The sequence below is a fragment of the Archocentrus centrarchus genome, chromosome 1 (assembly GCF_007364275.1).
Source record: "Archocentrus centrarchus isolate MPI-CPG fArcCen1 chromosome 1, fArcCen1, whole genome shotgun sequence".
NCBI classification, from domain to species: domain Eukaryota; kingdom Metazoa; phylum Chordata; class Actinopteri; order Cichliformes; family Cichlidae; genus Archocentrus; species Archocentrus centrarchus.
Window position 1 is genome coordinate 23,297,043 of NC_044346.1, and position 63,736 is coordinate 23,360,778.

General features: G+C 41.9%; 2 protein-coding genes and 1 long non-coding RNA gene across 5 annotated transcripts; all 3 read right to left on the minus strand.

The window, feature by feature from the left end:
* Window positions 1–23,093: 23,093 nt before the first annotated feature.
* Window positions 23,094–41,365, minus strand: septin3 (septin 3). 3 transcript variants are annotated; one of them, XM_030728758.1, is made up of 10 exons: window positions 41,219–41,365; window positions 34,859–35,260; window positions 34,645–34,773; window positions 29,509–29,590; window positions 29,183–29,320; window positions 28,448–28,565; window positions 27,364–27,459; window positions 27,037–27,133; window positions 26,886–26,937; window positions 23,094–25,365 (listed from the first exon to the last, which is right to left on the minus strand). In XM_030728758.1, exons 2-10 carry the CDS (start codon window positions 35,256–35,258, stop codon window positions 25,236–25,238), a joined length of 1,242 nt encoding a protein of 413 aa, XP_030584618.1. In that variant the 5' UTR covers window positions 35,259–35,260; window positions 41,219–41,365; the 3' UTR covers window positions 23,094–25,235. The 3 variants fall into 3 exon arrangements, with proteins under 3 accessions (XP_030584618.1, XP_030584610.1, XP_030584624.1); XM_030728750.1 differs by lacking the exon at window positions 41,219–41,365 and adding an exon at window positions 37,913–38,132; XM_030728764.1 differs by lacking the exons at window positions 26,886–26,937; window positions 27,037–27,133; window positions 41,219–41,365 and adding an exon at window positions 37,913–38,132 and having other exon boundaries at window positions 23,094–25,368; window positions 27,403–27,459.
* Window positions 41,366–46,032: 4,667 nt separating this feature from the next.
* On the minus strand, window positions 46,033–47,604 carry LOC115786187 (uncharacterized). The gene is made up of 2 exons (XR_004020402.1): window positions 47,387–47,604; window positions 46,033–47,093 (listed from the first exon to the last, which is right to left on the minus strand). It is a non-coding gene; the product is annotated as an uncharacterized LOC115786187 (long non-coding RNA).
* Window positions 47,605–49,153: 1,549 nt separating this feature from the next.
* Window positions 49,154–60,189, minus strand: LOC115787057 (serine hydrolase-like protein). Its single transcript, XM_030739634.1, has 12 exons — window positions 60,073–60,189; window positions 59,763–59,906; window positions 57,941–58,054; window positions 57,762–57,803; window positions 56,526–56,545; window positions 56,350–56,424; window positions 56,098–56,204; window positions 55,664–55,743; window positions 55,535–55,569; window positions 55,353–55,429; window positions 55,117–55,192; window positions 49,154–49,434 (listed from the first exon to the last, which is right to left on the minus strand). Exons 1-12 carry the CDS (start codon window positions 60,092–60,094, stop codon window positions 49,315–49,317), a joined length of 912 nt encoding a protein of 303 aa, XP_030595494.1. The 5' UTR covers window positions 60,095–60,189; the 3' UTR covers window positions 49,154–49,314.
* Window positions 60,190–63,736: the final 3,547 nt, after the last annotated feature.

Sequence of the window (63,736 nt, forward strand, 5' to 3'; positions counted from 1 at the left end):
TTCCTTGACCACCATGTATTTGCTCTTTCCTGTATTAAAGTGCAACCCTTTAGCTTGGATTAAATTTGGGGGGAAGTTGCAGGGAGCCAAATCTGGGAACTGGGGTGGGCGGTAAGGGGCAGTTTTGTTCAGCGTGGTCAAAAAAACTCCTGCCTTTTCACTGCACTGTGAGACAAAGCACATTACTATAAAGTCATACACCACAGCTGAGATCACTTTTGCCTGATGTTCTGCCTCAGATGTCTCAGGACGTTAGTGTAGATGATGACATTCTCACAGTCTGATAAGAATGGGAGAGAATGGGAATGGGAGAAAAAAAAATTGTGAGCATGGTCCTGTTGTGCTCCTTACCTTTTGGGATTACTTCATTACTTCATGCCTGGACACTGAAGACTTGTCACTGAGTCATAGCTGGAAACCCAACATTTGTCACATGTAATGATCATCCATGTGAAGCTTTAACAGACAAGTTGATGTTCAGAAGAAGACTTCCATGGAATAGAACAGAATAGAATAGAATAGAATGCCTTTATTGTCATTATACAGGATGTACAATGAGATTGGAGGGCCACTCCTGTTCAGTGCCATGGAACAGAAAATCAAACTCTCTAAAATAAAAATAAAAATATTATAATCTAGTATAATCAAGAAATATACAGAAAATAAACAATGTATAAAATATACAAAAAATAGAATGTATAAAAATATATACATACATTGGTGCATCTGTACATTGTAAGAAAAGTAAATAAGTGTATACACATAATAATGAAGATGATGAATATTGCACTTGGTGAATGAATATTGCACTAGTGAATGAATACTGGATATTACACAATATAGGAATGATAAATATTGTTCAGTATGAATAATATAATATTGCACAGAGATGTGGGTGTTGCACAGTTACAGTGGTTGAGTGTGTGAGTTCAGGGTGGTGATTGCTCTGGCGAAGAAACTGTTCTTGAGTCTGTTTGTTCTGGCTTTGATGCACCTGTAGCGCCTGCCAGAGGGCAGCAGGTCAAACAGGTCATAGCCAGGGTGTGCGCTGTCCTTGATGATGTTCCTGGCTCTGCTGATGCAGCGGGAGGTGTAGATGTCCATCAGGGAGGGGAGAGGACAGCCAACGATTCTTTGTGCTGTCTTGACTACCCTCTGAAGCCTGACCCTGCCTGCCTCAGTGCAGCTGCCGTACGATACTGTGATACAGTATGGACTTGCATTGTAAATTTAGACGCAGGTTGATATACTTCTGTGTTTTATGTCTTTTAAAAAAACTGTTCTTGTCTTCCCTTGCAACCTTTACACACATATACTGACTGGAAAAAAGTGCACAGAACAGACCAGGTATTTGCCTGCTATGGTAAAGTTTGCAAAACAGCGTCTTTCTCACTGGGTTAAGGAGGCTTTTTTTCATTAGCATGCCTGCAAGGTAGCAGAGATGCTCAGCACTGGGCCAGACATGGCCACATTTTTTTTTTACAGGTGTCTCATTGGAAAACAAGTGCTCTGAAGCTAGCTGGATTTCTCCACAAACAATAATACAGTGTCATTATTGACACATGATGACTCAGGACATCATTTTAGTGGGGAAGAGATGTGGATGCTGTCCCCAGGGCTGTGATGCTATGACTCAAAGTTATGCTCGAACTTTAAGTTATGCACATGACAAATGTTTCTGGAGGGAGGAAAATGAGATAAAACAGGTCAGCTTCTTCTCGTCTAAGACTTCACAGAAGCTCAGGTGCCGTTTACACGAGACCGTTTTCATTTTGAAACGGTGTCGTTTTGATGTGTTTCGCCCTTCTGTTTACACGACAACAGAGTGAAAATGATGTGTTTCAGAAACGGGGTTCAGAGTGGAGCGTTTCAGAAACGCACCGGCTTGCGTTCTCGTGTAAACACTTGAAACTGGAGTGATTTGAAAACGCTTGACTCGCACATGCGCACTATGGTTGCGATGGCCACAGTTTTTCGCGCACGCGCAAATTGATAAACAGTACTCGCGGATTCACGAGTGCTTCTTATGCTTTTCTTGTATTTTTACCGTTTTGTAATTCAGCGTTGTGTGCACCAGCGATCCAACCTCATTGTCAGTCCACACAAAACCTCTCACATTGGCCGTTTTGTAAGTAATGAACAATTTGCCGCACAACCTACTGTGTCACTCCACGCATGTGTGTCTTGCATAAACAAACTTTGCAAAGAGAAAACCAACGCCAACTTGTGGCCTGGCATGGGAACTACATCGTTTTCATCGTTTCCATCGTTTCACATGTCATCGTGTAAACGCGGATCATTTCTGAAACGCCATCGTGTAAACGAAAGGCTGAAACGCATCAAAACTACACCGTTTCCAGTGAAAACGGCTTTGTGTAAATGGCACCTCAGTGTGTGTTAGAAAGACTAAGGGCTGCAGCCGAGAAGACCAACAAGCCATTGATCTCCTGGAGTCCAAAACGCAGCGCGTTTGGACTCCAGTATGCGACCCCTCTACTTCGGAGGAAAACCTTTCTGTCCTTCCAGGCCCCCATGGAGGCAGTAATGCCAAGGCTTAGGAGCTTGGAGAAACATCTATTACAAGATCCCACGAGTGCAGCTGCTTATGATGCCGAGAATGCGAAGCTGGAGGCCGCCGGTACAGTTACTAAAGTAGTCAGGCCAGATATCTCATCCAGTGGAGAAAGCTGGTACATCCCACACCATCTGGTGCAACACAATGGGAAAAATCGAGTCGTATTCGACTGTTCCTTTCGATACAAGGGCCTCAGTCTAAATGAGTACCTGCTACCTGGCCCTGCCTTGAGCCCTTCCTTACTAGGCGTCCTTCTACGGTTCAGAGAACACTGTGTCGGTGTTAGTGGTGACATCAAGGGCATGTTTCACCAAGTGCAGTTACTACCAGAAGACAGGCCCCTTCTGCGCTTCCTTTGGCGCAACATGCGGAGAGAGGACCCGCCGGAAATCTACGAGTGGCGGCTGCCCTTCGGTACCACGTGCAGCCCCTGCTGTGCCACCTATGCCCTGCAGAGGCATGTCTTTGAATACAGCAAGCCTGGAAGCACAGAGTGCTTCTCAATAGAGAAATGCTTCTACGTGGACAATTGCCTGCAGAGCATGCCATCTACACAAGAGGCCATACAACTGATCAACAACCTTAGAGACCTTCTCCAAAGTGGAGGTTTTGAGATCCGGCAGTGGGCGAGCAACGTGCCGGGTGTCATCAGCCACCTCCCTGCCGAGGCCAGGTCAGAGAAGCTAGAGCTATGGCTAACATGCGATAAGTTGGAAGAGCGCGAGTCCACCTTAGGACTGTGCTGGCAGTGTGACGCGGACACCTTCAGTTATAAGCACAGGCCTATCACCTATGACACGGTGACCATGCGGAACATCTACAGAGTGCTCGCCAGTCAGAACGACCCACTCGGATTCTTGCTACCCTACACCACAAGGGCAAAGGTCCTGGTCCAGCAGCTATGGGACCGGCGGAGGGACTGGGATGACCCCAGTCTCCCAGCAGAGCTTCTGACCGCCTGGCGCACCTGGGAACATGAACTCAAACACCTACCTCACATACAACTGCCTCGATGTTACACCCCGGCAGAGATGGACCACGCTGCCACCAGGAGAGACATCCACATATTCTGTGATGCCTCTGAGAAAGCGTATGGAGCGGTCGCTTACCTGCGGTCTGAAGATCCCAAAGGGAGGATCTGCGTTGTGTTCCTTCTTGCACGCTCAAGAGTTGCCCCTCGGAAGCAGCTTTCCATGCCCCGACTCGAACTATGTGCAGCAGTCACAGGAGCACAGTTGGCCAAGCTACTAAGGAATGAGCTCACCCTTGAGATTCGCCACTGTGGGCTTTGGAGTGACTCCACCACTGTCCTTACATGGCTACATTCAGAGTCGTGTCATTTCAAAGTGTTCGTAGGCACCCGAGTAGCAGTGATACAGGAGCTCCAGTCCTGGCGATACATTGATTCCCCACGGAATCCAGCAGATGACCTCACAAAGGGGAAGTCCCTGCAACACCTACGGGAACCAAGCCGGTGGAGTCAGGGACCCAAATTTCTGCAGTTAGCCCCTGAAGAGTGGCCAACCCTTCCTTTGCAGCACTCCTCCAAGTCGGGAGACACTACTGAACTCAGACGTTCGGCTTTCTGTGGTCTGAGTAGCACCACTGATCCGCCGAGTATGGACTGGTCCCTATTCAAGACTTGGAAGGAGTTGATGGAAACACTAGTGCAGGAGCTTCACGGGGCAGCTGGGCTGTCAGGGCCACCTACAGGTAGTACATACCAGGATGCCGAATTCTTTGTTTTCCAGAGGGCGCAGCAAGAGAGCTTTGCAGATGACTATGACCTCCTCAAGGCAGGGAAGCCCGTAGCATCCAATAGTCGTCTCCTTTGCCTTGCTCTGGAGTTCGACACAACGCATGCAGTCGTTAGAGTGGGTGGATGACTCCGTAGAGGGGAAGGATTAGATCCAGCTGCAGTACACCCCATTGTACTTGACCCTAGTCACCCGACCACCAAATTACTCATCCAGGAGTATGACACCAAACTGTGCCACCCTGGGCCCGAACGAGTCTTCGCGGAGTTAAGACACAGGGTGTGGATCCTAAGGGGGCGTGAGGCAGTAAAGCATTGCCAGCAGGTGTGTGTTGAGTGCCATCGATGGAGATCCCAACCTGCTGTACAACGGATGGCCGACCTACCACCGCCAAGGCTTAGGTTGTTTAAGCCAGCGTTCTACTCCTGTGGTATTGACTGCTTCGGACCGCTCCTGGCGAAGGTTGGCCGAAGAACGGAGAAACAATAGGGTATACTCTTTAAGTGCCTCACCACAAGAGTGGTACACCTAGAGGTGTTACCTTCACTTGACTGTGACTCCTTCTTGATGGCTCTCTGGAGGTTTGTAGCCCGGCGAGGCAAGCCAGCAGAGTTGTACTCAGACCAAGGAACCAATTTCCGAGGAGGTGAGCGGGAGCTGAGGGACACCTTTGCCAGCCTATGTCCTGACCTCCAGCAGCAGTTAGCCACACAGCAGATTGCGTTCCACTTCAATCCACCTGCAGCACCTCACTTTGGCAGTGCATGGGAGCGCGAGATCCGGTCAGTAAAGTCTGCCCTGTACACCACTATGGGTGCTCAGACTGTGAGCGACGAAGTTCTCAGAACCATCCTAATAGAGATTGAATCCATACTCAACTCTAAGCCGCTAGGTTACGTTTCAGCCGATGTAGCAGGGGTGGCTCTGTCACTTGGTGTTGGCTCTCACTGCGGTATTGTATCACTTCCTGTTCCTGTTTCGGAGCACAGTGTTTTGCTGTCTGTTAGCTGTTATATCTGTATAACTCGATTTATCTGAATAATAACATATTTTAGTGTAATCTTCACCTACTTTAAATAGCATACTCTTTGCTGAATCACCTGTATTCACATTACTCACTTTATTTGTTTTTAGAAATTCGCTAGCTTAGCTCAGCTAGTAGCTTAGCCCTTAGCTGACTCACTACCAGCATGGCTTCTTCTCCTGTCTCTCCTGCACTTTCCTGCTCTGGGTGTCACATGTTTAGTTACTCCTCGGCCTCCTTTAACAGTAACGGTACTTGTAATAAATGTAGTCTGTTTGTAGCTCTGGAGGCCAGGCTTTCTGAACTGGAGACTCGGCTCCGCACCCTGGAAAATCCTACATCTAGCCAGGCCCCTGTAGCGGGTGCGGACCATGGTAGCTTAGCCGCCGTTAGCTCCCCCCCAGCAGATCCCGAGCAGCAGGGAAAACAGGCCAGCTGGGTGACGGTGAGGAGGAAGCGTAGTCCTAAGCAGAAGCCCCGGGTACACCACCAACCTGTTCACGTCTCTAACCGTTTTTCTCCACTCGGCGACACACCCGCCGAGGAACAAACTCTGGTTATTGGTGACTCTGTTTTGAGAAACGTGAAGCTAGAGACACCAGCGACCATAGTCAAATGTCTTCCAGGGGCCAGAGCAGGCGACATTCATGGAAATTTGAAACTGCTGGCTAAGGCTAATCGTAGATTTGGTAAGATCGTTATTCACGTCGGCAGTAATGACACCCGGTTATGCCAATCGGAGGTCACTAAAATTAATATTGACTTGGTGTGTAACTTTGCAAAAACAATGTCGGACTCTGTAGTTTTCTCTGGGCCCCTCCCCAATCAGACCAGGAGCGACATGTTTAGCCGCATGTTCTCCTTGAATCGCTGGCTGTCTGAGTGGTGTCCAAAAAATGACGTGGGCTTCATAGATAATTGGCAAAGTTTCTGGGGAAAACCTGGTCTTGTTAGGAGAGACGGCATCCATCCCACTTTGGATGGAGCAGCTCTCATTTCTAGAAATCTGGCCAAATTTATTAACCCTCCTAAAACCTGACTACCCAGGGTTGAGACCAGGAAGCAGAGTTGCAGTCTTACACGCCTCTCTGCAGCTTCTCTCCTCCTGCCATCCCCCCAAAACCCCAACCCCATAGAGTCGGTGCCTGCTCCCAGACCACCAAAAACCAAAGCTAAAATCAGCAAAAAGCTATTTAAGCATAAAAATTCAAAAACAATAAATAATACAGCTTCATCAACTGCACCAAAAAATAAAACAATTAAATGTGGATTGTTAAACATTAGGTCTCTCTCTTCCAAGTCCCTATTAGTAAATGATTTAATAATTGATCAACGTATTGATTTATTCTGCCTTACAGAAACCTGGTTACAGCAGGATGAATATGTTAGTTTAAATGAATCAACACCCCCGAGTCACAGTAACTGTCAGAATGCTCGAAGCACAGGTCGAGGAGGAGGATTAGCTGCAATCTTCAATTCCAGCTTATTAATTAATCAAAGACCCAGACAAAGTTTTCATTCTTTTGAAAGCCTGACTCTTAGTCTTGTCCATCCTAATTGGGAAAATCAAAAAGCTGTTTTATTTGTTATTATCTATCGTCCACCTGGTCCTTACTCAGAGTTTCTGTCTGATTTCTCAGACTTTTTATCTGATTTAGTGCTCAGTTCAGATAAAATAATTATAGTGGGTGATTTTAACATCCATGTAGATGCTGAGAATGACAGCCTCAACACTGCATTTAATCTATTGTTAGATTCAATTGGCTTCTCTCAAAATGTAAAGGAGCCCACCCACCACTTTAATCATACTCTGGATCTTGTCCTAACATATGGCATAGAAACTGAAGACCTAACAGTATTCCCTGAAAGCCCCCTCCTGTCTGATCATTTCTTAGTAACATTTACATTTACTTTAATGGATTACACAGCAGTGGGGAATAAGTTTTATTACAGTAGAAGTCTTTCTGAAAGTGCTGTAACTAAGTTTAAGGATCTAATTCCTTCATTGTTATGCTCTTCAGTGCCATGTGCCAACACAGTGCAGAGCAGCTACCTAAACTCTGCTCCCAGTGAGGTTGATTATCTCGTCAATAGCTTTACATCCTCACTGCGTTTAAATTTGGATACTGTGGCTCCTCTGAAAAGGAAAGCTTCAAATCAGAAGTGCCTGACTCCGTGGTATAATTCACAAACGCACAGCTTAAAGCAGATAACCCGAAAGCTTGAGAGGGAATGGCGTCTCACTAAATTAGAAGATGCTCATTTAGCCTGGAAAAAGAGTTTGTTGCTCTATAAAAAAGCCCTCCGTAAAGCTAGGACATCTTACTATTCATCATTAATTGAAGAAAATAAGAACAACCCCAGGTTTCTTTTCAGCACTGTAGCCAGGCTGACAAAGAGTCAGAGCTCTGTAGAGCCGAGTATTCCTTTCACGTTAACTAGTAGTGACTTCATGGATTTCTTTACAAATAAAATTTTAGACATTCGAGAAAAAATTATTCATAACCATCTCAAAGATTATTCTTCATGTTCGGCTGCTTTCAGCACTGCTGGTATTTGTTTAGACTCTTTTGCTCCAGTTGATCTTTCAGAGTTAACTTCAATAGTTACTTCCTCCAAACCAGCAACATGTTTATTAGATCCCATTCCTACTAGACTGTTCAAAGAAGTCTTTCCAATTATTGATGCTTCAATCTTAAAAATGATCAATCAGTCTTTATTAGTTGGCTATGTACCACAGACCTTCAAGGTGGCTGTAATTAAACCTCTGCTTAAAAAGCCATCACTTGACCCAGTTGTCTTAGCTAATTATAGGCCAATCTCCAACCTTCCTTTTCTCTCAAAGATTCTTGAAAGAGTAGTTGTAAAACAGCTAACTGATCATCTGCAGAGGAACGGTTTATTTGAAGAGTTTCAGTCAGGTTTCAGAATTCATCACAGTACAGAAACAGCATTAGTAAAGGTTACAAATGATCTTCTTAGAGCCTCTGACAGTGGACTCATCTCTGTTCTTGTCCTGTTGGACCTCAGTGCAGCTTTTGATACTGTTGACCATAACATTTTATTACAGAGATTAGAGCTTGCTATAGGTATTAAAGGTACTGCACTGCAGTGGTTTGAATCATATTTATCTCATAGACTCCAATTTGTTCATGTAAATGGGGAGTCTTCTTCACACACTAAGGTTAATTATGGAGTTCCACAGGGTTCTGTGCTAGGACCAATTTTATTTACATTATACATGCTTCCCTTAGGCAGTATTATTAGAAAGCACTGCATCAATTTTCATTGTTATGCAGATGATACTCAGCTTTACCTATCAATGAAGCCAGATGACACACATCAATTAGTTAAACTGCAGGAATGTCTTAAAGATATTAAGGCCTGGATGACCTCTAATTTCCTGCTTCTAAATTCAGATAAAACTGAAATTCTTGTTCTCGGCCCCACAAATCTTAGAAACATGGTGTCTAACCAGATACTTACTCTGGATGGCATTACTTTGGCCTCCAGTAACACTGTGAGAAATCTTGGAGTCATTTTTGACCAGGATATGTCCTTCAATGCACATATTAAACAAATATGTAGGACTGCTTTTTTGCATTTGCGCAATATTTCTAAAATTAGAAACATCCTTTCTCAGAGTGATGCTGAAAAGCTCATTCATGCATTTATTACTTCTAGGGTAGACTATTGTAATTCATTATTATCAGGCTGTCCTAAAAGCTCCCTGAAAAGCCTTCGGCTGATCCAAAATGCTGCAGCTAGAGTACTGACAGGGACTAGAAAGAGAGAGCATATTTCTCCCATATTGGCTTCTCTTCATTGGCTCCCTGTTAAATCTAGAATAGAATTTAAAATTCTTCTCCTCACATACAAGGTCTTGAATAATCAGGCACCATCTTATCTCAAAGACCTCACAGTACCATATCACCCCAACAGAGCACTTCGCTCTCAGACTGCTGGCTTACTTGTGGTTCCTAGGATACTTAAGAGTAGAATGGGAGGCAGAGCCTTCAGCTTTCAGGCGCCTCTTCTGTGGAACCAGCTTCCAGCTTGGATTCGGGAGACAGACACCCTCTCTATATTTAAGATTAGGCTTAAAACTTTCCTTTATGATAAAGCTTATAGTTAGGGCTGGATCAGGTGACCCTGAACCATCCCTTAGTTATGCTGCTATAGGCCTAGTCTGCTGGGGGGTTCACATAATGCACTGTTTCTTCTCATTCACCTTATTTACTTTGTTTATACTCCACTCTGCATTTAATCATTAATTGATATTAATCTCTGGCTCTCTTCCACAGCATGTCTTTCTCTCCCCTCAGCCCAACCGGTCGCGGCAGATGACTGCCCCTCCCTGAGCCTGGTTCTGCTGGAGGTTTCTTCCTGTTAAAAGGGAGTTTTTCCTTTCCACTGTCGCCAAGTGCTTGCTCATAGGGGGTCGTTTTGACTGTTGGGTTTTCTCTGTATTATTGTAGGGTCTTTACCCACAATACAAAGCGCCTTGAGGCGAGAGTTTGTTGTGATTTGGCGCTATTGAATTGAATTGAATTGAATTGAACTTTGACCCTGTCACGCCCAATTACCTGCTGATGGGGCAGCCAGACAGCTCCCTGCCCCAGGTAGTCTATCCACAACGCGAGCTCCTTGGACGTCGGAGGTGGAAGGGCTCTCAGGTGCTGGCAGACAGGTTCTGGACTAGGGTTTAATCCCGGGATCCGGGATTCCCAGGAAATGCGATCAGAACAATTTCCCGTTTCCCGGGAAACGTTAGACGGGAAACCGGGAAAAAAGTCGCGCGCGTCGATTTGACTTTCAGAAAGAAAAGAAAGCTTCAGAATGTTAAATTTAAAGGAAATATTGAGAGAAGGGTTCGTTTAATGCGAAAAGCATTACTCTTCATTTCAGGCACGTTCAGCCTCCGTTTAAGGCTTCAGCCTTCATCTCAAGCGTTTTAATAGAGGTATTACACAGTTGTACTTTTTTCCTCTTTAATTTGTTGAAATCGTAGGCAATGTGTTTACCCTAAGGTATTTTGTATTATATAATTTCATATTATTATATATTGTTATATTGCATTATATAGCCTATAAAATATGCCTGCCCTGAACAATAAAGAAATATCTGTTTAACTTCGAGTGTTTCTTTTCCTCGTTTGCAGCCGCTTACTAACAATCATGAATTAGGATACGGGCCTAATGGGTGAAGAAATGATCATGAAATAGATTGCTTTAACATATTTCGCTTTTAAAATGGAGTTGAGTAAAATGTATATTTTTTAGGCTATAAGGATTGGCCAGTTTTTCAAAAGACGATTCACAGCGAACCTACTTTAACCCTCAGACACGGTGTTATAAATTTGCTGTTGCCAGAATGGCAATGACCAAGTCGTAGTGCATTACTCAAGGCCCTGTGTTATGCCATATTATAGTGTAGTACGGTAGTTAACTTTTCAATGACTATTACAGCGTTCCACTGGTGGAGATATAGCGCAACAGATGTCGCCACGACAGCGTGGCTGAGCCTTTATCAATGCTGTGGAGATGAACCGTATTGTTTTGCACCAGCAGTTGTAAAATAGCTTGGTATAATTCCATGTACAATGGAGGAATATTCGAATTATATTTGTTAAGGGAGTGTTGAGGAACGATACAACACCGCATAGCTCGAGCACTCGAATGCCGAGATGTAGGTTTTATTGCGTTAATCAAGCCGACGTTGCCCCCTACTGGGCATAACAGGACATAGCTGGAAAGCTACCTCTACAATATCACAATAGGTTAAGGCCAACACAGGCTACAGAAGGCCTAATTAAAATAAAAAAATAAATAAACTTTTTCCCGGGATTCCCGGGAAATGGCTCGTCATTTCCCGGGATTTGATTCATGTCATTTTCGGGAAAAATATTAAACCCTATTCTGGACGGCATTCGTAAAGAACTACTTACCTGGTCTGCAGCTACGGAACAAGTGGAGGACCACTACCCCAGACATGATGGTTGGAGCCGTAGTCATGGTAGTAGACCCACAGGTGCCTCGTTCGGTTTGGAGAATCGGAAAGGTGGTGAAAGTGTTCCCAGGCCCAGATGGTCATGTCAGGACGGCCGAGATACAGGTTGAGGACAAGATATACACCAGGCCAATCACTCGTCTCATCATTCTGCCTAATCTCTGCCTAATCATTCTCTCCAATCTCATTGTACATCCTGTATTATGACAATAAAGTCATTCTATTCTATTCTAAGATGCCGGAGGAGGAGGTCAATGGACCGTGAGCAGGGAGGCTCACTTCAGGCTTTCTAAGGAGCACATTTGGCATCAAATGTGGGGGCGGCAGTGTTAGAAAGACTAAGGGCTGCAGCCGACAGCTCGCGCATGCGCCCAGATCACACCCGATGTACTCGGTACGTTTCCTTTTCCTTTCAAGTGCAGACAGACACAGACGCCATTACGAGCACTCATCGCCGACTCGCCAGACAATCCAGTGCCTGTGACTGCAGAGCTGCTTACCTTGTAGCAGATGCAAGATTGTGTGTCACTGATGATCCGTGAGTGTTTCCATTGTTAATGTTAATTGTGGTATGCCCAACATCCAGACTCTCGAGGTGTTCTTACCGACACACCGGGGCGGTCCCATGATACTCCGGCCCAGCCCTTACAGTCCATAAACAGTCAGTAGTCTAAACAGTGTGGACTGAGGCAATGAGACTGGTCAGCATATTTTATTATCCCTACAGAAGGCAGGGCTTTATCTTTTGCACCAGTTAGTAACCACACTGTGATCATTCAAAACATCCAAACAGGTGACAGGTGAAGTGAATAAAGTTGGTTATCTCATCACAATGCAATGGTGTGCTGGGGAACTGTGGGTTCTGGCTCTCATGTGGATGCTAATTTGCACCATCATACGCTTAACCATTGTTGCGGACAAACACTCGTCCTGTGGCAGTGGCCACCCCCAGAAATACAATTCTCTCCTCCACAGCACAAAATCTGTAACAGCTGAAGGAACAACAAAAAGAGCTCAAGGCATTCACTTGGACCCAAAGGATCCAGTGCCAGACACCTGCACCATACTGAATCAGAATCAGAATCAGAATCAGATTTATTTTGGCCAAGTATGTTTACACACATAAGGATTTGGTTCCAGTTGATGGTGTCTCTCTAGTACTTTACAGTGTCATATAATTCAACATAAATGCTATACTATATACAAATACAAATCAAAGAAAAGGAAGGAAAGTGCAGTTTAATTAAGAACTATACAATAAACAAACTCTAATAAGTAATAAAATAAATTAAAGTGTAGTGTGCATTGTAGTGTAATAACAATATCTCTATTCTGTACACATTTAGGCAATGTATGTAGAGATCAATGTTATTGATCAGCTGTTAATGAGCGTGATGGCATGGGGAAAGAAACTGTTTGAGTGTCTGGTAGTTTTTGCGTACAGTGATCTGTATCTCCTGCCTGAGGGAAGGAGCTGAAATAAACTGTGTCCAGGGTGTGAGGAATGATTTTCTTGGCCCGTTTCCTGGTTCTAAAGGTGCACAAGTCCTGAAGGTTGGGCAGAGGAGCACCAATGATTTTCTCAGCAGTTCTTATAGTTCTCTGCAGTCTGTTCCTGTCTTGTTTTGTTGCTGCTCCAAACCAGATTGTGATAGAAGAGCACAAGACAGGTTCAATGATCATGGAGTAGAACTGCCTTAACAGCTCCTGTGGTAGACCATAATTCCTCAGTTGGTGCAGAAAGTACATCCTCTGTTGGGCCTTTTTGAGGATGGAGCTGATGTTGAGCTCCCATTTCAGGTCCTGAGAGATGATGGTTCCCAGAAACTTGAAGGTCTCCACAGTCATCAAAGGGCTGTTGGTTATAGTGAGGGGAATCAATGATGAGGGGTGTCTCCTGAAGTCCACTGTCATCTCCACAGTCTTAAGTGTATTTAGCTCCAGATTGTTCTGACTGCACCAAAACACCAGCTGTTCAATCTCCCGCTGATATGCAGACTCGTCACCGTCATGAATTAGTCCAATGACTGTTGTGTTGTCCGCAAACTTAAGGAGTTTAACAGTTTAACTGTTGATGTGCAGTCATTGGTATAGAGGGAGAAGAGCAGTGGGGACAGGACGCATCCTTGTGGTGCTCCAGTGCTGATTGACAGTGTATCTGAAGGGATTTTCCCCAGCCTCACTTGCTGTGTTCTGTCTGTCAGGAAGCTGGTGATCCACTGCAGATGGCAGGAGGTACAGTGAGCTGGTACATAATGGCAATTTAACAATTTAAACCAGGGGTGTCCAAACTACGACCTGCGGGCTAAACATGGCCCGAGCTCAGATTTTATATGGCCTGCGCGTCTTGTCCTTGCATGTGTTATTTTTTGCCTGCCAGCCCAAGCAATGAATGTAACTCGGCATGCAATTTCTCTTTTTTAACTCATGGAGGCAGTGTCGTGTAACAGATGTCTGTCAACTGCTTCAAAACCTCAAAAAGAAGAAGATTGAATGATTAACCAATCACAGCCCATGCTGTGTGATGCCATGCGCCTTGGGTGGGGGTCATAGGTGACACACAGTGTTGCCAATTTACAGGTGCTGGTCATAAAATTAGAATATCATGAAAAAGTTGATTTATTTCAGTAATTCCATTCAAAAAGTGAAACTTGTATATTATATTCATTCATTACACACAGACTGATATATTTCAAATGTTTATTTCTTTTAATTTTGATGATTATAACTGACAAATAATGAAAACCCCAAATTCAGTATCTCAGAAAATTTGAATATTGTGAGAAGGTTCAATATTGAAGACACCTGGTGCCACACTGTACTCAACTATTTAACTTTTCAGAACCCCTAGCAACTTTTTTTTCCCCCAAAAAAAGTGACTAGTGAGAAATTTAGTGAGTTTTTCTAGTGACTTCAGCGACTTTTAGAGACTTTTTGAGACAGTCCGGAAAGCTGAAATCCTCCACCGATGCCCTGTTTTGTGTACATACAGTGCTCCCTTTGTATGTATGGACTTCAGTACAGAGGGGACATACTCCCAAGCTGCAACTTTTCCAGAGACACTTGCCATAAACGGAGTCCTGCACCACACGTTTCTCAGCTCGTTAGGTCATGGTTGTCAGTATACAGAGCTGGTGAGTTCAACAACTGTATTGGGGATTTTGTTGCTATTGAAAAGGACATGTTGCTGTTTGACCCTGATGACGCTTCACCTCACCTGCAGCTACACCTGCAGCTGACTGAACTTCAGTGTGACAGCTGACACCAGCATCTCTTGCACACCTTTTTTACTGGTGGTGTGCCAAAAAGGGATTTTGGGTATTTGCCAAAAAAATAAAAATAAAAAATTGTTGTATTTAAACTGGTGTAAATGACTTTTTGGCCTATAATCTGTCAAACATATCTCTCATGAGTGATATAAATTCATTTTGAGTGAGAAAGAACACTCCTGTCACAGGTAAAAGCTGCAATCACATTTTGGAAAAGTAACTTTAATATATTTTTTATTTATCAGGGTAAAAACTCTCATTTTTGAGATTAAGATTAAGATTAAGATAGTGTTTATTTGTCACATGCACAGTTATACACAGTACAATGCACAGTGAAATGTATTTTGTACCTGCAACCATATATACACATACATATAAATAAGAAGAATAAAAATAAAAAAAGTAATTCACACTATACACTATACTCTATATACTATACACTATACACACTTTTATAAATTATAATATTTACATTGTGCAATAATGGTCCAGTTAGGGCTCAGAGTTGAGCAGACGGATGGCTTGTGGGTAAAAACTCTTCTTCAACCTTTCAGTCTTAGTCCTCAGGCAGTGGTAACGCCGGCCTGATGGGAGCAGGGAGAAGAGAGAGTGTCCGAGGTGGCTGGGCTGTTTTAGGATCTTCATGGCCCTCAGCCTGCACTGCTTGGTGTAAATGTCCTGCAGGTTGGGGAGGGTGGTTCTGATGGTCCGTTCAGCTGAACGAACCACCCTTTTTAGGGCCATAAAGTCCTGCTTGGTGCAGTTTCCCATCCAGGTGGTGATGCTCCCACGCACGATGCTCTCGATGGTGCAGGTGTAAAAGTTCCTGAGCACCTTGAGTGGGAGCTTGAAGTCTCTCAGCCGCCTGAGGAGGTAGAGACGCTGTCTGGCCTTCTTCACAGTGATGTTTATGTGATGAGTCCAGGACAGGTCCTGTGAGATGGTCACTCCCAGGTATTTGAAGGTGTCCACTCTTTCCACCTCAGCACCACTGATGACAAGTGGATGGTAGTCCCTCTGCTGCTTCCTGCTGAAGTCCACGATCAGTTCCTTTGTTTTGCTGACGTTGAGCAGGAGGTGGTTCTCCTGGCACCAGTTCTCCAGGCGGGAGACCTCTCTCCTGTAGGCTGTCTCCTCATTGTGAGAGATTAGTCCCACAACAGCAGTGTCGTCAGCAAACTTGATGATGACGTTGGACTCTGACGTGGCCTCGCAGTCATGGGTGTACAGTGAGTACAGCAGAGGGCTGAGCACACAGCCTTGGGGGGATCCAGTGTTGAGGGTGAGGGAGGATGAGGTGAGGTGACCCACTCGTACCACCTGTGGTCTGCTGGTCAGGAAGCTGTGAACCCACCTGCACAGGGATGGGCCCAGGCCCAGGTCCAGCAGCTTAGAGACCAGCCTGGAGGGAACTATGGTGTTGAATGCTGAGCTGTAGATCTGGCCAAAGGGGCAGCAGAAGTTGCAACAAACATAACATCACAGCTCTATAAAGATATCTGATGTGGCCAAAAAGGACTGGATTGATCATAATGTGGATACAGTAACACAGTCATAAAGATACTTGCAAAACAGGTTATTTTTTAAATTTTATTTATAAGGCCTTCATAAATCCTGTTGACTACAGTCTACTTACCAGTAGAGATATTATACATCAAAAGCACATAAAAACATCACTTTTGGAAAATGATCACTTTTTGGCACAACACCAGCAGCTGGATAAGATCAAGTTTCCAGAGATGAACATTTGCAAAGAAAATGTTCAGTTTGTTTGGTTCCGCAAATTTGTGTATGCAGATTTTCTCTGTTCTGAACTAAAGAACGTCTTGAGATCAAGACTAAGTGACTCCCACCTACATGACATTTTACACACATCTTCCACTGGTCTGGAGCCAGACCTGCCCTGTGTAAATGTGTGCCCTACACATTAGTGTCAGTAGCTTACCTGTTGCCCTGTTATCAGAATTACACAGTAGTATTTTACAGTTTCTGTATGTTATAAATTTCAGTTGGAAATTCAGAGAGCTTTTATGCTCTACATTTGGTTACTTTATGTTTGTTTGCTGCATGTAAATGAAAGTATTAAATAACAATATTGATATGCATATATCTTTTATTCTTTAAAATAATGTCATCAGGGACTGTTGGCCCTCAGGCACTTTCACATTGTAAAATCTGGCCCACCTTGAAAAAAAGTTTGGACACCCCTGCATTAAAGAAACAAGACCTCAGTAGCATGTGGAAGAACCAAAAACAGCCTGGCACCACCATGCTGGCTACCAGCTTGGTCACACACTGCTATGTGACACTACTTCTTCAAACAGCATTTGTCACAACTCAGTTATGTGGTTGTGTTGGTCACTCTGGCACAAAGAGCACCCCCAAGCTCATCCCACAAGTGTTCAATGGAGTTGAGGTCAGGACAGCAGGCAGGCCATTCTATCCTCTCCATTCCCAAATTCTGGCAGTAGTCTCTCATAAAGCCCTCTGCCTGGGAGCGATTATTGTCGTTTTGGAGGATAGAATTCCAGGCCTTTACTGTAGCCACCTTTAGCTGTTTGTTTGTGAGTCTTTCTACATTCAGGTTTATTTTCAGCAACGGAAACACAAACTCTACTGGGCTGAGATCAGGTGACTGAGTTGACCACTGAGGAATATGCCATTTCTTTGCCTTGAGAAACTTGTGGGTTTCTTTTGCAGCTTTGGGTCATTATCCATGTACACTGTGAAGCACTGTTTTGCAGCATTTGCCTGAATTTGAGCAGACAGTAAAGCTCTGTACACTTCAGAATTTATCCTGCTACTTCTATCAGCAGTCACATCATCAATAAACACTAATGACGTGGTTCCACTGGCAGCCATACATGCCTATGCCACAACATTGCCTCCATCATGTTTGACAGATAATGTGGTATGCTTCAGCTCATGTTTCTTTGGTTCTCCATACTTTTCTCTTCCCATCATTCTGTTACAAGTTCATCTTGTTTTCATCTGTCCAAATATTTTATATAACTGTTCAGGCTCTTTTAGAGATCCGTCTGTCCGTCCGTCCGTCCGTCCGTCCGTCCATCCATCCATCCATCCACCCACCCCCACTTCCACTTCCACTTCCACTTATCCAGGGGCAGGTCATGGAGCAGCAGAGAAACCCAGACCTTGCTCCCCCCCAGCCACCAACTCCAGTGAGGCATTCCTGGGGAGCTATAATCTCTCCAGCATGTCCTGGGTCTACCCCGGGGCCTCCTCGCAGTAGGACAAGAGGTGCCGAGGAGGCATCCTAGTCAGATGCTCGAACCACCTCAACTGGCTCCTTTTGATGTGAAGGAGTACTGGCTCTACTTTAAGCCCCTTCCAGATGGCTGCACTCACCCTATCTCTCAGGGAGAGGCCAGCCACACTTCAGAGGAAGCTAATTTCCACTGCTTGTATCTGTGATTTTGTTCTTTTAGTCACTACCCAGAGCTCATGACCACAGGTGAGGGTGGGGACATAGAGCGATCGGCAAATCGACAGCTTTTATGCTCAACTGTCTCTTTAGCACAATGGACTGGTGCAGTGTCTGCATCACTGCAGCTGCAGCCTCAGCATGTCAATCAATCTCCTGCTCCCTTTTCCCCTCACTTGTGAACAAGGCCCCTGAGATACTTAGGCCCTGTTTACGCAAGAACATTTTCAGTGGAAACAGTGTCGTTTTGTGGTTGTTGTTTTCAAAAAGTAACGCGCTCAGATGGAAACACTTCAGAAAGGATCTCCATTTACGCGGAATTGAAAATGCTGCAGTTCCCATTGCCAGGCCACAAGCTGACAGTTTGGATATAGGAGCCACAACCATAGTGCGCATGTGCCAGTGCCCCCCATTTTCAAAATGTAGCCCATTTACACGGAAATGGAGACAGGAGCATTTCAAAAACGCTCCACTCTGGAGCCCGATTTCAAAAAGCATGATTTTTACACCATTCTTGTGTAAATGGGAGGCCAAAATGTATCAAACCTTGCATGTATCAAGCCATTTTCATCTGAAAACATTCTCATGTAAATGGGGCCACTTCAAACTTGGCTGCGAACCGATCCAGTGCAACCTAGAGGCCACCACCGATGAAGCCAACAGGACTGCATCAGCCACAAAAAGCAGAGCTGAGATTCTGAGGCCCCATTTACACAAGAACATTTTCAGCTGAAAGACGTTCATGTGTAAATGGAGCCTTAAACTCCCTCCCTTGGGGCAGCAACTCATCTCTGATCCAGATTGGGCACACCACTCTTTTCCGGCTGTGGACCGTGGCCTCAGACTTAGCCACCGTTTACACAACAACGTTTCCAGTGGTGTTGTTTTGCTGTTGTATTTTCCAAAAAGTGATGCATTTACACGGAGACATTTCAAATCGATCTGTTTACGCGGAAACGCAAAAACACTGAAAATGCTGCAGTTCCTATTGCCAGGCCACCAGTTGTCGGTGTGGCTATAGGAGTCGCAACCATTGTGCGCATGTGTGAGTGCCCCCGTCAATCATAGTGCACATGTTCAAGTGCCCCCGCTTCCAAAAAGCATAGTTTTTGTTTGTTTACACAGAGACAGAGGCTGGAGCATTTCAGAAATGCTCCACTCTGGAGCCCGTTTCCAGAAAGTATAATTTTTACTCTGTCCTCATGTAAATGGGAGGTCGAAACGCATCAAAACTTAGCCATTTTCATTTTGAAATGGTGTTGTGTAAAATGGCCCTTAGAGGTGCTAATTCTCATACTTTCTGCTTCACACTTGGCTGCGAGCCGCTCCAGTGCAACCTGGAGATCACCACCAATGAAGCCAACAGGACTGCATCAGTCACAAAAAGCTGAGATGAGATTCTGAGGCCCCGTTTACACAAGAATGTTTTCAGATGAAAATGGACACTTGAAGAACAGCATCCTCCTATCCTTAGACCAGCACCAGTTTGCCTGCAGGGAAAACAGGTCTATCGAGGATGCTGTGTCACTGGCCCTCCACTCTGCCCTGACCCACCTAGACCAGCGAGATAGCTATGTGTGGATGCTATTCATTGATTCCACGCCTTCAATACTACCTCCCCCCACAAACTCACCACCAAGCTGGACCTCCTGGGCCTCAAAGCACACTTGAGCAGCTGGGTCCTGAACTTTCTCACCAGCAGACCACAGACTGTGCGCATGGGGGAGTGGGTCTCCTCCAGCATCACCCTGAATACTGGCACACAACAGGGCTGTGTGTTGAGCCCCCTCCTCTTCTCCCTTCACACACAAGACTGCAGTTTGTCTTGTAGTTTCCCCAATTTCATTGTATTGTGCAATGACAATAAAGATATCTTATTTTATCTTATGGTAAAGTTTTTATGCGTTTCGGCCTCCCGTTTACACAAGAGTAGCGTGAATATCATACTTTTTGAAAACGATTTCAAAGTGGAGCATTTTCAAAGTGCTCCAGTCTCCATTTCCATGTAAATGGGCAAAAATGCTACTTTTTGAAAATGGGGTACTGGTATATGCACACTATGGTTGCAGCTCCTATAGCAACACTGCCAACTTGTAGCCTTGCAATGGGAACTACAGCGTATTCAACGTCTTGCTTTTCCATGAAAATGGAGATTGTTTTTGAAACATTTCCGTCTCTGTCTACTTTTTGAAAATGAAAATTATAAACAACACTGTTTTCACTGAAATGTTCTCATGTAAATGGGGCCTTAGGCCACCAATGCAGAAGCCTCCCGCCACATGGCAACACCTAGAAATTCTGTCCATCAAAATGATGAACAGAATCAGTGAGAAAAGGAAGCCCTGGTGGAGTCCAACACCCACCAGAAACTAATCCGACTTATTACTGGCAATGTGGACCAAGCTCTTACTTGCTGTGGTACAGGGACTGAATGGCCCATAACGAGTCAGACATCCCGTACTTCTGCAGCACCCCACACATGATGCCATGAAAGAAACGGTCGAATGCCAACAAAGCACATGTTGACTCGATGGGCAAACTCCCATGCACACTCAAATATCCTTGAGAGGATAAAGAGCTGGTCCAGCATTCTGCAACCAGGACAAAAACTGCATTGTTCTTCTTGAATCTAAGATTCGACTAATGGGCAAACTCTCCTTTCCGGCACCCTGGCAATGACCCAGAGAGGCTGAGGAGTGTAATCCCCTGATAGTTGGAGCACACCCTCTTGGCCCCCTTCTTAAAGCTGGGGACTACCACCCAGTTTGCCAATCCAGAGGCAATGCACCAGATCGCCATGCAATGTGGCAGAGGCGTGTGAACTAAGACAGCTCTACAACATCCAGAGCCTTCAGGAACTCAGAGTGAATCTCATCCACCTGAGGGGTTCTGCCACCAAGGAGTTGTTTAGCCACCTCAGTGATCTCACCCGCAGTGATGGGTGAGTCGTCCCCAGACTCTGCTTTCACTACAGAAGTCGTGTCAGTGGGATTAAGGAGGTCCTTAAAGTATTCCTTCCACCACCTGACTATATCCTCAGTTGAAATCAGCAGTGCCCCACCCACACTATACACCGTGTTGGTAAATCACTGCTTTTCTCCTCCTGAGTTGCATGATGTTTTTTTCAGAATTGCTTCGAGACGGTTTGAAAGTTTTTTCCCTGGCCTCACTGAACTCCTCACATACCTGAGTTTTTGCTTCAGCCACCACCTGAGCTGCATTCCACTTGGCCTGCCAGTACCTGTCAACTGCCTCCGGAGTCCCACAAGCAAACCAAGACTGATAGGGCTCCTCCTTCAGCTTGATGGCTCCCTTCACCTCCGGTGACCACCATCTGGTTCGGGGGTTACCACTACGACAGGCACCAACCACCTTGCAGCCGCAGCTCTGAGCAGCAGCCTCAGCAATGGAGGTGCAGAGCAGTGTCCTCGTACTCAGTGTCCTCAGGCTCCCTTGGAAAGTTGTTGAAGTTCTGCTGGAGGTGGGAGTTGAAGATATCATGGACTGCAGCCTCTGCCAGGCATTCCCAGTGCACCTTCACTATACGTTTAGGTGTGCCAGGTCTGTCCTTCCTCACCACCTGATCCAACGCACCACCAGGTGGTGATCAGTTGACAGCTCAGCTCCTGTCTTCACAACATACCACCACAGATATGATGATACAATTACTATCCTCGACCTGCAGCCTAGAGTGTCCAAGTGCCACATACACTTATGGACATCCTTATGTTCAAACCTAGTGTTCATTATGGATAGACTGTGGTTTGCACATAAGTCCAGTAACAGAACACTGCTCGAGTTCAGATCAGGCAGACCGTTCCTCCCAATCATGCCATTCCAGGTCTCACTGTCATTGCCCATGTGAGCGTTGAAGTCTCCCAGTAGGATAATGGAATTACTGGATGGAGCACTGTCAAGCACTCCACCCAGCATCTCCAAAAAGGCTGGATACTCTGAACTGTCATTTGGAGCATAAGCGCAAACAGTCAGGACCCGCTCCCTGGCCTGAAGATGCAGGGAAACGGCCCTCTCGTCCACCCGTGAAAACTCAGATGCACAGGCAGTGAGCCAAGGGGATACAAGAATACCCATCCAAGCCTACTGCCTCTCACTGAGGGCAACTCCAGACTGGAACAGAGTCCAGCACCTTTCCAGGAGACTGATTCCAGAGCCCAGGGCGTGTGCTGAGGTGATCCCGACTATATCTAAGCAGTACCTCTCAACCTCATGCACTAGCTCAGGCTTCTTCCCCACCAGAGGTAATGTTCCATGTCCCAAAAGTCTCAATAGTCAGGGATCGGTCCGCCAGGGCCACCACCTGATTCCTATGGTGCTTCATGTGGGTGGTGGGCCTACAGGAGCGGGGGGCCCATGTCTCCTCTTTGGGCTGCACAGGCTAAGGCCTGGCCACCAGGTGCTCTCCCTCGAGCTCCCTCCCCAGGCCTGGCTCCAGGGTGGGGTCCAGGTACCCCCATCCCAAGCTGTTCCCTTGGTGTATCTGCAATACGGATTCTTGGAATCGCTCTCTGTCTGGCCCCTCACCCAGAATTTGCCTTGGGAGACCCTATCAGGGGGCAAAAGCCCATGGACAACATAGTCCCTGGGTTCCCTGAGACACAAACCCCTCCACCACGATAAGGTGGTGATTCAGAAAATTTACTGGCTGTGAAATTGCTTGTTAATCAATAATCCCATTAATTTTGAACTTCTGAAAATGAAGGACTATATATAAAAATAGGTGTAATTCTTAAACAGGTCATGGTAATTTTTTGTAAAGCCCCTAAAATTAAAGCCCAATGTCTGCACTTCAATCACATCTTGTTTGACTTACACTTCACTATGGTGGTGTACAGAGTCAAAAATACAAAAAAGTGCCTTTGTCCAACAAATTATGGACCCCATGATACAGTATGTAAAATCATTATTAATCATCTTGTGACAACAATAATAAAACAAAGACAACAACACATAAGTGGTAACTTGAACATTCAGAAGAGAAATCATGAAGAAATTCTAAAAGCTTGGTCATGTATTTTTATTAAATAAAGAATAAGTTACAATAATAGGACATAATGTAAAAATAACTCCATACAACACTGGAAATCATACATCAGTGTGTCACAGCAACTTTGTGAGAAGTGGTTATTAAATAAGTTTACAATGTGAGGTTTCACTGAGTGATAGGGCTGAGTGATATGTATGCGTGGGGCCATCGGCTTAGTTTTGAGGGTTAAGACAGCAGCGCTTTACCTTATGATATATCAATATATCAATTAAATTTACACATCACACATTCAGAAATAGTAACTGTGAATCGATGTGAAATTGCAGTCATGAGTGAACTGTAATCAAACAGGCAATATGAACACAAGCATGCACACAAACACAGTAGGAAGAATGGTTCATTAACACTGTTTCAAATTTCTGCTTGAAAACCTCTGACTCCACTAAAATCACAGACAACTACCACCATACTGTTGCAGACACACTTCATTTCAAAAATCATACAAACACACATGATTGATTAAAAAGGCTGAATAAAGTTAAAAAAAGACTGATAGAATTGTAGTTTAACAGATTTGTGTTCTATTGCAGACAGCACATGGCAGAATATTATAAATATTCAACTCCTGAAAAAAACCTTGGCAATATCATAGTATTATGAAAAGGGTAATATTATTAAAGTTGTCTATAAACCAAATCTGGATATGCATACTGTTTGCAGCTGACAGCAAAGGAGTAAACTTTATCAGAACTGGATGTGACACATAAAAAAAAAAAAATCTGGAGCAATCAGAACATCTGAGGCAGACACAATGCTGGTCCAAGGTTGTTAAACTGCTTTAATGTGGCAGAGTGCTGCCACCAAGTGGTGCACAGCAGGAATTTAATTTTAATACAAATATATCAAAAATATTTCAAATCTCCTGCTCTCCTATGTGCAGAAAGGATACACTGAGTATACCAGTGACTGGATTTGTTTCAGGTTTAATATAATATCTTACTGAATGGCTACTTACCATGAATGGTAATGATAAGGAAAAAAATAACAAAAAATATTTAAAGTTAAACAAAACGAGGTTTGGACTGACAGTAGAGGCTCTGAAAGACCAAAAATGAGTCATTCAGCTGAGAAAGCTTGTCTGTTATCATTTTAAATCCTGCACTTACTCTATGAGGCTATCATCTATTTAAATAGGAAACATCTAACACAAATCAGTCTGAGCCTTGATAAAATATGCATGGTGGAATTGCAAGAGCACAGCTCACTGGTGCAAGTGAGCACAAATGCAGTAAATGCAGTTTCCTCTCTGAGCACCAAGCTGAAACAAAGCATGCTGAGATGCATCTACACAAACATAAATTTGTGTTTGTTACCGTGAATCATGGAATTACTGAATCTGCAGCATGCAGTCACTCACCCCGTGGATTCCTTAATTACACACATGCACACACACACAAACTGCATTTCATAGGTGACTAACGCTGCAGCTCTCTCTAGTCTTACTATGCGGGCCTGTGCAAGTAAACTCTTTGAAAATTTAAAATCAGAAAAATTAGAGAAAGTTCATTAGTTTCCTTCGTGGACATGGTTATTAAAGAAGACAGCACAGCTTGTAATGTTTGTTAAGCCCTCCTGACAGTAAAGCCACAGAGATTCTTTCTTTAAACGAACAGCTGCTGCTGAGAATTTTAAAACGGCAATTTCAACTGAGTCAACCGCAGAGCTGGCTCATGCATCACTGCTACACAGGAATTATGATTTTAATATTTAGAGCAAATCATTTTGTTTGTCTAAACTCAGACGTCAGTTGCTACACAACACGTAGGCTTAAAAATCAGCCTCCCATACATTAGAGACACAAACATCTTCCATGTACAACCTGGACGATGAGAAAAGGCGTTGGCAGTAGATAAAATGTTACTTTTATAATGGCACTAAGTCTCCGGCCGTCCTTTAATATTCACAGGGGTGACTGAGAAATGGTAGCAGATATGCTCAGTGAAGAAAAGGATGGGTGGAGTTTGGGATTAAATTACACCAATTTTTTACACATTATTTTTTTTTTTCCCACGCATGCAGCAATGCTGTGGTGATAAGGATTATAATATTTTGTAGATTCATCTATCAGCCTTGTTTTCACTCTCTGTCTGACTACAGGTTGCTTTCCTGGGTATCAGTGGATGATATGGGGTGCAGACCTCCATTCTCATTCAGTCTCTTGGCACGGTAGGTTTCATAGTGAATGTTATGAGTGACTTCTTTCAAATCCTGCAGGTGAGACCTGCAAAAGAGGAATGTAAAAACACAGAATGGGTGAGTTATTAGTTATGTACATTCATTTGAAAGAGGAAGGCTATAGGGTTACTGTGTTTTTTAACACAGTATAGTTATCATTCTGTTATGGTTAAAAAAAAAAATGCTAAAATTCTCCCAAGAAGGAAACTGGAACAACATCGTCTCTCAATCAAAGAATTTTACAGCCTTGTGTTCAAAAGGTTCTTTGAAAATATTATGCATTAGTTACAAAAAAAAGTAATTTTATTTTTTTAGAGAGGGAAATTTAAAATTTTAATTAAACAGAAATGCAGACAAACTCCTTGTTTCAGACTTGTAAATGTGAATATTTGCTGTTTCTGTGATATTAAACTATTCCAGAATTATCAGTGATTTGAAAACTTCAATATACTATGATTTTTAACTCGTGTGAAACTAAATGATCACTTAAATAATAAATAATATAATACCTTTTTACACTCACCAGCATCTTTGTTAGGTACACCTGTTCAACCGCTCATTAAAACAAAAATTTAAATAGCCAATCACATATTTAGGCATGGTCAAGATGGCCTGCTGAAGTTCAAATCAAGCATCAGAGTGTACTGCTGGAATGTACAGAAGGTAATTTACTCTGAACGTGGCATAGTTGTTGATGCCAAACAGGCTGGTCTGAGCATTTCAGAAACTGCCGATCTACTGAGATTTTCCCACACAGCCATTTCTAGGGTTTACAGAGAATGGTCCAAAAAAGTGTCCAGTGGCTGGCAGTTCTCTGGGTGAAAATGCCTTGTTGAGAGGAGAATGGCCAGACTGCTTCCAACTGATAGTAATTCAAATAACCACTCGTTACAAACTAGGTATGCAGAAGACCATCTCTGAACATACAAAACATCAAATCTTGAGGCAGAAGACATTGCCAGGTGTCAGTCCTCTCACATAAGAACAGGAAACAGGCTCACCAAAGTTGGACAATAGAAGATTAAAAAATGTCACCTGGTCTGATGAGTCTCAATTTCTGCTGCAAAATTCAGATGGTCATCATGAAAGCATGGATCCATCCTGTACATATACTGCTCATGTTATCATATGCTCTTTTTTTAAATCACCACTCAAGCACTTCTGGTTAGATGCAATCTAACCAGAAGTGCTTGAGTGGTTAGATGCAATCTGCATTTCTTTGCACTGTACTTGTGACATATGCAATGACAATAAATTGAATCTAATCTAATCTAAACTTATATCAAAGGTTCAGGCTGCTGGTGGTAGTGTGTGGTGTAGGGAATATTTTCTTGGCACACTTTGGGGCTCTTAGAATCAACTGAGTCAATACCTGAGTATTGTTGCTGACAATGCCCATCCCTTTATGACCAGCACCTTGTTGAATCCATGCCACAAAGAATTAAGGCAGTTCTGAGGGCAAAAGGTGTACCTAATAAAGTGACCGGTGGCTGACTATCACATTTGTGTTACTGTTAAAATGTTGCACTTTTTGGCAAAAAAAGATGTTTTAAATGAAAGTTTTACCTGATCAGAAAATCTCTCAGTTGAGCAAACTCACAATGGTTGGGATTTTCAACTGCAAAAAACAGAAAAACAGAGATAGAAAACCATCAACATCAGCCCTACATGATAAAATAAAACAAAGAATTATATTTAATGAGAGTGTTTGACTCACCTTCTACAATTCCCCACGCTGTCTTCCTCCCCAGAACACGTTTGCCGTTCACTTGATATTCTTTGTCACTCCCCACTACAGCAAAGGGCATCGCCTCCTGTGGACAGAGACATTTGAACACGGTTCAGTGTACTGAAGAGAGCTACACGAGGTTTATGGGATGAAACAAATGCACAACATGCCCCAGTGCCCTGGCATTCTGCTTAGAGGAGGCGGTGCATGTTTGTGAGGAGAGACTGGATTAAAGCTCAGTGTGAAAGATTAATTCAAATGCCGAGGAACAAACTGACTAGACAAATATGTGGTAGAAAGAAGAGAGCCGCTTACTCTGATCTTATCGTTGTCACTCTTGTCCTCCATATCCTCATCAAACTCTTTCTGTGGGTAAAATTCAATCCCGCTCATCTCCAGCTCCTTCCTTACCTACAGCACAGACAAATACAAGGAAAAACAGACACGCAAAAAAGTGGAAGTCCCACGGATATACAGCACTCCAGAAACCATACGGGACCAAAATCCTGCCCGATACTGGACGGTATAGAGACTGACATCTGAGAGTTAAATAATGTGATGGTCAGTACTGGCTCACACTGGTTATACTGTAAAATAGACTGTATATAAAAGATGGATGCATCTTATTGGTTGATTTATTTTATTTATTAATGTTTTTAAAAGACATGATATGCAAGTGTTGGATACAACTGAGAAATCGAAGGATACTTCACACTTATATGGTGATGACTTGTCAGTCAAAAAGTAGCCATGCTTTGGATCATACACTCCTTTAGCCTCCTTTTTGACTCTGACAGGGCCCATAATTTACAAAATAAACACCCAGTTGTGGTGAATAACAGTCTTCACCACTTTTTTTCACGGTTTTGTTTCTACTGGGCCACCAGGCCAGTGTATCAAACAGGTGGTTTCATGACTTTCAAGAATTTTATTAGTATTTTAATGTGAAAATACTGACTGTATGAAAGAAATAGTCATTAGTGAGAGTCCATTTCAGCCACTTTGCTTTACAGGTGAATCCATTGGTGGAAACACCGTCACTGATGCCAAATGGCCAGTAGTTGGCAAATCAACTTGTCCAACATAATTTTTTCACTGCCCCCGGGCCATTGAATAAGACGTCATATTAGCTACTGAGACCATCAAGTCAGCAGGAAAAGATTTACTGAGGTTTTAGATGAACAGTGGATTCAATGAGAAAATTGACTTCTTTTTGCAGCTAGAGGAGTCGCCCCCTGCTGGCGATGAGATAGAATGCAGGTGCAATACACTTTTGCTGCAGTTAGGCAACTTGGATCCACTGCTGATATAAACATTTTTACTAGAGTAGCTTCACACACTCACCAGTAAATGCATATTAAGAGGGAAATTTTGAAGTCAGATTAGTGATGAAACTCACCCTCTGTTTGAACTCCTGTCTCTCCTCAGTGGTCAGCGTATCTGATTTGGCAATGATGGGAATAATGTTGACCGAGTGACTCAAGCGCTTCATGAACTCGATGTCTAGCTGTCGAAGACTGAAGCAGAAGGACAAATAAAGTGAGTCATGAGGGCAGATATAGGAGATGTGATTCTCTAAGAAAGCTCATAAACAACACTGGATAAAGTGGATAAATGGAGATTTCATTTGTTATATCTCACATCTCTTTACCTTTCCTCGGTCTTGCAGCGATTACAAAAAATTTACAATGTGACTGTTTTTTAAAAGTTGGCTTTATCATTGAACAAAGGTTGTGTCCTAGTTCTTGTTTGCCTACACACAAGACATCCTGTCAGTCTCAATTACCCCAGCTAAGAAAGATGAGCTACACTGGCAGTAATACACAAAAGACTGTATCCACTTATCCATTAGAGAGCAATTTCACAGTTGTCAGCAGGAGCTAACTGTGAAGAGAAGAGAGAGGTGTGTGCTGTCTGCAATATAAATCAGCACACCCAATTGATAATGTGAAATTAAATGTTTTTTTGAATAAAGGGACATGAACACTGTGAGCTTTATGTGTGTGTGTCTGCAGATCTCAGCAGCATGCAGATTACTTAAAAAAAAAAATCATCCTTTTTAGAATCAAATCCTTAAATATGGCCTGGGTGATTTACTTCACTAATCTCTAACACGGGCAAAACCTTAACTCACGAGTGTCCAGTTGGGGAGATAAAATAGAGGCAGCAGTGCACCCTGGTGTCAGGAATTCTCTTCTTTCGAGTGATGTTGACCTCCTCCTTTAGGAACTTTTCATACTGCTCATTGATGTACTTGGAAATGGGCTCCCAGCTGTAGATACAACAGAAGAAAAACATCACTGCAACAGGAGAAAGTTTTGGGGAGCCAGCCGCACTGACTCACTTCTAAATTGTGAATACAGTTTTTAATGATGACAAGTGGAGATCTGGTCTTGGCGATATAAGGCAGTTATTATGACATTTATGATGTTTTAACAGTGTCAGGGCTGGAAAACTCACCAGTTGTCATTATTGATTTGGTCTCCAAAGCCCGGGGTGTCGACAACTGTCAGCTTCATCTTCACGCCACCCTCTTCAATAACTAAAAAAACAAAACAAATCACAGACGTTGCTTTGCATGCAGAAATGATATGAAAACAATAAAAATCATCAGTAAGCTGAAAAAATGAGTACAGAAATATTTTGCTCTTATTACATGTTAGGACTTGTAAACCTTTCTCTTCTTTTTGGAACAATGGCTACAGATACAAGTGATATACTGACATTTACAGGTGACACGTAGAAGTCATTTTTAACACTTATTTATATAAATAAACAAATTAGTTAAGTAGAATAATAAAGTACATGAATTTCACCTTCAAATTTTCCAGATTATGTACCAATAGTGAAAACCTCCTCAGGCACTGAAAGGTGCAGCTTGTCTTATTTAAACCTCAGACATTTATGTGTTGTTTTCTTTGCTTTTGAAATGTGTGGTGTCATTGTGCCAAGATCTAAAGAGCTCTTCAAGCTTTCAGTAGAGAGGTTCTATGAGTACCTGCAGAGATTAAAAAAGATCCCCAGATTATTTGAAATAAATCTTTCCACTGTAAGCAAAATCATCTACAAGTGTCTACAAGAATTTCATCTGTCCAGGATTGGATCATCCCAAGACATTTATCGATCTATTCATTTTCTTAACCACCAATCCAATCCAGGGTCATGGGCGCCCGAAGCCTATCATAAAGGTTACCAGTCTATTGCAGGGCTCACACAGAGAGACTAACACAGGCGCTCATATCCACATCTGCAGCCAATTTATATTCTCCAACTAACCTAAAATGCATGTGTTTGGATTGAGAGAGGAAAACCAAGCACCCTGAGGAAACCCACACCAGCACAGTGAGAACATGCAACATCCACACGCAGACGCCCCAGCCGACCAGGAGATTTGAAACAGGAACATTCTTGCTGTGAGATGATGGTACTAACCACTGCACCACTGTGCTGCCTGAGCTTCAGACACTTTGATGCACAAAAAGTCACCAAAAACTGCAAAATTTCATCATGATCTGCAGGCAGTGCCAGCATCGCAGGAAGCAGTTTGCACTATTTTGACGTCCATGAAAGGTGTGGGAGTTCCAAAAAGAACACGAGAGAAAACTGACTGCTAACCAGTGGAGGTAAAAGGCAAAGACCAGCTCAGATTAATGTTGACAGCGGAAAACAAAATGTTTGGCCAAAGACAGCATTTCAGGAGAAGCTGGGGGCTGCTTCATTGTCTCAGAATCTGGGTAGCGTGCATCTGAATCATTTCAAAAAGTACTTCAAGATAATGTGAGGCCATCTGTGCAACTACTAATCACAGCACAGCCAATCAATTCTTTTCACACGACTGTCAAATATTCAACAGAATGATCGAATGTTTGTGTTTGCAATAATCATAGAAATAGCAAATACATTATAAATAGTCTGACCAGAATTTTCCAGCATTGGCATGTGAAGCCTGCTGCATCTCCCAGCATAATAATATCAGGTCACTGTCATCCGCAGGCGATGAGTGCATGATCACGTAAACCATAGGAGCCCACGAGCTTGACATATCCCTACAGTTTCCTCGGGAGCTGGTAAGTCGTCAAGGACATGTGTAAATGGCAGTTCAGCTGCTTTGCCAGTCCCCAAAGCCATAATGAGCACAGGGCTGCTTGCTACATACTGAAGACTCCCCATGCTGAGCTGTCTGCCACAGTGAAGATTTGATACTAATACTGGGGGAGGGGCACTAAAATCAGACATTTTCAAACAGAGCGGCTGTAAAAAAGGATTCATTTGCTCTGCACTATAGATAAATTTAAACTTTATTCAAACCAAGAACACGGCTGACTGTTGCTGCTTACCCCTATTACCTGAGGGGAAATCTTCTCAATTACACACATGTTCTACAAGAACAACTTTCTGATTCCTTAGCCTGTAACGCTGGCAGCAAGGCACAAATTGAGCTATGTTTACATTTTTGTATCAGCTGTAAGGCTGATCTATGGTTATTACCATGGAGACACAACTCTGAGCTTTGAGGTTGTCTAGCATTGTACTAGCAAACACTTTGGGCTTCAAACCGGATCATCTTTACCACCAGCTTTTATCGGGCTCGACAAACTAAGAACTGGTTAAAAAAACAGAGCTCAGCGATGCGGTGCTTTATAACTCCGGTGAAATATCACCAATAGGCAAACACTGCCTGCACCCTCAGAAACTTTGCTGAGGTTAAGACCATTTCAAACCCTGTTAGTCAAACAGACAAACAAAAGTGAAATGAAAATGATGCTGATGTAGTCAGTGACGCCAGAATTTAAATTCATGGTAAACCACGGCCAGTGAGACAGCAAACAAGACAGTCAGTCAGTCATGCCCCCCCCAAACACAAGCTAACACAACAGCCCAACAACCATCAAGACATTTTAATATTATGAAGCTTATGCTTAAGTTCAATAAGGGATTTCTGTAGTCATTCATCTGCCTGCTTTTCTGGCTGTTTGGCTGCTAGTCTATTCTTTACATAACTTCCACATTCCTACCCTATCAAACTGACATCATTGCTCTAGTCCAATCATCTTCGCCGAGCTAATTAGCCTCCACTCCTCATGGTCTAACCTCTTTCCTGTCATTCTGCCTTTAAGATTCTCATTTGTGCAACCCACCTCCTCGCCATCTCCACCTCACCCTGGTCCCTGCGTCTAGCCTTTGGGGTGGGGTGGGGTGTGTGTGTCCTGTCCTAATACCTATCACCACCAGGATTCTGCTCTGCTATGATGGGTCATCGGAGTCTAATTGATAAATAGCGTAACTGAATTCTGTATCGCAATAAATCATATTAAATTCTTCCAAATGATCTCTTCTTATTGAAATAACCTCTGTATATTGGAGAAACAATTACACAGGATTCCTTAATTTTTTGCACCAGCAGAAAGTTCATAAAAACAGCCATAAAGACAGAATCACCTATATGCTACAGCAATACCAAACAAAGCTACTACAAAACCAAAAAGTTGGATGAGAAAATAACTCAGTTCCAGTATCATGATAGATGTTCATCGGCTCAAGTCTACTCAGTCCTTTGTCATTCAGATATGTATTCAAGCATCAAACAGCTGAAGGAGCACTGACAGTAGATATGTTCACGTCTCCAACAGCAGCCTCCATGGTTCACACACCACGTTACGATGCTGGGAGCAGCCTCATATTTACTAAAACACTTAAACGCATAAAATCCAACAGTGCCATAGTGGTGATTTAGGCCCGTCCACAAGCCCTCAATGAAAAACTCTTTTCCTTCATTTTGAAAAGCTGCGCAGTCATGGCCGTCACTCCTGAGACTGATGAAAGTGAAGCCGTCAGCAAAATCTGGTGTAAATCCGGTGGTCAAGAACAATGTGCACAGCCTGTGACTAAATGCTATTCATCATGAATTAGTCAGAGATGTCAGTCATAAACAAGATGTAAAAATGAGGTCACGCTGTTCACTGTTGAACATCAGTGCAAATAATTTTACTGCACATCACTGCTAATGTAGAAATATCAGAAACTTATTTTACTTGATTGTGTGTTATATAATATGATGACTTGGTCTTAAAGGTAGACTCAACTTTCTAAATCTAACACAAAGTTCGGGAGTCCATATGTACATTGTAGCTGTTTTGGTTTGCTGTAATCTTTCCTCCGTTATCACTGCACTTTCAAAGGAAACAGGGCAACACAGCAGGAGTGTGCAGTCTCAAGTATATGCAAAAACATATTCAAAGGATTATCTTAAGCTTACCTGAAGCTCCAGCAGTCTGAGTTTGACAAATCCAGTGGATATCCAGAGGGAAAGTATTTTTACAACAAAATACAAAATATCCAGACAAACAGGGAGATTTTAACTCTAACATACCTATGTTAAACTGCTCCATTCTCTTATGATTACTTGTTTCCTATCATGGTCCCAGGTGTGCCTCTGTTTGTTTAGCTTTGTAACTACTCTAGACAAAAGGATTATGGGAAATTCAACCAAAGCAGAGGTTTTGGAGACATGCTTGCAAGTAATCCTCCAAAAAGCCAACAGTGACCTGCTGGCGATGATACTGTGTATAGGTTGAATGCTGAGTTTTTTCCAAGTGGACGTGAAAACCAAAGTGATCCACAAACAGGAGAGGAAGCATGAAAGAATGATAAAGATAAAACAAAAACGATATTTGTATATTCTGACATTTGTCTTCTCAGCAGAGGCTAAGCTAATGGACCAACACACACAACTCTGTGGTCACATTAATGGTTCTTCCACATGCTTTTAACACTGCCTCCTGGTGGCAGTACACAGCAACAACATGCAGAAATGCCTCTGCAAAGCTCTGTGTAGGACCTGCAGACTACTGAAGTAGTACCATGCCAGGATCTTCACTCAGCACCACCTGCGTTCTACACCTCTGCTCCCAACCCCCTACTATCAGCTCTTGAGCCTCTGTTTCCTGTCACATTTCTTGCTACATGTTCCCTGTTTTGTTTTTTATATTTTGCCTTTCTAGCCATTCCTGCCATGCCCGTTATTTTGTACCTGGCTTAAATTAAAAACTTTTAACAAATCCTGCTTCCTACATTTTAAACTTTGCCTGGAAACCCATGTGTGCACAAAACTGCGCAACTGCAGAGATTTGTTGTTTTTCAGTCATCTTTCCACTGAATTTCAGCATCTGTTCATTTTTAGAGATTTCACAAACACAGCGACCAAAACGGAACCTTCTTGACTTTGTCTGTACTGCTAACAAACAGAAATAAGACAGGTTTCCACACTGATTTATCTATATGATGTGTAGGAGTTAGTACAGAGTAGTGTGTCCAGCTGGAAAATTAATTCCCAACAATTAACTTCACAGCACGCACACAGTCAAAAACAAAAAAATGATTAAAAGTGCCTGCAGGACAGGCAAGAGTTGGCCCATCTTTTAGCATCTTAACTTTCTTGGCAGCTCCCAGGATGCACTGATGAACTGTAAGTAGGCTATGTGGGACTTTTAAGAACATTACCAAAAAATTAATCATTTTCTGTCTCTAATTAAATGCTATATAGGCTATAAAAGCCTGATTCTAAAGAAAGTACAGGATCTCTGTCCTTGTACTCACCGTGAGACACTGACTTGATCTCCACAGTTTTGGGGATCTTCTCATCGCGGGCCCATCCTGCACTCCTCCTGCTCACCTGGGACTTGAATAAGGTGTTCACAAGGGTTGACTTTCCAAGACCACTGTGACCTGAGAATAAAGAGAGAGAAAGTAAGGGCAAAGAAAAACAGAGCCAGAAAATGTCCGGGCATAAAGGAAGTCCACTGTGACGTACCTACTACCATTATATTGAAATCAAAACCCGTCTTCATGGTCTTCTTCCTCATCTGTTCAATGATAGTGTCGATACCAATGTATCCCAGCAGAGTGGATCCCGCGCTGGAGCTGTGTGAGCCGCTGTGACCGTGACTGCCGCTGTGTGCTGCAGTGTGACTTCCAGCATGGCTAACGCCATGGCCTACACCGTGACCCATGCCATGACTGCCACCGTGGCTCGGACCATGACTTCCGATGGGAACTGGAATGGCACTCGGTGGGGGAGCAGAGATGCCACCTCCTCCGACACCCAGGCCCTGGGGTGGGAAGGGGCTAGAAGGAGAAGGAGCCCCCACGTTTGGGGGTTTGGCAGGGACAGCTGGTTTAGGTCTAACCTCTGGAGGAACTACGTCTGACATGTCTACAGGAGAGGAAAGAGATGAAAATAAATCACACTGAAAAAATGACGAGGAAGTAGGCCAGTGGATCAGCCAAGGCCTCTCCTCTTGTTACTTGTTCTACATTGAAGAAATAGGTTGTTGCAGCAGGCTTCGATCGCCCAAATGACAAAAGAATACTGATGTTCATCTAACCGGGGAAACACTTTGAGTTTTGTTTCCCAGATTTTGTTGTTACGATAACAGGTGCTTGTAAAACAAATATTTTCTATTTTAATAATATGGAGCTGGAGCTGTACAAATATTATGAAGTGAGAAAAATTTCAGATGTTTAAAAGTTTTTCATCAATGCCATTAAATTGAGTTTCTGCTCTCAGTTATATTGATGGAGTCTCAGCAGGCCACCAACTTAAATTTAGAGCCACAAGACTTGCTAACTGTGCAAAAGTATGTGATAGTGTTGAGTAGACTTGATCTGCCAGGTACTGAGGAGAGCACAGGAGAGTGAGTCACAGGCTGGGACAATCTAACAGCTGATATATGCTAACTAAAGATAGAGTATAGTCTACAGATGTATATTACAGGACCAAAATGATAAAAATAAAGGGGTGCCCACAGAGGAAGATACTAGCACCATCACATTTCAATGAAATTCAGTAACAGGAGAAAAAAAGAGCATTAGTGACATTAAGCAGGTGAATCCTGAGTTAAATGTTTCTTAGCTTCGAGATGAGTGACTGAAGCAGCTACCAGTGGGAGCAAAGGATACCAGTGATTGACAAGTGAGGGGAAGATGAACAGATTAGAGGGTTACTGACATACTTGGAGCTGCAAAGGTCCTTAAGTGACCAACCATCAACTATGAAACAATGCCTGATATGCAAATGACTGTATATGTGGAAAATGTGTATATTGTGTAATAATGTGTAAATTGACACCCTTCTTAAAGAGGACCTACTGTGCTCATTTCCAACTCCATATTGTTATTCTTAGACTCTACTAGAGCAGCTTATGAGAAAAATCCTTGTTTTACCTTAAACTGAGTCTCAGTTACCCCTCACTTCATCCACTGTCTGAAACACTATTTTAGCTCCCTTCTCTCTGCCATCAAGACAGCTTTCTTCTGATTGGCTGCCCCTCCGTAAACAAAAGGGATTTCTGTGCACACAAATTCTATAACCACCTGAACTGCAATAGTAAGTTCATTGAGTTGATTAAAAAAAAATTAACCATTAAACTAGCAAAAGATTAATGTTATGTCTGAGCTCATATATTTCATATGCAGCCATGCACAAAAAGGCAGGCTGATGTATTTGAAAGTTAAGCTTATTTTTAAATTACTGCATATTACACAGACAGTATAAACAGTAAAATTCACAATCAGTGTACAGAAGTGCCTGACAGAGCCTGAGTTTAAGGATTGTGGGTACTGTACATAATTTTAATTGATTCCTGGAGAGCTACCGTTTATAATCTGGGAAGTCCCTACACAATGTTGCACTAGTGAGTAACAACTAGCATGAAGCACCACAGAGGTGGGCCGATGTCTGACCTGAGTTAAAAAATGCTGCTCTAACCTTCAGTCTTCATCCCACCCAAGTTGCCCATCTATTATTTCTAACTGCCCAACACAGCAGACTATATCTCAGTCCTGATCACCCCCCAAAGTGTAGAAATCCCCTCTGTGAGATGCATTAAAGGGGGCAATTCTCCCCTATTTTGAAATATGAATTTCACATCCTGACTGAAGTAACCGACCTTACCTAATGCCTGATTTTGTGCATCACTTAATGTGTCCCCCTCAATACTTAAACAAACGAAGCCTGCACCCATCAGCATGCACTTTAGGGCATTTTACAGTCCAGTGAGGTAAACTCACATTTACAGAGAACACTGTTATTATAGTTAACTAAAACTAAACAAAAAAATTAAAACTAGGTGTGGAAAAAAACCCCCATAATGGGTACTTAGAAATCTAATGAACATAAAATAGAAATATAGAGGAAGTTTCCATAATTTTCCAACAAACCCTGCCTAAAAAGGCTTTGACACCATTTGGGTCTAAGCGAGAAAAGATGCTTTTGTGAGCTCAGCTTTTAAGTGAAGCAAGCAGTGTAGGCAGATGGTAACTGTAACAGGCAGTAGGCCGCGCCAAGATGTTGATGAGCTTAGTCCTCCAGGGTGCACACACGGAGCAGCCTGCTGCCATGCTTTAAGTCACAGTCCTAGATACTGATCATATATACAGGTCACTGAGGCAGAGGCTGTCACTTTGATTCACTCACTGACCACGCAGCTCTGCCCCCTCTCTCACAAACCCACACTGCAATGCAATTATTCTGAGCTACACACCACAGGAAATGTAGGAAAAATGAAGCGTACAATAATAACTGAGGATGCTCTGGCTACATGAAGGCTAAAACTGCCTTTTTTGGTCCCTATTTAAAAAAAAAAAATGGCCAAGCTCGTGAAAGTTAAGAGCCAACCTATTTGAGCATAACACGAATAAAAAGCGCAATTTCAATGTGTTTTGAGACTACACGAGGTTATCTCTACCAAAGCCTCTCGCCCTCATTGTCTCTCTCACCAGTCACGCTGGATAATAACGTTAACGGCTAGCTGCTAGCGCACACCCGCTAACGGTCGTCACACTCGCCAGCTCCCGTTCAACTGACCTGCAAACGAGCTCGTGAAGACAACGGGCTTTTCCGACCGATCTACAGGCGCTGTTAATCCGAGAACCAGTAACGTATATCCAGCACAGGGATAACAATAAGAGGAACGGTCATGTAAAAGAGGAGTCTGGGTACCTCTCCTTCCCTTTGGCCGTGAGCCCCCTCCTTTTCCGTTACCAGGGCGACAAGAGGACAGGGAGTGGGGAGATGCAGCGCACATGCGCAATATGACTATCTCAAAGGGACTTTTTTTTTATTGGTACAGTCTTCTGTCAGAGGTAGAGTATTTATAGCGAGCATTTTTAATTGTATTATAATTGATGTCAAAATCAGTTTGGTGAAATGCAAGTATGGGATATGTTCTTTAATAGTGCTGGTGGAAGAAGACATAAGTGTAAAAAATACCCCAGTTAATTTTGTTTTTATATAGCGCTACAGACAGTTTTAAGTTAAAAAGAAATAAATATAAATACCCACTGACATTATCATCATATAATATGTAACCGGGTTGCTATGGGGCAGCACTATGGTGTAGTTTTGCCTCAAACAGGTTCCTGGTTTGGACCTCATTGAATGGAGTTGTCATCTCCCTCTGCCTGTTTGGGGTTTGTCCAGGTACTCCCTTTGAAATGGTGATTCTAAATAGGTCATGGTGTGGATGTAAGGGTATGTGGTTAGAACTAGTTCAACTGTTGAAAAGGATGTGTTTTCTAATGACAGTTGCAGTCAGAGGTTTGCATACACTCATCATGGGGATGAATATCATGGTAAATCGGGGCTTTTAATTATTTCTTTGAACTGCTTTTTTTTTTTTCCCAGGGTGGAATGATTGCACAGCATACATACTTAATGACTTTAAAAAAACATGAATTGGGTGCTGATTTTGGATTTCCTCTAATCTACACAGGGTCAAAAGTATAAATACAGGCTAAAATATATACACAGACTCACTTAAACATTTTAAAAAGTGGTGCTGTAAGTTCTGCAGTGTCCTGTACCTTCACAAGGCCAAGGTCTACTAACTCAATAGTGATCATGATTGGCTACAATTGGTAGTTTCTCTTAGCCAGCATTGGATTGAACAATACTCAGAACAGTGGGAAAGTACAAGGAACTCAGTGAAGATCAAAGGAGAATTGTAGATTTACACAAGTTCAGAAGGTCTCTTGCGGCCATTTCTAAACAACTGCAGATTCCAAGATCATCAGTTCAAACAACTGTACATACAGTAAGTACACATTATTCAGGTGTGTCACCACTTTGCCAAGGTCTGGAAGAAGACCCAAACTGTCTCCCTCAGATGAGAATAAATTGGTTAGGATATTCAAGAACAACCCAGGAACCACCGAAGCTCAAGCCTGCCATGAACTGGAAACTGCTGGAACACCAGTGTCACTGTCCACAGTGAAGTGAGTTTTACATTTTTGGGGTGGCTGTGATTCAGGAGGTAGAGCAGGTCAACTACTAATTGGAAAGTTGGTTGTTCGATTCCTGGCTGCTCCCGTCTGTGTGCCAAAGTATCTTTGGGCAAGAACCCCAAGTTGAATGTGTGCGTGGATTTTAGATAGAAAGCACTTAGATGTAGAAAAAAGTGCTTGTATGAATGTGTGTGTAAATGGGTGAATGCAAAGGTGTTGTATAAAGTGATTTGAGTGCCCAACTAGAGTAGAAAAGCACTATATAAGAACTAGTCCATTTACTATTTACCATTACATCGCCATGGACTGAGAGGGTGCCAACCAAGAAAAAGGGCCCCTGTACCAAAATCGACACCTTCAAGCTTGACTGAAATTTACAGCTGCCCAAATGGACAAGGTAAATACCTTCTGGAGAAAGGTTTTATGGTCAGACAAGACAAAGACTGAGCTATTTGGCCACAATGATAAGAGGTATGTTTGGAGGAGTAAAGGTGAGGCTTTCAAACCTAAGAACACTGTACCAGCTGTCAAGCATCATGTTCTGGGGCTGGTTTACTGCTGGTGGCCCTGGTACATCACACAAAGTGGTGAATAATGAGGACAACTACCTCCAAATTTTTCCACTTCACCTCAGATCAGCAGCTAGATGGTTGAAACCTGAAGTCTACCAGTTCTGCCAAGAAGAGTGTTCAAATATCCATCCAGAATTATGTCAGAAGCTTGTTGATGCCTGCCAAAAACATCTGGTCAAGCTGTAACTTGCTAAGGGACATTTAACCTAATATTAGTGGGGGTGTATGTATATATTTGAACCTGTATGTATATTTTTGACCCTGTGTGGATTAGAGAAAATCCAAAATTAATTCAAATGTGTGCACCCAGTACTTGTTTGTTAATGCCATTAAATATGGATGCTGAGCAATAATTCCACCCTTAAATACCAAAAGGCAAAAATATAACACCAACACAAAACCCTGGGAAAAAAAAGTTGACAATCCTAATTTTGTGTATGAGTAAATGTGAAATGCTTGGCAATGATTTCACATAATTATTCTTCAAAAGCTTAACAAAAACATTTTTAATGCTGCATTATCATTTAAGCAGAATCTTTAATGTGGCTTATCAAAGTGGAGCTTATAGCTTTAAGAGCTTTGCACTGGTACATAAATAGATTCCTAAAATGTAATGTCTTGTCTGCAAAGTAATAATTGCATGTCTGCTAGATATACAGTATATAGTGGAGAAAGAAGTGTAATATAGAGAGACTTTCCACTAAGGGCATTTTGTAACAGCAGGAAAAATACAGTGTTGACTAAATAAAATAATGATGGTTGAATTTGTTGATACTGTTTGTAAGTGTTGTACTTTCCCTTCTGTGAAAAGACAAAATATCAGCTGTGACATGCCATGAGTCATGAGTCAGCTTTAATGTAAACGTATTTAAATCTATGCTGCCACTGGTGTAAGCTCAGTGCATTATGATTAAGAGGGAGTATAACGGGTTTCTGAGGGCTGGGATTCCCCAAGAGACATAAAATCTGAGGGGCTTGTAAGACAGAAATTATATTAACAGATCTAACCCCAAGAAATCTGCTAATGAAGACTATGGTGCAGTTGAAGGCTCAAGATAAAGCTGTTAGGTTAAATTTGCTTTGCTCTGTCAAATAATTCTGGTAGTTCTTCCCTTGTTGGGCCTCAGAAGCATTCAGTTTAACTCAAAGGCACATGGTATGCAGCCGGTGTTAAGGGACTGTGTGTGCTATGCCACCACATGATTTACTGGAATATGTTTGACACAGAAATTACTCTGTATTTTTCCTTGTTTGTGTAATGTAGTGTCGCTATTATTCTTTAAGGAAGAGAAACGTAGCTGAGGCACCGTACTCACAATTTATCTCCGAGCTGCTCTCCTTTTGTCCCTCCTTCCTTTCTGCCTGTTTTCCTCCTGTTTGTGTGCCTCTGTGTAAAACTGCTTTGGCACGTTTGCCTGTGCTATTCACTTTGATATAGTCTGCTAACCAACTTTGTCACATCTCTCCCCGGCACGTCTGTTACTCTACTGATAAGGAGTGCTGCCTTCAGTCCCTCTGCTATCCTCTTTGACCACCCCCTCATTGGAGTTCCCACCCCCAAAAGTTAGAAAATTATTTAACTCCCACCCCAAATAAAAAACAGGACATAAAAGAGGCCCTGTCATCTATTTGATGAATTTTCTTGATTTGTTCTGTTAAAGTCCTCCAGGTGGCTTGGATATATATTTGTACTCACCCACATAAACTGAGCCTGGGTAATACATGGTGACGTAATAGGGATCTTCTGATTCCTCTGAGATAAATGCTTTGTCTGCTTCAGAGTCATTCAGTTGATTTAGTAGGCTGGAAGCTGTTGTTGTTGGCTTTTCCAGGCTCTGGTATACTCTGTCAAAGACCCCCTTTGAGCTCAGGCCAGAACTGTTTGTGTTGAATGGGCAGTGCGCTACAGACGGGGGCCAGCTTGCAACATATTTTTCTGAGGGATATTCTAGTAGCTTTGCTGGCACCCCATGGTGGTCAGGTGGTGCTAACAGTTCTATTTGATTCAGTCCTGTGTTGCTGACCTTCATCTCATTGTGTGGAGGAGACTGTTCCTGAGCTAAGTGATGTCTGTGTGGCTGAAGGTTAGGATTTGAAAAGGATCCCCGTTGTGAGGTGGTGCACACATCAGAGGGAGGGTAGGAGAACTCCTGGATCTGAGGTGCCATCAGACATTTCTTAAGTTGATTTAACCTGTGTGTGCACTGGGAAGCCTCCATTTTCTGATCAGCATCTCTTGACTGGCAGCTGTAATCCTTTGATAAACAGTCAGCCTGACTCACTGCACCCCTTACATCCACAGTTTGACTCTGTGCCTTCGACAGGAACCTGAGGGGTCTCTGTGGGGACTTAATGTTTTGAGACGCACCAGTTTGGTGAAAAATTTCATGAGAGTTTCCTATAATTGTCTGATTGTTATTTTCTTCCTGCTGTTTCCTGGGATGAGAACCTGATGGAAATGCAGCTTCCAATCTTGTTTCACTGTGCAAGTCAAAATGTCTCCTTCTTGCCTCGATGCTGAGCGAAACACCTGACTGACTCAAAGGAGGTTCTGTGGAAAAAGATGTTTGAGGAGTCACTCGTAACGCGGCTTTTTTCTCAGAATACAGTTGTTTATATGGTGGATGAGCTGAGGTAAAATGTAAACTCTGAGAGTAATTGCTCTTCTGAGGGTAGTCTTTACATTTTCTTTGAGGAGCTGACAGAGTAGCCGGTCCATCAAACACTGACTGAGACTCCCGCTGAACAGCATTAGCAGACTTAATCCCTTTAGACTCTGTGGATATTTGTGTACTTGTCACTCCACATGGTTGAAATTCCTGCTGCTGATTGGTGTTTGACTTTGGTTTAGGGATTGCAGTAATGTCTATATTCCTATGCAGAGCCTTTGGTGAATCTTTTGCAATATTTTCTTTTTTACTTATTCCAAATTTGCTTTGCAGTAAGCAAGAGTTCGGAGATGTGACTGAGCGTCTGTGGGATTCAGAGTAAGTGGGATGTTGAGAGTCTTTGCTCATAATGGGGCGAACTCTTCTCATCTCAGGGTGAGTAAAATCCAGTAAAGCGTCTTGGTCAAGAATATCGTGCTTCATCTCCTTCAAAGGCTCAGCTTTGATATTAGAGATAGGAATTGATTTAGCACGTCTTTCTTTAGCAACAGGAGAAGGTTGCTTTCCTGATTGACCATCTGAGCTCATCTCTTGGCACAGGGATGTTGGAGATGGGCTCAGTCTGGGTGTTGGGACTGTCAGAGTTGGAGATACACTTGGCTTTGGTGCTGGCTGGTGCAGTAATGGAGAAAGATCACTCAGCTGTGAGGCAGGGAGATGAAGAGAATCACTTGGCTTTGGTCTGAGAGGAGGAAGAGTGGGAGAGGAATTTGGCTTAGGAGCAGGAGAAATGGAGGTGCTGGGCTTTGCAGAAAGAGACTGAGAGCTGCATGTTTTGGGCTTGGTCCTTGGGAGGGTTGAAGCTCTTTCTCCATGGTTTCTCTGTGAATGTTGACATGATTTATTCCACGAGGGCTGGCTTGCTGTCTTGGATGTCCAGATCGAATCAAATGATCTGGAAAGTAAAAAATGTACCGGTAATTGCTAGATTATGTACCACATAAATCCAAGACAGAAAAACAAGCTTCACATTCATTTACCTGTCCGCTGTGCACAGTTTTGTGTTGTGTTTTTCAAAGATAAGTCCCTTCTCATCAAACGATGGGATTTGAATGGCTTTCTTCTTGATGACGGGAGACGAGAGAGGGAGAGGAGGCGACAAACGCAATTTTGGATGCTCCTTTGTTTGTCTGCTAGAGTCGGGTACTTGTGGGATCAAAGGTGCCAGATGTTTAAAACTCATTCTGTTTTAGCAAGACAATAATGAAAAGAAAGACATGGAGAAATTAAGAAAAATCAAGATGTTTGATATGAATGCCAAATATAATCTGCCTGTAAACACTGTCCACATTATGTGAAAATGTTGGCAATAACATTATAAAAATATTTAAACTAACTTATATGAGAGTTTCAATTCTTCTTTTTTTCAATTGAATTTTATTTAGATAGTGACACTTCACAATATCAGACCCTACAACCTTAGAGAAGGAACCCCAAAGATCAGATGATCCCTATTAACAAAAGCGTGGCAACAGTGGGGAGGAAGAAATTCCCATTGTTGCCATTGCTGTTGCTTAAGAAGAAGTGGCCTCTGGCGGAGACATGCTCAGAGAGGTGCAACCATCTACCTTGACCAGCTCAGGAGCAAGGGGATAGAGAAGAGGGAAAAGAGGAGGCAGATAACAAACTACAGGAGAGAGCAGACAACAGATCTGCATTTAAAATTAGATTTAAGATGAGGAACAAAAACATCTGCAAACTCTACTTATCAAAAGTTTGAAAAACCCACTATGGCCCCAAATGAATGTTAAACTTTTATATAATGTTATTAGATAATGCCATTTATCAGTGCAGGCAAAGAGAAGCCAGTTTTACCTACTTTAAAGACTGCTATAAAATAGTCACATTTTATTACCTGAATGTGTTTTTTTTTAAATTAAAGTAGCACTTACGTCTGCATAAAAATATGTAGTAGGGCTTACATGTAATTATCACATACTAGCATAAAAACTGCAATACTCAAGTTATGTAAAAGTGCAGCACTTGAGTGAATGCATTAAACACTGCAGCCTGAACCAGCATGACTGGTATGCACTAATGCTGCAAATACCAACACAAAACAAGCGTGTGCTGTGAAAAATGTGAGCTTTTTAAAGAAAGAGTTGCAGAAAACAAGACTGACCTGACGTGTGGTGATGATGCCCTGTGTCTGCTACTGACAGACCGATAGAGTAAACAAGTCAAAGTATGTGAGACGGAGAGCAGAGCAGTAGGAAGTAGTGGGCACACAAGTGCCATTCTCTCCATACCTCGACACTGAGGCTTCACTGTTACACTCCCACGCTGGTGTCTCATTTGATTTGGTTCATGGGACACTGTGAAGGCTGATTATAGAGCAACGTGTGAGTGAAAGAAGTGCTCACATCATTAACTTATGTTTGTTGCTTTTATAGGGTACAAGCACCAAAACATTAATCTCATGGGTGAAATGATGCATTATGCTTGTATTGGATTTAGCTATAGATTGTTTCCATCTGCAGTTTCTGGGTAGGATAGTAACACGGTATTATAGACAAACAACCCCACACCAGCACATAAATGCATACACATAATATTAGCATACTGCCTCTGACTAATGCTGACAAATCCCATTCTGAGTCTTTATGTTTTTTTTGCATTAGAAAATATGAAGGTGTACACGTAATTTCAAACTATCGGAGAGCTCATTTTATTCTTGAATTGCCTTAAATGAAAAAGCTTCTTCACACGCTCTACGCACTCCATGAGTGAGTGACCTTCAAACTCTGAATATCTACTCTCTGCAAAGATGTTCATATCTTTTCAACATTGTAATTGCATCATTGTGAGCTATTTTTAAAAGATGCTGAATGATGAATTTGGTATTACAAAGACTACCTTGTGAGTGAAAGTCCTGCATTCAAAGTCCTGCGTGAGTGAAGGTACAAAATTTATGTAAAGAATTCGGAGAACATGTATTTCAGCCTGCGACTGAGCTCAGATTACGTTACAGTTTTAATATTGCTGAATCATAGCTGAAGAATATTTTTACTCCTCTGGCTGGTCCTGTTGCTTGACTTCAGATGCTTTCCGACCTACAGGTGGATCCTACAAAAGGCTGGGCTGAGATGAAAAAAGTGAGCTGCAAATTCAAAGCTCTTTGCTTTTTTTTACCTTGTCAGGTCTTAAACAGTCATTTAACTTAAAACCATTTTAGAAGTTTAGAGAATTTTCTCTGACGGAGCTGCTGACAGTTCATAGATAAGGGATAACAAGGGACCACTGTAATATAAGATTAATGCAAAACCTTAATTGCAAATATTAAGCAAGCTCAGCTAAATGAGGAGGGAAAAACTCACTGCAGTATTTCTCTCTGATAAAATTAGGTATGAAAATATATAAATGAATTGTACATTTAAGCTGCTTGATGAAGACATATTTAAATCTTTACCCTATTTATTTAACTTGGATATTCATGCATGAAAAGAGCAAATACAAAGAAGTGAGGACTGAGCAGTTTTATTTTTGTATGAACAAAGGAAGCATATGATTGTTAAAAGAGGGTCGTTACACACCCACTGTTTCTCACCATGCTGTCAAGTAAAAACAATGAAAACAAAACAAGGAAAATATACACTTTACCAAATACTAGGCTATCTGTCAGTTGTCTTGGTCCATCCAGGATAATCTTGGCACCTTAAATGAATCAGTTGCATTTATTGGGTACATAACAGTTTAAAGTAAGTCACTAATAATACACCGTTTTGGCACAGCGGCACTAAACAATCCACATGCGTCTCAGCAGCTGCCATGCCGACATCAGAGAGAGGATTAAAAACCCTCCCCGCTGGCAGCAAAGTCATTGCACTTATGTCATTCACTTCAGCTAATTAAATGCACAATATAAGTGAACTTTATGAGATATGTAAAGTGATTGTCAAATTACAAAATGCGTGTAAAACTTGGCACAAGTATAGGATGGCATGAAATTTACAAACACATTTCTAAAGGGCAACACTTCCTCCAATCACCCCACAATCTCTTTCTGCATACAGTCTTCTCCTTATTGTGCATTTTTCTTCTTCTTCTTCTTTTTCAAGGAACTGTCAAAAACATCTCGGCTTCACTTTTCCCTCATCTCTGCAACGAAAATCAGCAGAGATGAGAGAAAAGCTGGAATGATATAGAACTGGGTTTGCATTATCAGACACAATAGATAATTTCCCCTCCTTTCTCATTCTTTTCTCCCATTTTTTTCCACAGTCGTTTGGGTGTTGGCTCCCATCCCACCAGTGTCCCGGCGGCAGCACCCCTGTCCAGATGGCCAGTCACCCTCCCGCTTCGCCTCGCTCTCTTGATCAGATCAGGGCATTGCTATCGTCATCTCTGCAGTTCACACTGGCCACCAGCGGGTGATGCCGGACTGTTTTGTTGCTCCACTTGTGGGCATCCTGCAACCCGGGCTCTAGGAAGTACAGGCACGCTCCGAAGCCTGCCAGCACCAACACCGACACCAGCAGGTAAAGTGGAACGAACCAGTCCAAGAACAACCACGACATACCGGCTGTCAGGGCAAAAAAGAATAGGGAGGGTGGAGGAGAGGGCAGGGAGGTGACAGAGAAGATGCGAGATTTGCGGAAGGGTGTTTGAGCAGAGTTGTTTAAATTTCCAAATACGCACCATTAACTGCATCATTACAAATCCTTCCCGCTCCCTTCTTATATCAGAAAAGACATTACAGGGACTAAGCAGGCAGCGTGCCGTCTATCCTCACTCCTCTCAGATTCATAATTATTAGCTGGCACAGGTGTTTTCTAAAAATAGCGCACGGGAGTAAATATGGGGAACCACGCTTACCTGCGGACGCTTCTCGATCAGTGGCGTTTGATGGTGGTTTTATGAGACGGAGAGCAGCCGCGAGTCGAACCTCTCATTAGATGATCTCCGGCGCTGCAGCAGCTGCTCCTCGTGCTGTTGCAACGGCAAAAATCACAGGTGCTCTCTGAGAGGCACGAGAGGCTGAAGCTGCATGCGGCTTCATCCTCCAGCTCCTGGCTCTGACGTTCAAAAGGAGGGGTGGGGGTTGCCATGACAACGGTGGGAGTGGGAGGGAAACTTATATAACTATAATCATTTTTGAGGAGGGTTGGGGGGGGGGGCGGTGGCGGAAGAGGTGGAGGAGGAGGAGGAGGGGGACAAGCCCTTCAGATGTCTCTGGATGCTCGCTGCCTTGCTACGCGCTGCGTAAAATCAATTCCACTCCATTTAACACCAAGGCCATCACACAGTTTATGTGACATTGAGAGAGAGAGAGAGAGAGGGAGCCATTTCTGTGTGAGGGGCTCCTTTCAAATCTGCTCTGACTGACAGCAGCTGCAGTGTTTAATGCAGTCACACACCCCCCCCCCCCCCCCATTTAAAAAAAAAAGCCAAAATCTGAGCACAGGCAGGAGGGTGGCCTACATATTGAAAAGTTGTCAGAGGATGTCATCTTTTTTAATGACTGCCATTTTTAGCTCATTCTGCACTGCCACCAGATTCATGAAAAGCAGCAGATAGACAGATCAGCTTCACATAAAGCGCTGCAGAAACAGAAGTGATGAACTGTGACTTCCTCGCTGCGTAACTTACACAGTTTAGAGGTTTTTGGGCGTGTTCTGTACCAAAAACTCAAGCAGATTGTCATATAATGTATTCTGTGACAGACATCTGTTATGAAATATTACAGTAGTGGGATTTGTTTTATTTCTTTTATATTAAATGTCTAAATGACTTTTTATTCTTGTCCCCTTGTTTTCACAGTTGACTGGTCCTCATCAAGATGGAGATGGCAGATCAAATAGCACAGCAGAACAAACTATTGCCAAAGTCTTAACATAAAACAATAAACTAACTCAGAAGATGCTGTTATATGACAAGTAAACATAACTGCCCATAACTAAACACTGGTGTCACCAGTGTTGGCACACTATAGGATCCATTCGAGGGGTCCATTGCATGGCATTGCAAAGTGTGAAAATTACAGAGAAGGAAGATTTTTCACTGCACCAGGAAGCATTATGTTGGGAAGAATAATGGGTCACATCATGAGAGCATTTGTGCAATGTCCAAGGTCTGAATCACCATCAGTTTTACAGGCTTCTTACACACGATGGCATTAGTCATGGGCTACAGTACCACTCCAAAGTAAGGTGGCTAAGCCAAAAAGCCAAGTCAGTGTGCTTTGTTCAAAATTCAAAAATAGCATTTCTTTGTAATGATAACAGACTGTCTGAATGAGAGGAAGACTGATTTATGTTGTTGAAAATGCTGTTATTTTTCTTAAGACATCTCAGGCTGTTCTTCATCTGTCTCGTAAATGTATGGTTTAATAATTGGAAACATTTCAGGAGTGCTTCTTTACACTGACACAAAGAGACACATTTGAAGCAGTTTGTTTGTTTTGTTTTTTTTGTTGTTTGTTTTTGGTTAAATTGGTTATAATTCTGGTTAAGCCCACTTTAGATTCAGTCTGTACTGTATGTAGCCCATGAGCTAAAATGAGTGAGACACACCATTTCTACAAAATGGTATAAAAATGAAGAGTTTAGTTTCAAAAATCATGGATTTTTTTTTTATTCCGTATGATTATTCCAAGTGACTATCCAGTTGGGTTTGCATAGAACAGAAGAAATTACTAGAACAATTTTATGGTAATGCCAGTTTTAAGAGAGGAGAACAGTGTACTTGGAGTTTTAAAGTGTGAAATTTCACAACGAGAATGTGTGATGGTTACATCCTGTCCACTAGGCTCTCAGCGGCTGTGAGAGCACTTTGGTCAGCAGGAAGTCACAAATAAATGGAGCAACAACTTCAGGATTATCAAGATGTACATGATGGCTGCCAGGTACTGTCACCACAGTGTCCTGAGAGAGAGAGAGAGAGAGAGAGAGAGAGAGAATTGACTAGTAAAAGAGAAAAGACAAGTCCTGTGTTGAACAGTCATATAAAAAAGAAAGACCAATAAAAAGGCCAATAAAAAGCTAAATACACCTTTACTATTTCCACAGAAATTAAGAGGGTACAGGCCTCAGTTACCATGTTATGTTAAAGTTCATGACAGTACAGTTAGAAGTATGACTTGTTTGGAAAGACTGCCAGCAGAAAACCTCTCTAAAAAGAAAATGGCAGCATGGCTTAGGTTTACAAAATTGCATCTGAACAAACAACAAGACCTCTGGAACAATGTCTTTGGACAGACAAGACCAAAGTGGAGACAAACGGCACAACAATCTCATACCAGCTGTCAGGCACAGTGATGGAGACACGATGATTTGAGCTTATTTAGTAGCCACAGGACCTGTCATTGAGCCACGAACTCCTCTGCATACCAAAATGTTCTAGAGTCAAATATGAGGCCAACAGCTAAAGCTTGACCCAAATTAAGTCATGCAGCATGATCCCAAGCACAGCAGCAAATCTCCAGCAGAATGGCTGAAAAAGAAAAGAATCAAGGTGCTGCAATGGCCCAGTCAAAGTCCAGACTTCAACCTTAAGAGAACGTTGTAAAGAACAGTGGACCAAAATTCTTCCACAATGATGTGAGATTGATAAAGTCATACAGAAAATTATTACTTCTCCAGGCTGTTGAATCATGTGAAAGCCCCCACAGTGCAGAGCAGCTACCTAAACTCTGCTCCCAGTGAGGTCGATTATCTCGTCAATAGTTTTACATCCTCACTGCGTATAACTTTGGATACTGTGGCTCCTCTGAAAAGGAAAGCTTCAAATCAGAAGTGCCTGACTCCGTGGTATAATTCACAAACGCACAGCTTAAAGCAGATAACCCGAAAGCTGGAGAGGGAATGGCGTCTCACTAAATTAGAAGATGCTCATTTAGCCTGGAAAAAGAGTTTGTTGCTCTATAAAAAAGCCCTCCGTAAAGCTAGGACATCTTACTATTCATCATTAATTGAAGAAAATAAGAACAACCCCAGGTTTCTTTTCAGCACTGTAGCCAGGCTGACAAAGAGTCAGAGCTCTGTAGAGCCGAGTATTCCTTTCACGTTAACTAGTAGTGACTTCATGGATTTCTTTACAAATAAAATTTTAGACATTCGAGAAAAAATTATTCATAACCATCTCAAAGATTATTCTTCATGTTCGGCTGCTTTCAGCACTGCTGGTATTTGTTTAGACTCTTTTGCTCCAGTTGATCTTTCAGAGTTAACTTCAATAGTTACTTCCTCCAAACCAGCAACATGTTTATTAGATCCCATTCCTACTAGACTGTTCAAAGAAGTCTTTCCAATTATTGATGCTTCAATCTTAAAAATGATCAATCAGTCTTTATTAGTTGGCTATGTACCACAGACCTTCAAGGTGGCTGTAATTAAACCTCTACTTAAAAAGCCATCACTGACCCAGCTGTCTTAGCTAATTATAGGCCAATCTCCAACCTTCCTTTTCTCTCAAAGATTCTTGAAAGAGTAGTTGTAAAACAGCTAACTGATCATCTGCAGAGGAACGGTTTATTTGAAGAGTTTCAGTCAGGTTTCAGAATTCATCACAGTACAGAAACAGCATTAGTGAAGGTTACAAATGATCTTCTTAGGGCCTCTGACAGTGGACTCATCTCTGTACTTGTCCTGTTGGACCTCAGTGCAGCTTTTGATACTGTTGACCATAACATTTTATTACAGAGATTAGAGCTTGCTATAGGTATTAAAGGTACTGCACTGCAGTGGTTTGAATCATATTTATCTCATAGACTCCAATTTGTTCATGTAAATGGGGAGTATTCTTCACACACTAAGGTTAATTATGGAGTTCCACAGGGTTCTGTGCTAGGACCAATTTTATTTATATTATACATGCTTCCCTTAGGCAGTATTATTAGAAAGCACTGCATCAATTTTCATTGTTATGCAGATGATACTCAGCTTTACCTATCAATGAAGCCAGATGACACACATCAATTAGTTAAACTGCAGGAATGTCTTAAAGATATTAAGGCCTGGATGACCTCTAATTTCCTGCTTCTAAATTCAGATAAAACTGAAATTCTTGTTCTCGGCCCCACAAATCTTAGAAACATGGTGTCTAACCAGATACTTACTCTGGATGGCATTACTTTGGCCTCCAGTAACACTGTGAGAAATCTTGGAGTCATTTTTGACCAGGATATGTCCTTCAATGCACATATTAAACAAATATGTAGGACCGCTTTTTTGCATTTGCGCAATATTTCTAAAATTAGAAACATCCTTTCTCAGAGTGATGCTGAAAAGCTAATTCATGCATTTATTACTTCTAGGCTGGATTATTGTAATTCATTATTATCAGGCTGTCCTAAAAGCTCCCTGAAAAGCCTTCAGCTGATCCAAAATGCTGCAGCTAGAGTACTGACAGGGACTAGAAAGAGAGAGCATATTTCTCCCATATTGGCTTCTCTTCATTGGCTCCCTGTTAAATCTAGAATAGAATTTAAAATTCTTCTCCTCACATACAAGGTCTTGAATAATCAGGCACCATCTTATCTCAAAGACCTTATAGTACCATATCACCCCAACAGAGCACTTCGCTCTCAGACTGCTGGCTTACTTGTGGTTTCTAGGATACTTAAGAGTAGAATGGGAGGCAGAGCCTTCAGCTTTCAGGCGCCTCTTCTGTGGAACCAGCTTCCAGCTTGGATTCGGGAGACAGACACCCTCTCTATTTTTAAGATTAGGCTTAAAACTTTACTTTATGATAAAGCTTATAGTTAGGGCTGGATCAGGTGACCCTGAACCATCCCTTAGTTATGCTGCTATAGGCCTAGTCTGCTGGGGGGTTCACATAATGCACTGTTTCTCATTCACCTTATTTACTTTGTTTATACTCCACTCTGCATTTAATCATTAATTGATATTAATCTCTGGCTCTCTTCCACAGCATGTCTTTCTCTCCCCTCAGCCCAACCGGTCGCGGCAGATGACTGCCCCTCCCTGAGCCTGGTTCTGCTGGAGGTTTCTTCCTGTTAAAAGGGAGTTTTTCCTTTCCACTGTCGCCAAGTGCTTGCTCATAGGGGGTCGTTTTGACTGTTGGGTTTTCTCTGTATTATTGTAGGGTCTTTACCCACAATACAAAGCGCCTTGAGGCGACAGTTTGTTGTGATTTGGCGCTATATAAATAAAATTGAATTGAATTGAATTGAATTGAATTGAACTGAATTGAATTGAATTGAATTGAATTGAATTGAATTGAATTGAATTGAATGCATTTCAAGTTGACTGCTGACTGACGTGACTTGTTTAAAGATGGACTTTGACTCCAATCAGTTACATGACACAAATTATCCTTCCCACCATGTATCCAAAACAGGAAGAGACCCATGGACCCATGGAATAGACGCCACAAGGAGGAGTTCTTTGTTGCTCGTCACACTGGTGCTGAACTATTTTACCTGCCAGTGGTTTTAATGTTTTGGCTTGTTTATATCTCTCTACCCATTCTGTTTATCCTTCATTCTGCACGTTTCATTGTTCTTATATAGATCTTCATACAGTCTTTACTTGAGTTAGATGCTGAACTGCATTTCATTGTTGCAATACAACCACAGTATCTGCAATTACAATTCCAATTTCTTTCATTCACAGGTTCTGTCATAATGATCCTGTTATTTTGCCTTTCAGACCTGTGACTGTGTGGCTTATCTTCCACCAGTGGGCTGCACTCGATCAGCAGTGTGTAGATTTCAGGGATTTCATTTATATTTGCTTAATGCTCGAGGAGGGCCCCTTTTCCCTGCTGCTAATCTTTATAAATCCTGCTATATGCAGATGTTTTTTTAAACTATAATAGGGATTCAGTCATGGTGGGAGGCATCTGGCTGTTGCAGATTCTCCATTCTGTGATTTCTGCAGGTCAGTGTTGAGATCCACACGTACACTTTTCGATAAATTTATGAAACATTTTTATCTAATATCACAATGCATGAATTAAAATGCACGGTGTGTCATAAATCCTGCTAAAAATAATCAGGTGGTTTTGCGTGGATAGTTAATGCCTCCTAAATAATCAGTTAATGGATAATAATTGAGTTACTTATACTATTATCTGATATGCCATCCAATTAACTGGATTCTAATTACACAGCAATAGTGCATCTGCTCTTTGAAAGCACACCATGATTATTTCTCATACAGATCAGTTTGTTGTCATTTTTAATCAGTTTGTCTGCATGACCCAGTAGTTCATATCAGTTACAAAGTAAGGCTTCTTATTTTTTTCTGTAATAACAATAGAAATAATGAAAATCCATGTCCTGCCCAATAGGCTGTAAATGTGACACAAATATGACACATCCAGTCATACCATGACATTTGGATGTTTGCATATGAAATAAATACAGGTTCCAGGTGTTTATGTATGCATCTATTCTGCTGTTATTTATATTTTATTATTACGTTTAAGGCTCTTCGTGGCCTTGCGCTGAGCTCAGGCATCTCAAATCCCCAGTGGCTTTCTGTGGCTTTGACCCCCCCCCCCCCCCCCCAAAAAAAACCTAGATGCATATGGATAGTGTCCTCTTAATTTTGCTGAAGCTCAATAGCAGTGATTAGTATGGATGCACACACGAATCTTTTATCTTAAAAAGAAAAATCAAAAACAAATTTAACAGTGCGTTTGGCACATTTGACTGCGTGTGTGGACTTCTTAGTATTTTTACAGCTACGAGGCTGCTAAATGTTTTATTTATTAATCAAAGCAAGCTACTTCTACTTTATTTGCTCAGACCTAATTAGATTTTTTTTTACCTGCAGTTCACCATTGTTCTGCTTTTTTAGTAATAAAAAAGAAATCAATATATTTTTAAAATTTTTTTAGCTCTATAATCTTACAGTGCCACACAAATGTGGTACGATTCTAATGAAAATGTGGAGTCAAAGTACCAAATAATCACAAAACTTACTGAAGAGTGGTCACATTTTATATATTAATGCTGATAGATTTATGCTTAATACGCTGTCTAAAGAACCAAAGGCTTCATTTGCCTAAGCTAAGGTCAAAGTTCATGCTTCAACAATAAGAAAAAGAGCAACAGTGGCATCCATGGGAGAGTTCCAAGGAGAAAATCACTGCTGATCAAAAAGAACACAAAGGCTCGTCTCACATTTGCCAAAAACCATCTTGATGATCCTCAAGACTTTTGGGAAAATAGTCTATGGACTGATAAGACAGAAGCTGAACTGTTTAGAAGGTTTGAGTCCTGTTATATCTGCTGTAAAACTAACACAGCATTTCATAAAAATAACATCAAACTAACAATCAAACGTGGTGGTGGTAGTGTGATAGTCTGAGGCTGCTTTGCTGCAATGGACACATCCATGAATTCTGAGCTCTACCAGAAAATCTCAGAGGACAATGTCCGACCATCAGTTTGTGCCCTGAAGCTCAAGTGCACTGGGGTTATGCAGCAGAACAATGATCCAAAACTTACCATTAGTCCACCTCTGAATAGATGAAAAAAAAAAAAAAAGCCTACAAAGTGAAGGTTTTGAAGTGGCCTAGTGAAAGTCTGGACTTAAATCTTAAAAAGACTTTTATCTTTAAATAATTAAACTCACATTTCTTTCCCGATAGACTTGGAGAAGTTCCCAAGTGAATTTTGGGTTCAATTTTGGACCGATGCCTTTGTCTGCACTTGAAAACAAAACAAAAACAAGATTTTCTTTTTTAAGTATGACAGGCTTTGTAATTATTGTAAAGGTCACAAATTATTTAAATAGCAAACAGTGACATGTCCACATTGTAAAATAAATTATACTGTAATATCCATTCAGATTAGTGGTAAATACCTTACAGAATAAGTAAAACAGGGGCCTGAATCATAGACTGCATCTCCAGGCTTTGCTCCAATGTGATCCGCACTATGTTTTTCTGCATAAAAACACATCAAGTGTATGTGAGCTGAATGCCAAACCTTAGTTGGAGGAAATATAAAGTGGGATGTGGTGAAGTTTTGGGAGGTTAAAAGTGACTTACAAAATTAACTCGGAGGTCTCTCGAGAACACAAATCCTGATGAGGAGAAACACATTCAGCTGCCAGCACATGAGAAAAAGCAAAGTGAGATTATTCCTCACTGCCAGGAGGAGAAGCGATAAAGACGTACCTTCTTCAACCTGAGTCAGACCTCGCTGTAAAAGCATTTGAACAGACTGTTCAGACAGAGTCGGGTTTGCAGTCAACAGCCTGAAGGAAACAAAACAATTTTAGCCACAAACTGCAACTCAAATAGGCTTGTTTTATTTTGTTCTGTTTTCTCTGCAGTTTATTATTAGTCCACAAAGTGAGGACTTCTATTGCTAGAAATAAAACAAAATTGATGCATCAGAATCAGAGCTGTTTTTTTTTTTTAAGAAAACCAACACAACAATAAAATATAATTTGTTCTGTCAAAATCTGATGTCTACATTACCCACAGTGATTGCCAGCAATTCAGCTGTATAATAAAGAAAGCAGCAAAGCTTCGATTCACTTTAGCACAAGCACATAAACGAAGGCTTGCTTCGCTTCACTTGAATTGGCCATATAATAAAGTGATACCTCTCCACTGCCTTTTCATATGTGTAAACTCTTTTCTTCTCTTCTGTCTTTTTTTCAAACTTGAGCATCTCATCCATCCCCTGCCTCATGATTTGGGGTATTCTTTTCTGCAACAAAATGAAACAAAACAAAACCACAGACAGGAGCGGCTCATAAAGATAATTTAATAAAATTGTTCCGCATCTTCATATTCCATATTCTCCAGCTATTAGATAATTTTTCCTGCAGTGATGAGAAATAATGCTAAAGTACCAGCTCTGTAGGTACAAATCCAAAAACGTCCAGCGCTATAACGGCATCCACCATCTCGGGATACACTGCACTGAACTGCAGGAAATACACACAGTAAACACCATGAAAGTGCTGTAAAAATGCACGACATAGCTGCATAAAATTGTAATTAGATACATGTGATGTGTCTTATTTACCATGACTGCAATGTTGCCACCTGTAAGGGAATGAACACATGCTCAAATGAACATGATCATTTTTGTGACAGCTTGGATTTAAAACAGAGTCTGGCTGCAAAATGTTTAAAAAACCAGAAAAATAAAAATCAGTTTATTAGGAATTCCCATTAGCTGAATGCTGTAGCAGCTATTTTATCAGGGATATAACCTCCAAACTTTGTTTTTGGAAAGAGTATAACTAATTTATAAATCTAAGGTGAGCTCTTCCAATTGCTTATGTCCTAAATTCAAAGACATTATGTTCCTAATGATATAAAACAAAGAAAAACAGCCAATTGTCACATTTAAGAAAACTGTAAACCAAAAATACTATTAGTAATGAAATGGTAAGTAGAGTTAATTGACTTAAACTTCTACCAACTTTAATCTGTTGATTCGCTGTGAAATTTTTATCACAATTTAACTGCTAATTTCTTAAGTAGCTGTGACTAGTTTGCAGATTAAGCAAGCAACACTTAAAAGTATTATTTGCATGGATCAGAGCAAAGGATCCTACTAGTTTATGTGAGCACTGTCATGCTCAGAGATGATTACGCATAAAAATCTGAGATTGTTCTTGGTATGAACAAGAAACATATGATCAAACCTGACAAGTTGCCTTGATTCCCCCCCCCCAAGATTTCCTAACCCATAAGAACCCCCGCCCATTTCTCCTTGAAGGAAAATATATCCAGAATTTTAAAAATTGTAATTAATGAAAATCTTTTTCAAGAACATTTCCAGAACATGTGGGTTCTTACAGGTTAACCTGTTTAGGTTTATTTTGAAGCATTTTTGCTTCGTAAATGGCTCAAAGCATTAATCAATTGCCAGAAGAGCTGGAGTTCTGTTTTCTCTTGATGAGTTGATTACGTTGTTAATTGTTGCAGCATCGTTTTTGATTGATCGCTCCACACACAACACATTCAATCAGTTAGACCTGATCTCAGAAAACCACCAGCTTCCTGTAAAAGTTCTTTTTTTTTTTAAACTGAGATTTTAAAGAAGAATATATGGAAGAAGCACAGTGTAGTGTCTGTGAATCAGGATTCATAATTTGCTTAGTGTTTATATTTGTGACTCATCCATACTGTGACCCATGATGGAGGTTTTATAGAAGGTCGAGGTTTTATACAAGAATATATGGAAGAAGCACAGTGCAATGTCTGTGAATCACGATTCATATTCTGGTTAGTGTTTGTATCTGTGACTCACCCATACTGTGACCCATGATGGAGAACTTTGTCCAGCACAGACCTGAAATTGGCATGACACAGAAAACCCATCTGATTGAATCTAGCTGAACTCTGTGCTGTTTTATTTAAAAGATCTGTTTTTAACTGAGAAATTCAAACTACAGTCAGGCTACTGAGAGCCGAAAAGGTCCCACTCACTTTCAGCAACTCTGCGTACGTCTGCTACATATGCAGGGAATGAGTAGAAGACTCCAGGAGGTCGGTGGGATGACAGACCGTGACCTGGCATGTCCACTGCCACGTATCTGCATTCTGAGCAGAAGCAGAGAGAAAGAGAGATGAAATGACCTGCAGTAGAAACTGTCATGGCAGCTCGATAACTGCTATTAACTTCTTAACACTAAACCTGACAACAACTTGGAATAGGTTATGTTTTAGCTGAATACTAAATATAGTAGTTAAGAAAAAAAAATGCTAGTTACAAAATACATTTTCAGCCAATGTTTTAAATCCAAACATTCTGTGAGTAGCTTCCAGTTAACTGGTGTTAGTCAGTGGCAGGATTGGTAGTTAATTTATTGAAACCTCAGTATTTATTCTATTTTTACTGCATTTACAGTTCACTGTATGCAAAATATTGTCATCAGCACCACCATGCTGCAGCTGAGTGAAGATGACTGAGGCCAGGCTATTGGCATGCGAGATGCTGGCTTGTGTGCCCGAGCTGTTGCTGCAGCCTTGCATGTCCATGACAGCACGGTCCCAGATCTGATTGTTCTTGGTGGAAGTCTGACTGGACAGAGGTACTGAGATGAGGTGCTCCAGCCTGTGTCATTCTTGTGGCAGCACATGCCCTGCAGCTGTTTCAGCAGGACAATGTCCTGCCCCACACTGCCAGAGTAGTCCAGGCATTTCTGGATCAGGAGCATATTCAGACTCTCCTAGAGCATTTAGTCCCAATTTGTCTCCGACTGAATATGCCTGGGACATGCTGGGTTGACGTGTTCAGAGGAAGCTGTTGCTCAGCTGCAGGCTGGAGAGCAATTCCTCAACAACAGATCCAGACACTTGTGAAGTCCAACCACAGACAGATGACAGTTTGCATCATGTTCAGAGGAGGACATAACATGTATCAGTAGTCATGCATGTATGCATGCATGTATATTATAGTGTTTTTTATAAAATCTCCTTAAACCACAAACTTGCATTTCTGTTTATGACTAGTATTGATGTTATCAAGCCAAATTAAGTCTCTTACATTTTAGTTTGGGCATTCCAAACAGAGAGAAATTCTATGAAAAGGGATAAAACAAAAAAGAAAAAAATGAAAAGAAAGAAAAGCAAACCCAAACCTGACCTCTAGATGGGTCGACAGAGCTCAAAGACATCTCAACATCTACCACATTTAGTGGCACAGTGTTTTCTACAAACTGAGTTCATCTATCATTAGGTCAAATATTCTGTCAAATATCTCAGTGTTTAAGGGACTGATTGGGACTGAAGTTCTGCTAAGGAATTTGCATCTGTGGTTTTAAATAAAGTGGCCTAACTTCTCATGACTTTCCCTTGGCATCATGGCTGTTTTCATGTCATCATTTTTGTGGTTTATGACTGCTAGCCCACAAAACTAAAGTTATTATCATTTAGCAGCAGATGTAAGCCATTGTTGGATAGTGCAAACTCCCCTGAGCCCAAACTCTATGACAACAGTTTTTCTGTCTTCTCTTTCTTCCTATTTACCCCCACTGGAGGCAATTAATTATTAAAGTAATGAATTCAATTGCCACTAACTTGATTGATTCATATAATGTCTGTGGACAGGATTATTTTTGTGATTTTATACGTCAACTGACACTGGGTGGCTGCATTCTAGTCTTGGTGAAATGGGAGTACAGAGTCCGGGACAATAGGGCAAACAAGCACGGAAGATAATGAGTCACACAGAACTGACAGCCAAACACAGCTTCAACAGCCCCCAGGTGACAGTTTCCTTACCCTTGTCCTGTCTGTGGTGAATTACCTTTAGGTAAGACGGGAATGAGGGTGTTGAATGAACCACAGTTATCTGCCCAGCCATGCAGGCACAGCACCGGGTGGCCGTGTTCAGGACCCCAGGCTTTACCTTTGATCTCTCCCCATGGGACCGGTATAGAAATCTCCGAAACTAGACGAAATAAAGCACAACACAGCCTCAGTCAGAAGCACAAACACAACAATCTGTCAGATTTTTGATGATCAGTTACAGGATTTCACAACAGCAATGAGAACTGAAAGTGGTAACAAAAGAAAAGAAAACAAAAAAGCAAACACCATGTGTGTAGGAATATTACCTTCTTGTTTCACTGCTGACATTTCAGTATTTGATGATCTTGGGTTTATATCTCAGGGAAATAAAGTCATCTGCATGTGCAAAGTTACAAAAAACTAAACAAACCACATAAGGTTTCCATTTAAAAAAAAAGTAGGAAGTTCCTGATCTTTGGCCAATGATTTTATTGGATGTTCAGAATGACATGCTGCATCTATGGCCAATCATACACTGCAGGGGAGTGTTTAACCTTTACACACACCAGGTAAAAGCCTGGCTTTTGTTTCCTCAATAAGGCCTGCCAGACAGCCTTCTACAAGAGCAGCATGACCTATCTGCTGAGAGCAGCTTCTGTTTGTTCCACAGTGAGGTCAGTAAAGGTGAAGCAGTCAGAAGTTTAGGAAGCTGGAAACAATACACAGGAATAAATTTGGCCAGTGGCCTGTTTTGTCTTACAGACTTGTTTACATTAAACAACCTGTTTGGTTTCCAGTGTGTGAGTGAAAGATCACATCTGTGTCACAGGCTGGGCCTGAAAAATGAAGCCAATGTAGCCCCAAAAACTGCAGTGTTAAAAATGCTCAATTTTACAATATTAAAAAGCATGTTTACCAAAAACAAAACAAAAACACACAAAAAACAATGACAAAACAAACAAAAAAACAATATTGCAGAGGCTAAAATCATAACACTGAAGCAGAGTTGTTATGTTATGCTGAACTCTGTCTGGCTTTGAGGCAAACTGTGCTTCACTTTCCCCGCTCTCTTTTTCTCTAATCTGCATGATCACATAAAAAACTAACTTAACACTTCTCTCTCCCATTTCCAGCTGTTATGACATCGCTACCTGTCACCATTTCTTAGAGTCAGCTGAGTGTGAAACATTCTGTCTGGTAACTAAAATGGCTTTGTTTCTTGATCAAATTTAGTAGAGCTGCAGATGAAGTTTTGAAACAGGTGAAATAAACCAATGCCACAGAGTCATTGTGCAAATGTACCTGTTTTCTCAGCGCTTGCTCTGGCCTGATGACAAGAATAGGAATCTCATCCAAGGTTGCTGTGTGTGTTCAGTCACAGTTAATGACTTTATTTTTTTAGATTACCCCCCCCCCCCTCCCCCCCCCCCCCCCCCAAAAAAAAGCATTAAACATTTAAACATGCAGGTGTATTGACTTTAAATATTAGCAACCATTTAAAAAGGCATAGTGCATATCATAGCATCATGCTTATCATAGCAACAAATGCATAATCATTTATTCACATGAACCATTCAGGAATGAAATTAAGGCATGAAAATGTTTGGATTTAATGAACTGGCATCAGTTTCACTCAGTCCCCCTTGCAGTCATGGTGAAAATGGTGGAGAGGCTGTTTTGCAGCCACAGCACCTGGGCACCTTGCAGTCACTGAGTCAACCATGAACTCCTCCGTATACCAAAGTATTCTAGAGTCAAATTTGAGGCCATCTGTCTAACAGTTAAAGCTTGGCTGGCTATAGTTTGCAGCTGGACAATGATCCCAAGCACAACAGCAAATCTACAACAGCATGGCTGAAAAAAAATAAAATAAAAAAAAATCAAGGTGTTGCAACGGTCCAGTCAAAGTCCAGACCTCAATCTGACTGAAATGCTGCAGCAGGACCTTAAGAGAACTCTGCAAAAACGAATGTCTGCAAACCTCAATGAACTGAAGCAAGCGTGGGCCAATATTCCTCCACAAGGATGTGAGAAACTAATAAAATCATATAGAAAACAATTACTTCAAGTTATTGCCGCTAAAGCTGGTTCTACAAACTACTGAATCATAGGGTGCACTTTTTGGTGAGCTCATTTTTTAAGTTCTAACTTGAAATCTATTAATAAGTTTACATTTTCAGGAACAACAAAGACGCAATTTTCATCTGGACAAAAAAAATCTTTATTATTGGAATGAAATGAAGCAGAGTAAACGCTTAATGAAAAAAAAAAAATTTAAGTAAACAGATTAAGTGCAGCTTCTAAGAGGTTACAGATATTCTGCAGATGTTTTGCATGTTACAGTCAGTGTGACATCAGTCAGTGTAGCTTGTTTTGTCATAATAAAGCTGATCATGCTGTCAGACATTAAGACAACTAGAATAGTCTCCTCTTTTATAAAAGAAGTTATTCTTTTCATTGTTTCACAGCATGAGCCCCTCCATCCTTTATCTAATTATTGATGAAAGTCTTCTTATTGGAATTTTTTTCCCCCCAGCTTCCTATTTTTAGACATTTGTTTCTCTTACTTGACTGCACTTTGTAGCCTCGTTCTGAAAAGTGTAGCACAAATTTGATAATTTATCATCATTATTGTTTTACATTATTATGGATTATTTCCCCACTGCCACACTGCAGAATTGGATTATCAATCACATCGTGTTTCTACAGCGAGTTCGTCCTATTTCCGTCCTCGCCTTCACTTGCTCTCATGATTTGATGTTTCTGCACAACTTTGTCGCAGTAAATGATGATTACATCCATTTCATATAGCAGAATTCATGCTGCACAAATCCCTTCAAATTAAAAACTCTGCGGTGGACAGTTCTGGTGCATTAACCAAACTGAAACCTGTTCAGGGATGATTCTTCAGACCAGCATTAACTTATTTTACACGTCAACGTATTGCAGAGCAGCATCTGCTCCTATAGTATGAGATAATCTGGGTAGAAATAAGGAGGTATCAGCTGCATCAAAGGCTTCTGACAGGCTGATAAGAAACCCTCACATCAGGATGTGGTGCAATGTCCAAAGCAGACAGCGAGTAATTTACAGGCAGTGATGTGATAAGCCCTGAAGCCAGACTGGAAAGAGCCTCACACAAAAACGGGGAAATGGATCCTGTAAGTTGAACATTAGTTGGTGATGTGAGCTGTTTCCAGCACTGAAAGGCTTCAAAGACGAGGTCGTAGTCGTTCATTACTGAATCTGAGTACAGGTGGATTTCACACCTGGGAAGATTGGAAAAAGTAAGGTGGACGCGTCTGAGATTGCATAAGAGGAATTCAACATTCTTTAAATTCCAATTTATTCAACACATTGTGGAAAAGTTGAAAATTATTCATATTCCAAAAAAATTAATTCCAAATAGTTTTGGTAAAGATAAAGAAACAAAGAGTAGAAACAAGGGGATAAAAATCTATCTTGTGTCTGTTTTAAACTTCTCTGGACCACTTTTTGGAAAGAATAAACATGGGAAATGCAACATTAGAGAGCTTTAGAGGAGCTTATAGGGAGACTAGAGACACATATACATGCATGTGTTGCATGTTAGATGCTTCTCTGCAGCGTCCTTAAAGGGTTTGACTGTTTCTAAATCATTCAAATGATGAGGTAAGACGGTCACGTCACAGCAGAAAATCACAAAAAAACAAAAGCAGCTGCAGAATTGTAACATTCATTTTACACGTTTTTCATTTAGCTAAGCGTAACATATCATAAACACAACTTTAGCTTTTCTTCTGATTAGCTGCTCCTCGCAAACAAAATGTTTGAACAGCAGGTGAGTGGGTGTGTTTCTGCGCTCACAGTGTGTCTGAGATGACCATATTGAACCCATCTGCTCTCTCTGACATCATACAGAGCCCAGAGTAAAATAAACTCAGCATTTAGAGCAGTCTGAAGTCAGAGCTGTGGGATGTCATGGATTACTTGTACATAAACCGACCTCAG

Bases quoted from the DNA above. Each gene is read 5' to 3' on its own strand.
- septin3 (XM_030728750.1), bottom strand. From the start codon at position 38,132: ATGTGCGCTGCATCTCCCCACTCCCTGTCCTCTTGTCGCCCTGGTAAC. The intron at 35,261-37,912 runs GTCAGTTGAACG...CCTCTCCTGTAG, and splicing joins CTTCACGAGCTCGTTTGCAG to ACATGTCAGACGTAGTTCCT. The intron at 28,566-29,182 runs GTGAGTTAAGGT...CTTCTGCTTCAG, and splicing joins ATCTCCCCAACTGGACACTC to TCTTCGACAGCTAGACATCG.
- LOC115787057 (XM_030739634.1), bottom strand. From the start codon at position 60,094: ATGTCAGCAGTGAAACAAGAAG. The intron at 58,055-59,762 runs GTAATTCACCAC...GCTTCTGCTCAG, and splicing joins CATTCCCGTCTTACCTAAAG to AATGCAGATACGTGGCAGTG. The intron at 49,435-55,116 runs GTGAGTTTAATT...TCTCTCTCTCAG, and splicing joins AAGTCTATCGGGAAAGAAAT to GACACTGTGGTGACAGTACC.